This window comes from Cryptomeria japonica, chromosome 7, assembly GCF_030272615.1.
Source record: "Cryptomeria japonica chromosome 7, Sugi_1.0, whole genome shotgun sequence".
Taxonomy (NCBI): domain Eukaryota; kingdom Viridiplantae; phylum Streptophyta; class Pinopsida; order Cupressales; family Cupressaceae; genus Cryptomeria; species Cryptomeria japonica.
Window position 1 is genome coordinate 315716688 of NC_081411.1, and position 72089 is coordinate 315788776.

Here is a 72089-nt window from a genome sequence, read left to right on the forward strand (position 1 = left end):
TTGACTCACACTTTTACTCTAACATTTAAACAAAATAACACTTAATAAGTATTTGAATTCTAAAAACAAGAAAATATTACCTCAATTATTCAAATTTGATTAAAAAAACTATGTTCTTCCGCTTTGACGTTGCCAAATGAAAAAAAAGGTGGTGGAGAGCTAATGAAATGTATAAAATAACCTTGCATAAAATGTCAACACCATGCAAAAAGCATTTTTTTGACTGATCATGTGCAGAAAGAAGACAAAATGAGAGAATGTGGGCTTGGATCACGGGTCAAGGGTCCCATATAACCATTTTTTAGTGCAGCTCATTTGTCTAGCGACAAATATGGCACTAGCCAAATAACTTCCATTGAAATTTTTTACCTTAAACTAAACACTAACTATATACCCTATAACCTTTTTTTTGTGCAACTCATTTGGCTAGCACCCATTGAAATTTTTTACCTTTGATAAATTTCTACTCTATACCCTATAACCTTTTTTTTTGTGCAGCTCATTTGGCTAGCGCCAAATATGGCGCTAGCCAAATGACTTCCATTGAAATTTTTTAACCTTTGATAAATTTCTACTCTATACCCTATAGCTTGATAGCCACAGCCATAAAAATTAAACCATGTGACTCTTTAGGACATAATATGGTGTCTTAGGACACCATATGACCCCTTAGGTGTTGTTATGGGTCGTATAGTGTCCTAAGGGGTCATATGGTGTCTTATGACCCCTTAGGACACAATATGGTGTCGTTATGGGTTGTAAGCACACCTAAGGGGTCATATGGTGTCCTATGACCCCCTAGGACACCATATGACCCCCTTAGGACATAATACGGTGTCGTTGTGGGTCGTATGGTGTCCTAAGGGGTCTTATGGTGTCCTATGACCCCTTAGGACACAATATGGTGTCGTTATGGGTCGTATGGTGTTCTAAGGGGTCATATGGTATCCTATGACCCCTTAGGACACCATATGACCCATTAGGACACAATATGGTGTCGTTATGGGTCGTATGGACACCTAAGGGGTCATATGGTGTCCTATGGGGCCATAGGACACCATATGACCCCTTAGGTGTCGTTATGAGTCGTATGGTGTCATAAGGGGTCATATGGTGTCCTATGACCCCTTAGGACACCATATGACCCCCTAGGACACAATAGGGTGTCTTTATGGGTCGTATGGTGTCCTAAGGGGTCATGTGGTGTCTTATGACCCTTAGGACACCATAGACCCCCTAGGACACAATAGGGTGTCATTATGGGTTGTATGGTGTCCTAAGGGGTCATATGGTGTCTTATGACCCCTTATGACACCATATGACCCCTTAGGACACAATACGGTGTCATTATGGGTCGTATGGTGTCCTAAGGGGTCATATGGTGTCCTATAACCCTTAGGACACCATATGACCCATTAGGACACAATATGGTGTCGTTATGGGTCGTATGGACACCTAAGCAGTCATATGGTGTCCTATGGGGCCATAGGACACCATATGACCCCTTAGGTGTTGTTATGGGTCGTATGGTGTCGTAAGGGGTCATATGGTGTCCTATGACCCCTTAGGACACCATATGACCCCCTAGGACACAATAGGGTGTCGTTATGGGTCGTATGGTGTCCTAAGGGGTCATATGGTATCTTATGACCCCTTAGGACACCATATGACCCCTTAGGACACAATATGGTGTCTTTATGGGTCGTATGGTGTTGTAAGGGGTCATATGGTATCCTATGACCCCTTAGGACACCATATGACCCCTTAGGACACAATATGGTGTCTTTATGGGTCGTATGGTGTCCTAAGGGGTCATATGGTATCTTATGACCCCTTAGGATATAATATGGTGTCATTGTGGGTTGTATGGTGTTGTAAGGGGTCATATGTTGTCCTATGACCCCTTAGGACACCATATGACCCCTTATGACACAATATGGTGTCGTTATGGGTCGTATGGTGTCCTAAGGGATCATATGGTGTCCTATGACCCCTTAGGACACCATATGACCCATTAGGACACAATATGGTGTCGTTATGGGTCGTATGGACACCTAAGGGGTCATATGGTGTCCTACACCATATGACCCCTTTGGTGTCGTTATGGGTCGTATGGTGTCATAAGGGGTCATATGGTGTCCTATGACCCCTTAGGACACCATCTGACCCCCTAGGACACAATAGGGTGTCGTTATGGGTTGTATGGTGTCCTAAGGGGTCATATGGTGTCTTCTGACCCCTTAAGACACCATACGACCCATAACGACACAATAGGGTGTCGTTATGGGTTGTATGGTGTCCTAAGGGGTCATATGGTGTCTTATGACCCCTTATGACACCATATGACCCCTTAAGACACAATACGGTGTCATTATGGGTCGTATGGTGTCCTAAGGGGTCATATGGTGTCCTATGACCCCTTAGGACACCATATGACCCCTTAGGACATTATATGGTGTTGTTATGGGTCCTATGGACACCTAAGGGGTCATATGATGTCCTATCAGGCTATAGGACACCATATGACCCCTTAGGTGTCATTATGGGTCGTATGGTGTCCTATGACACCTTAGGACACCATATGACACCCTAGGACACAATAGGGTGTCGTTATGGGTCGTATGGTGTCCTAAGGGGTCATATGGTATCTTATGACCCCTTATGACACCATATGACCCCTTAGGACACAATACGGTGTCATTATAGTTTGTATGATGTACTAAGGGGTCATATGGTGTCCTATGACCCCTTAGGACACCATATGACCCGTTAGTACACAATATGGTGTCGTTATGGGTCGTATGGTGTCCTAAGGGATCATATGGTGTCTTATGACCCCTTAGGACACAATATGGTGTTGTTATGGGTCGTATGGACACCTAAGGGGTCAATGGTGTCCTATGGGGCCATAGGACACAATATGACCCCTTAGGTGTCGTTATGGGCGTATGGTGTTAAGGGGTCATATGGTGTCCTATGACCCCGTAGGACACCATATGACCCCCTAGGACACAATAGGGTGTCGTTATGGGTCGTATGGTGTCCTACGGGGTCATATGGTGTCTTATGACCCCTTAGGACACCATATGACCCCTTAGGACACAATATGGTGTCGTTATGGGTCATATGGTGTCCTAAGGGGTCATATGGTGTCCTATGACCCCTTAGGACACAATATGGTGTTGTTATGGTTTGTATAGACACCTAAGGGGTCATATGGTGTCCTATGGGGCCATAGGACACCATATGACCCCTTAGGTGTCGTTATGGGTCGTATGGTGTCATAAGGGGTCATATGGTGTCCTATGACCCCTTAAGACACCATATGACCCCCTAGGACACAATAGGGTGTCATTATGGGTTGTATGGTGTCCTAAGGGGTCATATGGTGTCTTATGACCCCTTAGGACACCATATGACTCCCTAGGACACAATAGGGTGTCGTTATGGATCGTATGGTGTCGTAAGGGGTCATATGGTGTCTTATGACCCCTTAGGACACCATATGACCCCTTAGGACACAATAGGGTGTTGTTATGGGTTGTATGGTGTCGTAAGGGGTCATATGGTTTCCTATGACCCTTTAGGACACCATATGACCCTTAAGGACACAATATGGTGTCGTTATGGGTTGTATAGTGTCCTAAGGGGTCATATGGTGTCCTAAGGGGTCATAGGACACCATATAACCTCTTAGGACACAAGATGACCCGTAACAACACCTAAGGGGTCATATGGTGTCATATGACCCATTAAGACACCATATGGTGTCGTTATGTGTCCTATGGTGTCCTGAGGGGTCATATGGTATCCTATGACCACTTAGGACAAAATATGGTGTCGTAATGGGTCCTATGGTAACCTAAGAGGTCATATGATGTCCTATGACCCCTTAGGACACCACATGACCCCTTAGGTGTCGTTAGGGGTCATATGGTGTCCTATGACCCCTTAGGACCTAGAGAGAGGAGGGAGTGAGGAAAAAATTGAGGGAAAGAGGTGAGAGAGGGAATTAGATGGGTGTAAGGATGAAGAGGGAGATAGCTCGAGGGATAGGAGAATAAGGGAATTGTGAAAGCTAGAGAGGGGAGGGACAAAGAAGAGTTTGTATCTATTCCACATTTGGCGCGCACCAAATAGGGAGAGTGAAAAATGTGTACATCGAAACCCCCATCTCACCTCTCCCTTCTTTATCTCCCTTCCCTCATAGTTCCATCTCTCTCTATGAACTAGATCTCATATTCTCTCTCTCCCCTTACCTCTTCTCAGGCTCTTCATTCTTATAGATACATACTCTTCTTTGTCCCTCCCCTTTCTAGCTCTCACAATTCCCTTATTCTGCTATCCCTCGAGCTATCTCCCTCTTCATCCACATTTGGCGTGCTCCAAATGTGGAATATGGACCACATTTGGCACGCGCCAAATGGAATATCCATTCATCACATTTGGTGCACGCCAAATAGGGCGAGCGGCATATTTGGCGCACGCCAAATAGGGCACTCACCATATTTGGCGAGCGCCAAATGTCCCGCTTTGGGAAACACCAAACCTATGGTTTGGATTTGCCTTGGGCATCCAACCCAAAGGTTTGGACGACCATTTCAGGCTAGAGATGTGTTTTTGTCAGAACATTGAAAATTTTGACATATTTTTGGTCGTGCTCTCCGTCAGGTTTGCACGTGTTTCAATGAAGTTTAAAAAAATACTGTGGTAAACTTGAGCTCCCTCTTAGCTATCCAAAAATGTAATTTATTTCAAATTTTGATTTCGTTAAGTCTTTCATCTATAATTTATTTTGTTAGTGTGTCCATTTTTTTGTCAAAAACCAACATGCACTATTTTGAGTCTATATTTTTACACGTTCATCAGATTTTGAAAAAAATTACATTTTTAGAAACTAGAGTCCATTCTACACAATTTTTAAAAAAAAGTTTTGATTTTTTATTTGTTTTCAATGATTTTAGGGGGGAGCACGCTCAAATTTCTATTTTTCAAGATGTGTCCACTTCGAAAATTAGTAAAAAATCATATACTCATTAAAAAATTAGCTGAAAATTCTGGCATAAACTTCAAGGTGTTAGCTAATTTCTCACCGAAGCGATTTTAAAAATTCAAAAAAAAAGTTAACATTTTAGGGGGGCCACAACAAATGCTATGTTATGTTTTTTGCATAAAGACAGGACCACTTTTTGTGGCCCCCCTTTTTGAATCCCTTAATCTCCACCATTTTCAAAAAAAAATAGTAGTTTATAAAGTAGACTCAAAGAACTCTGACTCTTGTTCTTGTTGCATCTTCAAATTTGGAGTGTAACTATCTTCAATTTGTCATTGAAGTTCAGACTTTGCTGATTTCAGAAAAAAAAAGTGTCATCTTAAGACCCCCTTTTGGTACCACAACTTGGTGCACATACCCGTAACTTCAATTGATGAAATCATTCTTAGGGTTAATGCTTCACCAGTTGCACTGAACCCTATCACTCTTCGAATCACCTCCTTTGTGATCTTGATCGGTGCATGACCTTCCAACCACAGAAATTAATCATGAACCCTGCTCAATACATATCTAACCCAGTCACCATGAAACTGATCAGGAAAGTCAACAGCATTAGCCAAACCCTTTGTCTTCAGAGGTAGAAATTTTGCTTTCAATTTATCATTGTCATAGAACCCATCGAACTCATTTTGAATGAACTTATCTCCAAGTTCTTCGAGCTTGCAATGAATGTAGGAGCGAATATCTTTTACCAATAGTACACCAGAGGACATAGATGACAAAGCATCAGTTTTATCGATTTCACCTGCTTTCATCGGGTGCAGCTTGAACTCAGGTTGGGGTTCTTTGATTGCTTCAACCAACACAGGAGTAGATATCGACACTGCCATGATGACCTTCAAACAAGCTTTTCTCAGACATGGTTGAAAACCCTTTTCTAGGAAATACCAAACACCACTATCGCTCTGCTTGTATTTTCCGCACAAACAAAGCTTGGCAAATTTCAAATTGCCTTTCATTGCAAAGGAGATCAAGAAAGTTTACAAAAATTTAGTGTAAATAAAAAAGCGGCACTGGGATCCAACGATCAGATTTGAAACTCACAACTTAAGGTACACTGATTTGACTTTACCGGTTATATGTTGCTGATACCGATACTCAAATAAATAACTCATAGGACAAACTTCAATTAAGAACTTTTAGACCATCTTTTATGCATCACAACTATGCAGATAAACACATCCATATACTTGTTGAGGGGATTCAAGAATAATCTTATCATATGTGCTCCCCCTGGACATCAGTATGCCTAGTTAGAAGAGGAACTATCATCACTGATGGATAATGACTTGGTTTCAGAATGTCCTTGTCCTTCTTTTCCTTCATCCTTCTTGATCCATGTCTTTTTCATTTCATCTCTTATTTCTTCAATTGTATTCTTTCCTTTCAGGTCATTTTGCTCTTTCTTCTTGTTAAATCGTTTCTTGTCTGCAGACTGGTTGTAGGATCGGCTCCTGCATTCTTTGGCTAAGTGGTCGATCTTATGGCAGTTAAAGCATGCCATACCAGTTGTCCTCCATGGTCCTAAATTGTTTCTCTGACCCATTCTCATCTTGCAATTTCCTACAACATGACCAGGATTACCACACGTGAAACAGGTGGCATTCAATTGATTGCTCCTTTTGTTAGGATTGACCGGTCTAAACGATGATCTTGATACATTTGTCTTGAACCTGCATTCTTCAGGTTTGTGTCCAAACTTATTGCAAGTGAAGCAATGTCTAGTAAATCTTCTTCCATTTGACATACTGCTAGATTGAGATCTGCACTCATAAGCAGTGTGGCCATACTTATGACAATTATGGCAATAACCATCAAAGGTGAAAGTCTTCTTTTGACTAACCAGCTTGTTTCTACAGTTATTGGTCTTATGACCCGACTTTCCACAATGATTACAAGGTAATTTGGAAGACTTCATACCTTTTCCTTCTGGATGGTTTCTTTCATCATCCTTCATCTTTTTGGATTTAGATGATTCTCCAATTTCCATAGAACCCAAACCGGGGAAACCAAGGCTGGTTGTATCCTTTGTTCTTCTCTGAGCTTTCAATTGTTTATCTACCTTCTTAGAGATTTTATTGAACTTTCTCAACTCCTCATTTCTCTCATTCTCAATTTTTAACTCACTCTTAAGTTGTTCAATCTCTTTCTTCAACTTCTCCTTTTCTTGTGCATTGTCATTCAGATGTTTGTGTATATATTCATTCTCCTGAGTTAGAACTCAGATTTCTTCATCTTTCTCAATCACGATTGCATCATTTTCTCTTAGGGCATCTTCAGCAAGCCTCTTGGCTCTTTCAGCTTTTGATAGTTCTTATTTTGCCTCCCTTTTTCTTTCATTAGCACTTTTGTTGGCTTCTAGTATCTCGGTCATTCTCAGGGCCTAACCTTCTTGTTCTCTTTTGAGATGATTAATTCCTTCGGTTAGCTTCTTGTTCTTTTCCATAAGTTCTAAGACTGGTTCTTCAACTTTTTCATTTAATTTATACTAAATCAGGTCCATAAACTTGAAGTATTAACTAATTTTGTTAATTTTATAACTTTTTTGTTTTAATGAATTTTGAAAAAAAAAATTATATGTCATCAATCTACACAAAATTATTTTCTTTTTAAAAAAAATCAAAAAATGTTAAGTTTACGTCAAATTATGTGGGTCATACACATCAAATTTTTTAAAAGATAATTACAGTCATTAAAAAATATTTAAAACAAAATACAAAAAAATATGCTCATCAATATTCAGTGTGTTACAAATCATTTCCCAAAATGGTTTGAGAAAATAATATTAATTGTGTCAAAAAGTGTGGGTCGTACATATGCATGGTATGGTCCTGAAACAGCTATTTTTAAAACATAGTTTATAGAACTCCATTCAAAAAGTTATTTTTTATTATGTGGGTATTAAAATAAATTACATATTTGGAAAGTAGACTTAGAGGGATACTTTTATATTCCTGACTTTTTTCAAGATTCAATCTCCAAGTGTTTCAAAATTTAAACTCAAATGAGACAAAACTGAAAATCAAGGAAAACGCTTCCACTTTTTGGCCAAAAAGTAGCACTGACCCCAAGAGTTCTGAGGTGATTTGTATAAGCATCTGAATCCAACAGGAATTTCATCATCCAGAAAGATATCAAGGTATTTACCATTTGTTGAAACCCTATAAATTTATCATGGCATCCCCATCGAATGTTGATACTCCTTTGGTAGTTGAAATCAAGAACCGCCCATGTCCTGAATTCAAGAAGCATCCTTACAAATCAATTTTGGATGATCCTTTAGGGGCATTTTCAAGTGCATGTCATGTTGTTCTTTACACTAAAGACATTAGGGCATATATTCATTGCAATATTGAAGAAATCAAGAATTATGAGATGTCCTGTGTGTTCACTGATCACCTTATCACTGACAATCAACTCAAACCAGAACATGCACGGTTGAGGAGGAAGGGCTTTACCCAGTTCATGGATTTTTTGTCCTTCGACAAAGATGAATGGGTGAGGAACATCCTTAGCTGAATTCATGGGGAGTTCTTATGGTTGAACTGATCGTACAAAATAATAGAAGAAGTGATCAAGAATATCACATGCTTGTACAAGGTCAAAGATGTGCTAGGGCTTTGACAGATATTTAACATAGATGTATGCAAACTCATCAGTGCAAAATATGATGGAAGATCAATGCGAGTTGATGATATCTAGGATCCTGATATAAAATTTGCAGCAATGGTGATTGGCTATAAAGTTTACCAATCCAACCAACTGAACTCAGTCTTTGGAACCACCATTCACATTGCATATCAGATGGTGAGGGAAGATGCACATTATAACTTATGTAGTGTGATGCTTAAATAATTGACAACCAACCTCTGGAAGATCAAGAAAGACAAGAAGACTTCATTCCAATATGGTTCTCTGATAATATGTTTAACCTTTTACTTTCTAAATATGGTACTCGATTATGGAAAGATTCAATGGGCATTTGATAGACCGGTTGCTACACAAATTGCATAAATACTAGACCAGCAGGGTGACAAGTAGCATAAGGCTAATTTGTGGGCCTTTTTCAAAAAAAATCAAGAGGAGATGAAGAGTAGAGTAAGAATTCCTAAATAAATTGTAGAAAAATATAAGGGCACAATTTGTTTTATGGTTAACAAGGATGAATGCATGATGGAAGTTGTTCAACCTAGAATAGTTTGGATTATGCCAATGGGCTATGAGGTAGATGTGGCCATACTTGATGCATATGCACAACATCTACTCACAGCTCATGTTGATGAGAAAGAAGAGAAATTTGGTACTGCACAAGAGAAGGGATTGAAAGTCCACCAGGAACAAGTTGCACCTAGCAACAAAAACAAAATGACAAGAGTTGCAGTTGAACAACTAATTAGTGAAGGTCATGATAGGGCAAAAGTGGAACAGAAGGTTAAAATCCTTGAGGCATAGAGAAAAGAAGTAGAAGAAGAAGAAGAGAATAGAGGAGAGAGACGCAAAGAAAGCAGCCCATGCCACTCCTGATGTTGTCCCAGTTACAACTAATCCATCTAAACAATAGGAAGGACCATTCGGAAAGCTTGCTAGTCCCAAGCCTAAGGAAGCAAAGAAAACAAAACAAAAAATGGCAAGGGAATATGTTTCAATTTCTTTAGAGGAGACAGAACCAGATGAAGAAATCAGACAAGCTCCAAAGAAGAAAGGTGTATTTGCAAGATTTGTCATAGGACAACCCTCCAGTGATAAAAAGAAAGATCAAAAGAAGGAACTGAAGAAGGAACCACCCAAAAAGACTCCCGGGATTACCATTGTACATAAGAGGAAGCCTAAAGGAGATGAGACATCTAAACCAGAAGCAAGGAAGAGGACCAGTAAGAAGTTAGATACCCAAGAAATCATAGATCAAATTATTAATGATGGCAATTTGAATAACATTTCTATATTTTATGATGAATTTGATGAGAAGGATAAGAAACAACTAGAAGAGTCTATTATTTTATATCTTGATTCATTCATTAGGACATTAATAGGGTTGGAGAAAATTTTGCCTAAAAAGTTATATGATAAGTTAGAAACTAGAAAATTACATGCACAGAATTTGGACAAACATGTGAAAGAAATGGGATTTGGTTAATCTTTGCCCATCTATCACTCCACAAGAGGTTGCAGACTTAATAAGTATGACAGGTTTGATAGAATTCAAACCCAAACATCGGATAAATAATTTAATGCTTGGAAAACATGAAGAGACTCGGAAAGAAACAATTGATATATGGGTAAGAATTTTTTTGAATAAAGGATATGAGCTTAGTCCCAGTTTTGTACAATCACAGAACATTCAATTGCCTAAGGATAAGGAACCAAAAAGGAAATAAGAACAAAATGAGAAAACAGATCCACCGGTTACTACTCCATTAGCTTAGGAATCAAATTTTGATACTGAGGATACTCAGAATCCTTTGGATACAAGTGTACAGGATGTTGAGGTAGAGGTTAAAAAGGGAAAAGGTTCAAAAGAGAAGGAATCTGGGGAAGCACCAAAAGAGATTGGTGCACCAAGTGGTGAAGCCATTGGTGTACATGAAGTGTAGACTTCAGCAGAAAAGGAATCAACAAATACACCCCTAAAGACTTATGTTGAAGATAAAGGAAAAAGGACAGAGTCAGATTTCCCTTCTAGATTGGTAATTGACACATCATTAACACAAGCCAAAGGGAAAGTGTCAGGATTCTCTATCAGTTTTGACAAGCCTTATCACTTGATGTCTCTAGCAGAAAAGTTCTTGGCTACTACTGCACTCCAAGCTCAAGCAAGTTAGGAGTTAGCTCAATAAGAATCAAAGGATGGGAAATTGATACAGTCCAGTTGTGAGGTTTTGAACCAGCTTGTACCAGAATTTCATGCAAATGAGAACTCAAAATCTTCCGAAAAGCCCCAGTAAATAATTGAATATATTCCTAAGCAGTATTATTCTTTGGTCAAAATCTCTACACTTGAGGCCAAAGACAAATTTGTTGAGGCCAAGAAATAGGCATTTTTGCAGATGATATCAACGAAAAAGGCAAAACTTCACACATGTCTAAAATCTATTGATGAAGCCTTAGCGAAAGGAGGTAAAGAATATAAGACTTGTCTAGATTTTTCAAAACTCACCGCCTCACTAGACAAGCAGATTATGGATTATAATCCAGTAGCAAACCTAACAAGTTCTCCTTAAGGTCCAGTTTTGGCAGTCATGGATCAAATATTAAGGTTAGAAAAGGAAAGGGACAATGTGATAAGAACAGGGCCACAGAGCTCTGAAATTTTATAGGTCCCTGGTTAGATAACCTACTTTGTCACAAGACAGGGTGTATACAAAATATGTAGTAGGAGGATCTGACTGAATCCCAAGCCATTGAATACTATCATAGTCTCTTGAATGTGTTCAACTCCATTCTAGATTCTCTTAAGAAAGGATGGGATACTTATTTTTTCATTTTTGAAATATGTATAGGGACCGGTATATGTGTAATTCACTTGTACATATTTTCTTGTATATATTTACCCAGCTTTTTCATTGATGTCAAAGGGGGAGGATTACAGTGAAAAATCAATGTATATCATAGGGGGAGTATACAAATGTAAATAACTACATGAATGTACAGCAAAGGGGGAGCATACTCAGAGATAATATCATTTTTCACAATGTGAGATTTTGCCAAGATCAAGGGCACAATGAAAAGTATAAAAATAGAGACAAAAGAATGACAAGAACAAACTGGATTCACCAATACAATGAATATAGGCCTTCTTATATAGGCAAGGCCATATGAATGTACGAACACACAATCATGACATGTGGCTCAATGAGAAACAAGGGTAGGTAAGAAACACTAGGGGTAGGTAGGAGAAATAAAAAAATATTCCACAAGAGGTGGATGACCCACCGAATGTGGAGTGTAACAACAAAACAAGACCACAAAAGGTGGAATTTATCCTACGAGCTCTATCCCTATGTGCACACTTCCCTAAGTGTCTCAAATCCAAACTACGAAGAAATGCATTATCCTAAGTTAACCTAAGTAAAGTGTAATAATATCCATAATGAATATTTATTTACACCAACACCCCCCCTTAAGTGCAACTTAGGGGAATGAAGACTCAAGTCAACAATGCAAGATGGGTCCTGGCTACTAGGCCATGATAGGTACCCATGTACAATATGCAAATGCAAGAAAAACCATGCAATGCAATCTCTCACAAACGGAGAAAAGGAGAAAACCCAGTGGGAAAAAACTCCCCCCCAAAAGAGAGATGAATGTACAAAAGACTCTCAAAGAAGAAGGACAAAACGTCAAAGAGGAAAAAGTCCCCCCCATAAGAGAGGAAGGAGAAGTCAGCTGACCCTCCCTAATGACACATTTTGCACCCCCAAGAGAGCTTGCAACTGCTGGAACTTACTCTCGGTGAAAGGTTTGGTGAATATGTTTGCAACCTGCTCCGCTGTAGGACAATATTGCAAATCAATGACCTACTCCTGAATCAACTCTCGGATATAATGCATATGGATCTCCATGTGTTTGGTCCGCTGATGCTGGACCGGGTTCTTCGAGATAGCAATAGCACTCTGATTGTCACAATGTAGAACTGTTGGTCGTGGAGTGGTGAACCCAAACTCTGTGAGAATCTTTTGCAGCCAAATGGTCTTAGTCGCTGCATTAATAGCGCCTCGATACTCAGCCTCAGTCGAAGAAAGAGCAATAGCATTCTACTTCTTGCTCTACCAACAAATGGGGCCTGAACCAAGGTGAAAATTGTAATCGAAAGTAGACTTACAATCATCAAGATCACCAGCCCAATCAAAGTCTGTGTAACCAACCAAGCGAAGTCTTGTGCCTGCTGCATAGTGAATCCCATAGTGTTGTGTACCCTGGATGTAATGAAGGATGCATTTGGCAGCTTTCCAATGAAGCTCATGTGGTTCCTACAGGAAGCGGGAAACCATGCCAATTGCAAATGAAATATCAGGGTGTGTATGGGTCAAGTAGATGAGACTACCCACAAGATGACGATACAAAGTGGCATCAACTGGTGGAGAAGAACATTGAGCCTCAAGCTTGACTCCTGAAAGAAAGGGAGTTGGTACAGGCTTACAATCAGCCATATGAAAGCGTACAAGTAGATCAAGAGCATACTTGGGCTGTGATAGTGTAATCCCGGAAGGTGACTGTGAAATCTCTATCCCGAGAAAGTAGTGCAAAAGACCCAAGTCAATCATAGCAAATCTATCATGCAAAGCATATTTGACCCTGCTAATGATGGATGTGGTACTCCCTGTAATGATCAAATCATCAACATAGAGCACAAGTATCAAGTGAGAGTCATCTTGTTGCAAAATATAGACATTCGGATCAGAATGACACCTGGTGAACCCTACTAAGAGAAGAAAGGAATCCATCTTGGCATACCAAGCCCTAGGGGCCTGCTTAAGGCTATAGAGAGATTTCCTTAGTCTGCAAACCAAGGAAGTATCCTAGATGAAACCCTATGGCTGCTCCATATAAATCTCCTCATCAAGATCACCATGAAGAAAAGCACTCTTCACATCCATCTAATGTACAACCCAACCATGAGTTGCAGCAATAGCAAGTGTCAAGCGAATGGAGTTCATCTTGGCTACGGGTGCAAAGGTCTCAGTATAATCAACACCTGCTACCTGGGAGAAACCTTTCACAACAACTCGAGCCTTGTACTTATTCACACTACCATCCGCTGCAAACTTGGTCTGATAGATCCACTTACATCGAACCATCTTTCTCCCCTTAGAGAGATGGACTAAATCCCATGTGTTGTTCCTCATCAAGGAACTATATTCTTCCTCCATAGCTTGGTCCCACTCAGGAACCCCTGATGCTTCCCGAAATTTCTATGGATCGGAAGCAGTAGCAATGAATGCATGTGGAAGATCCTGATGTTGTGATCAAGTTCTCCATGTATCTGAAGGATCCCCAACAAGAGAACCCGCAGACTCAAGTGTCTGTCGAGCCCAACGAGGTCTAGGTGGAGGTGGAGAACGAGGCTCCTCAACTGCAAGTGGACCCTGCGAAGGTGTAACCCTGTGAGTCGGAGTTGAAGGAGTCTCATCATATGAATCACTAGCATCACTATCAACGATGGAGGAAGGTGGAGGAGGTAGAGAGGCTAAGCTAGGAGAGCTTTCCTCAAAGTGAACACTCCTCTCAATGAACACCTCATGTGTCTTAGGATCCATCAATCTATATGCCTTAACACCCTTAGGATATCCAACAAATATGCAAGGTTGACTCTGAGGTTCCAATGCCTTGCACTTCTGTGGAGGTATGCAAGCCCATGCTGGACACCCAAAGACTCTGAAATGTATCACAATCGGTTTCCTACCAACCCAAGCCTCAAAAAGAGTAATACCTTGCAAAGCTTTGTGAGGAACCTGATTCTGGATGTGTGTGGCACAATTGATAGCCTCTGCCCAAAAAGCAGGATCAAGAGAACGTGCATGTATCATACAACTAGCCATTTCTTTGAGAGTTCTATTCTTGTGTTCTGCAACTTCGTTCTGCTGTGGAGTGTATGCGACAGAATGCTGAAGATCAATCCCCTCAAATGTAAAAAAATCCTCAAGTCTTTTGTACACATATTCCCTTCCATTATCTGTGCAAAGAATCTTCACCACTTTCCCGGATTGCTTCTCCACACGAGTCTTGAAGTCCTGAAATCTGTCAAATACTTCACTCTTATGAATAAGAAAGTAGACCCAAGTGAAGCGAGAGTAGTCATCAATGAAGGTAAGGACATAGCGGGCCTTGCTAAATGAAGGTGCTGGAAATGGACCTGCTACATTGTTGTGAACAAGTTGAAGAACTTCCAACGCTCTCCAAGCTTTCCCCTTATCAAACTTTTCCTCGGGATGCTTGCCCATGGAACAACCTTAACATACACTCTCTGAAAAACTGATTCGAGGTAGACCTGTGACCATGTCTTTAGTGTTGAGCTGCTGAAGATAGCGGTAGTTGAGGTGACCAAACCGCTCATGCCATAGCTTACTTTCTAAATTTGAATGAGTAAGCAAGGCCCTAGAAGGTGAACTTGGCACAAAGTGGGAGAATGAATAAAGCCTTGAGTTGTCATTGACTTGTCCCACTACTACCAAGGCATCATCATCAAGTTCCTTTACCACAACTGAATCTGGTGTAAACTCAGCCTTTTTCCCATTCCCATAGTGAGTGATTTGGTAGATAGAGAGAAGATTGGTAGACAAGTTAGGAACATAGAGAACATTCTCAAATGTTCCATCATCCATGTCAACTGAACCTTTCCCTTCAACCTCTACTTGTGTATCATCACCTATGTAAATGTGAGGTAACTTAGATGGCTCCAATGAAGAAAACTGCTCCTTTATAGAACCCATGTGATATGAGGCCCCTGAGTCAAGTATCCACTGTTGTGAAGAACTTGTTGTAGCCACAAATGCTTGCCCTTTTCCCTTAGACTATGAGGAAGAGGAAGGAGATGAATCCTTCTTTGTGTAGGCAGATGGCAAGTTGATGTTGTTTTTCTTAAGAAGATTAGTTAACTCATCAACTTGTTTTGTGTGGCATCGATGCTCATCATGACCATACTTCTTGCAATATGCACAAGTTGGCTTATACATCTTAGGTGGTGTCCCCTTCTTGGAAGAGGATTAAAAATCGCCTTGTGATGGAGAGGATAATTGTCCTTTTTCCTGTTGTGGCTTAGACTTGGAGTGCTTCTTCTTCTTGTTGGAATCTTTGCCTTGACTTCCTTGATTCCCTTGATTAGCCACCAAAGCCTGGGACTTTGAAGACTTGAGAAGCCCCATGTTCAACAACTTAGATTGTTCCAATATCAACATTTCTGTGAAAGCATCAAATGAAGGCATAACATAGGAACTCCCCATTGTCAAACGATGAGTTTGGAAGCTAGACACAAATGCTGCATATTCTGGTGCAAGCTTGTCCAACAAGTTGAATATCAACTGAGCATCTTTTTTGTCAATTCCACAATCCTTAAGTTTTGCTCTTAGCTCATTTGCTTTGGTGACATAATCTTGGATTGTATCAAAACTCTTGGAATCCAAGTTGGTGAGTTTATTGTCAGTCTTATAACCTCTGGTTTCATCAACTTGACCATACAATTTCTGAAACATATCCCAAGCATCTTTGATTGTAGTACACTTTTCAATATGAAAGATGAGGTCATCTGATATATACTTGTGCAAAGTTCCAAGAGCCATGCAATTCTTAGTGAGCCATTCTAACTGAGCATTAGGATCAGCGTTAAGATCAGGTGGTGCTGCTATTGCTCCATCTATGTAATGCGTGAGACCTTTTTCCATTAATTTGCTCCATACTTTAATTTTTCATGATGCATAATTATGTGAAGTTAAAGGTGGAAATTTATGAGGACTCATTGCAACAAAAATGATAGAGCACAAAGAAAGAGAGGCACAATCACACAAGACACCCCCCCAAAAGTGATGATTTGGCACTTTATACTTAGTGCATGTACAATGGGCCACTTGCAAAAAACAGCAAAGTGGACTTCTGATTTCAATTTTACAATTGTCTCAATAAGGCCAAAAGAGACTCAAACTAATAATGCAAGAGATCTAAACTAAGATCCAAGCAATTTACAAGTACCAAATAGGCCAAATAAGACCAATATCTAAAAGTACAATTTCTACTTAAAATCTCAGAAATCTGATCATAGATTATGAAAGTAGATGAAAAAACATGCACTTTCAATAAAAACGCCACCTGAAAAGGAGGTCATATGAGCTCAAACGAGGCCTTTGAAGTTGCAGAATTGAGGATTGGACAGGTACAGTTGAGAGAATCTAAAAATTTTGAAAACCCTATGCACCAAAACTAGAAAATAACCACACCACTCTGAAGAGCACAAAAAATTAACAAAAATAAAAAAAAATTGCACCCAAAAAGGAGCAAAATTGAGCAAGTTATGGGTCTCCAAAGTTGACCCAAAAATCCAAACTGCTCAACGGAGAGGGGTCTAAACATTTCCAAAGAAAATGCTGATTGGGCGCTGACTAGGTGCTACTAACTGGGCGCTAACTGTGCGCTGCTGACTAGGCAAAAGGTACGAATCCCAAAAATAATTTTCAAATTTTTTATTTTTTATTTTTTTTCAAAAAAAAAATTTCAAACTGGAAAATAATTTTATTTTTTTTTTGAAAAAAATCTGAAAATTCCATACCATACTGTCCGAATTGGGCAGAAAATTTCCTCCACACCCAAAAATCGATTTTCACCAAAATAGGTCAAATTTATACTCGATTTTTATGGAAACGGCCTCCCAAATGCAATGGCGAGGTCAAAAACGCTCTAAGATGCCTCCAAAAAGCGTAGTTCCTCAGATCCAAAAATAGAAGCCTTCCACGATGTCTCCAAAAACCAATCAATGAAGCCCCAATGGCTCTGATACCATGTGAGATTTTTCCAAGATCAAGGGCACAATGAAAAGTATAAAAATAGAGACAAAAGAATGACAAGAACAAACTGTATTCTCATCAATATGAAAATGATCAACTGGATTCACCAATACAATGAATATAGGCCTTCTTATATAGGCAAGGCCATATGAATTTATACTCGATTTTTATGGAAATGGCCTCCCAAACGCAATGGCGAGGTCGAAAACGCTCTAAGATGCCTCCAAAAAGCGTAGTTCCTCAGATCCAAAAATAGAAGCCTTCCACGATGTCTCCAAAAACTAATCAATGAAGCCCCAATAGCTCTGATACCATGTAGGATTTTGCCAAGATCAAGGGCATAATGAAAAGCATAAAAGAGAGACAATACAATGACAAGAACAAACTGTATTCTCATCAATATGCAAATGATCAATTGGATTAACCAATACAATGAATATAGGCCTGATTATATAGGCAAGGCCATATGGATGTATGAGCACACAAATATGACATGTGGCTCAATGAGAAACAAGGGTAGGTAAGAAATATTAAGGGTAGGTAGGAGAAATAATATAATATTCCACAAGAGGTGGATGACCCATCGAATGTGGAGTGTAACAACAAAATAAGACCACAAAAGGTGGAATTTCTCCTACAAGCTCTATCCCTATGTGCACACTTCCCTGAGTGTCTCAAATCCAAACTACGAAGAGATGCATTATCCTAAGTTAACTTAAGTAAGTGTAATAATATCCAAAATGAATATTTATTTACACCAACAATAATCAATGTTCTATTGGTGAATGAATTTCTGAACTTATTGCTGATCAATCAGATGACAAAATATAAAATTAAAGTGCATACACTAATGAACACATAAAGCAATACCATAACACCAATATTTATATGTGGAAAACCCTATAAAGGGAAACACCACGGTGGGGTTGATACCCATAATATCTATATACTTGATCAAAGTATACAAATATTACATAGAGGGGTATGCACATGCATACATGCTTACTGCCTAGAGTTCACTACTCAAATACACATATATGGAAGTCTTATTGACTTACAAAGAATTACATAATGATTTATAACAAAAGTAAACTTAAATGATGCATTTGACCATGCTGGATAAGTTCCGGTTGTATCTCTGTATACTTCAATTGAACCGGTGATACTGAAACTCTATTCTGGTACCGATTAAGATTGCGCATGTGTAACTGCACACATATATTCTCATTCGCTGATAAATTTGCATACCATTTCGCATCTCAAATCACATCATTTGTTAGTATATATTCCATCGCTAAGTGATCTCCTTTAAATACCCTTATAACTTGTTCATCATGTCGACCTTTACAATAAAATTTAACCTGTTGGTTTCCAGATCATAAAGAGTATTATAAATTATCCCAAAGATATTTCTTGATGTCGGCCTTGCATGCTACCTTCAATTCCTCCAATAACTTTACCCCATAATATGAATTACTAGTAGCAAGAATAACCGGTTAACAAGTGTAAACCATAGGGTGTATACCGGTTGGCCTTATCTAGACAAAATGATAAAGTTATGGATCCAGATGAAGAAATACCATCTCCTGAAGATGAGTTGCCATTAATGACAACCCAAAATGCAATTCACCTCAGAAGGTGACCACCAAATGAGTGTCAATTGCCAACAATCTCCCCCTTTGGCATTGATGGCAATACTCATGTGTGTTGGTGTAAATAAATATTCATTATGGATATTATTACACTTTACTTAAGTTAACTTAGGATAATGCATTTCTTCATAGTTTGGATTTGAGACACTTAGGGAAGTGTGCACATAGGGATAGAGCTTGTAGGAGAAATTCCACCTTTTGTGGTCTTGTTTTGTTGTTACACTCCACATTTGGTGGGTCATCCACCTCTTGTGGAATATTATATTATTTCTCCTACCTACCCCTAGTATTTCTTACCTACCCTTGTTTCTCATTGAGCCACATGTCATATTTGTGTGCTCATACATCCATATGGCCTTGCCTATATAATCAGGCCTATATTCATTGTATTGGTTAATCCAATTGATCATTTGCATATTGATGAGAATACAGTTTGTTCTTGTCATTGTATTGTCTCTCTTTTATGCTTTTCATTATGCCCTTGATCTTGGCAAAATCCTACATGGTATCAGAGCTATTGGGGCTTCATTGATTAGTTTTTTAGAGACATTTTGGAGGCTTCTATTTTCGGATTTGGGGATCTTCATTTTTTGGGGGCGTCATACAGCGATTTGGACATCACCGTTGAATCCGAGAGGCTGTTTCCATAAATTTCGACTATAAAGTCGACCTATTTTGGTGAAAAAAAAAAATTCCCCATTTTGGCTATTATCGTACGGATTTCGAAAATTTTTAATTATTTTTTTCAAAAAAAAAAGGAAAATTTTCAGAAAAAGGGCGATCAATTTTTTTTGAAAAAAATTCGAAAAAGAATCAAAAAAGGCGATCAAAAAAATTTTTAAAAAAAAAACAAAAAAAAAAAAAATTTGGTTGTTTGGGGGTCCGCAGACCCCCCCGTACTCTGTCGTTTGTAGGCTACGCCGCTCGTACTTCCCGGTCTCTATGCCCGCTTTGGCCGTGTACCCTGTGGTACTCCCACCAGTTCATCCGCCGGCTGGGCCCTGCCGCCGGTCAACATCCCACCGACGGCACTTGTCCTCCCCGCCTCATAGCGACCGCTCACCCCGCCGCCGCCTCAGCAGGTCCCACCGACCGCCTCACTTCCGCCGCCGGCTTCCCTAGGCTTCTGGCCCGCCTCCGGCGACCCCGGCCCGCCGACGTCCACTAAATCAATGGACCCACGTCCGCCACGTGGCAGGCGGCCACTGGCCCGCGGTCGACCACCATACGCACAGTCATCGCTCCTTGTCAGATCCGTATGCCTAGTCAATTGCCCAGTCAACAGTTCATACAATATGGACGCCCAATCAGCATAGAGGCAAAGTTTTTGTGATAATCATATGGCCATCAAATTTAAGACAGTGACTTGCTGATGTCAGCGCCACATCAGCAGCCTTTTGAAATTTTTTGACCCCTCTCCATTGAGCTTTTTCAGTTTTGCAGTCCAACTTTCAAAGGCCATATCTTGCTCATTTTTGCTCCTTTTTTTGTGCTATTTTTTTTGAAATGGGCTAAAATTTCGTGATCTTCATAGTGGTGTGGTTATTTTCTGATTTTGATGCACAATTTTTTTGAAATTTTCAGATTCTTTTAGCTGTACTTGTCCAATCCTCAATTCTGCAACTTCAAAGGCCTCGTTTGAGCTCGTACAACCTCCTTTTCAGGTGCTATTTTTTTTTTAAGTGCATGTTTTTTTGTCTACTTTCATAATCAATGATCAGAATTTAGAGATTTTGAGTGAAAATTGTACTTTCAGATATTGGTCTTATTTGGCCTATTAGGTACTTGTAAATTGCTTGGATCTTAGTTAGATCTCTTGCATTTTCAGTTTGAGTCTCTTTTGGGCTTATTGAGGTAGTTGTAAAATTGTAATCAGAAGTCCACTTTGTCATCTTTTGCAAGTGGCCCATTGTATACGCACTAATTATAAAGTGTCAAATCATCACTTTTGGGGGGGTTCTTTGATTGAGTGAATTTGGGGGGGTGTCTTGTGTGATTGTGCCTCTCTTTGTGCTATTTCCATTTTTTGTTGCAATGAGTCCTAATAAATTTCCACCTTTAACTCCACATAATTATGCATCATGGAAACTTGTCCATGACATCAAAAACTGCATTTTCTTGCACCCTGGCCTGATCCTCCTTGCACCCTGCTGTCCCGAGAGGTGGGACCAGAGCGCCCAGCGCCCTGGTCCTTCAGGACTAGGGCACCCAGCGCCCTGGTCCCTGGCCCTATTTTGGGCCCAGTCTCTTTTGGGGCCTCAGGTCTTTATGTTTGCAATTTGGAAAATAATGTTTCCTAGTCGGCCTAAGGTCGGAAAAATCAGTCTATCAACCCTAACTGACAAGTATATAAACTACATTTCCTCTCCCATTTGAAGAAGATGGAAAAAGGAAGGACATATGTGTACAAGACGCGGAAACGATACTCAAACATTCAAGCATTCAAGCATTCCTTCAAGCAATTGATCATTCTAAGTCTCCATTCAAGGCTAAGTGTTGCATTCAAGACAAGGATTCAACCATTGAAGAGGAGATCACATACCACATACAACATACAACATACAACAACATCTACACCTTTGCATGTAAGAATACAAACATTCTTACAACAAGGTACTAGTACTTGTTTTACATTACAATCATTTACATTTACAGCATTTCTCATTTCTTGGTTAATTCCAAAACCGGGGTTTGACCTAAGGGCAAACCCCTAATCCCTAACCCCCCAATCGTCTTCGCTTTTCTGTGTGTAGGTTGCAGGTACGCAGCTATAATTGAAGATCTGGAATCTTTGTGCAGAGACGAACAGATCCCCCTTCGTTTCGCGGATTTTTCGGAGGACCGTGTGCACGCCGGGCGCCATCGTCCCGTCAACTTTCACTCAAATTTGCAGGACAGCGTCGTCTCAACATTTTACTGCTAATTCCAGGTCCGCAGCTTCATCCTATATCCCTATCTCTTTTATAAGCGAATCTTTCTCACTTTCTATGCATTCCTAGCTTGATCCTTCTATCTACATTCTTTACAAAAGAGGGTAGCCTTGTTGTCTTAACCCTTGAAACTCATTTAGAATCCAATCTTGCATTGTGTGGGATTAGATCTTGTGGGTTTCAACCCCTCTTTTGAATGTAAAGTCTCCCCTAAGTGAAAACCATCAACCCCAATGACCTCCTTCCCCTCTCCTCGGAGTGGTGGGGGGAACACTTAGGGTTCGCTCACGATTTTCCGCTTTACAGGGGGGGTGTCTTGTGTGATTGTGCCTCTCTTTGTGCTCTTTCCATTTTTTGTTGCAATGAGTCCTAATAAATTTCCACCTTTAACTCCACATAATTATGCATCATGAAAAATTAAAGTATGGAGTAAATTAATGGAAAAGGGTCTCACACATTATATAGATGGAACAATAACAGCACCACCTGATCCTAAGGTTGATCCAAATGCTCAATCAGAATGGCTCACAAAGAATTGCATGGCTCTTGGAACCTTGTGCAAGTATGTATCAGATGACCTTATTTTTCACATTGAGAAGTGTAAAACAATCAAAGAGGCTTGGGATATGTTTCAGGAATTTTATGGTCAAGTTGATGAAATCAGAGGCTATCAGATTGACAATGAGCTCACCAACTTGGATCCCAAGAGTTTTGATACAATCCAAGATTATGTCACCAAAACAAATGAGCTAAGAGCAAAGCTTAAGGATTATGGAATTGACAAAAAGGATGCTCAGATGATATTCAACTTGTTGGATAAGCTTGCACCAGAATATGCAGCATTTGTGTCTAGCTTCCAAACTCATCATTTGACAGTGGGGAGTTCTTATGTTATGCCTTCATTTGATGCTTTCACATGAATGTGTATATTGGAACAATCTAAGTTGTTGAACATGGGGTTTCTTAAGTCTTCAAAGTCCAAGGCTTTGGTGGCTAATCAAGGGAATCAAGGAAGTCAAGGCAAAGATTCCAACAAGAAGAAGAAGCACTCTAAGTCTAAGCTACACCAGGAAAAAGGACAATCATCCTCTCTATCCCAAGGTGATTTTTCATCCTCTTCCAAGAAAGGGACACCACCTAAGAAGGATAAACCAACTTGTGCATATTGCAAGAAGTATGGTCATGATGAGCATCGATGCCACGCAAAGAAGGATTCATCTCCTTCCTCTTCCTCACAGTCTAAGGGAAAAGGGCAAGCATTTGTGGCTACAACAGGTTCTTCACAGCAATGGATACTTGACTCGAGTGCCTCATATCACATGGGTTCTACAAAGGAGCAATTTTCTTCATTAGAGCCATCTAAGGTACCTCACATTTACATAGGTGATGATACACAAGTAGAGGTTGAAGGGAAAGGTTCAGTTGACATGGATGATGGAACATTTGAGAATGTTCTCTATGTTCCTAACTTGTCTACCAACCTTCTCTCCATCTACCAAATCACTCACTATGGGAATGGGAAAAAGGTTGAGTTTACACCAGATTCAGTTGTGGTAAAGGAACTTGATGATGATGCCTTGGTAGAAGTGGGACAAGTCAATGACAACTCAAGGCTTTATTCATTCTCCCACTTTGTGCCAAGTTCACCTTCTAGGGCCTTGCTTACTCATTATAATTCAGAAAGTAAGCTATGGCATGAGCAGTTTGGTCACCTCAACTACCGCTATCTTCAGCAACTCAGCACTAAAGACATGCTCACAGGTCTACCTCGAATCAGTTTTTTAGAGGGTGTATGTTCAAGTTGTTCCATGGGCAAGCATCCCGAAGAGAATTTTGATAAGGGGAAAGCTTGGAGAGCTTTGGAAGTTCTTCAACTTGTTCACAGTGATGTAGCAGGTCCATTTCCAGCACCTTCATTTAGTAAGGCCTGCTATGTTCTTACCTTCAGTGATGACTACTCCCGCTTCACTTGGGTATACTTTCTTATTCATAAGAGTGAAGTATTTGACAGATTTCAAGACTTCAAGACTCGTGTGGAGAAGCAATCAAGGACAGTGGTCAAGATTCTTCGCACCAATAATGGAAGAGAATATGTGAACAAAAGACTTGAGGATTTTTGTACATTTGAGGGGATTGATCTTCAGCATTCTGTCGCATACACTCCATAGCAGAACGGAGTTGCAGAATGCAAGAATAGAACTCTCAAAGAAATGGCTAGTTGTATGATACATGCACATTCTCTTGATCCCGCCTTTTGGGCAGAGGCTATCAGTTGTGCCACACACATCCAGAATCGGGTTCCTCACAAAGCTTTGCAAGGTATTACTCCTTTTGAGGCTTGGGCTGGTAGGAAACCGATTGTGAGACATTTCAGAGTCTTTGGGTGTCCAGCATGGGCTCGCATACCTCCGCAAAAATGCAAGGCATCGGAACCACAGAGTCGACCTTGCATATTTGTTGGATATCCTGAGGGTGTTAAGGCATATAGATTGATGGATCCAGAGACACATGAGGTGTTCATTGAGAGGAGTGTTCACTTTGAGGAAAGCTCTCCTACCTTAGCCTCTCTACCTCCTCCACCTTCCTCCATTGTGGATAGTGATGTTAGTGATTCAGATGATGAGACTCCTTCAACTCCGACTCGCGGGGTTACACCTCCGCAAGGTCCACTTGCAGTTGAAGAGCCTCGTTCTCCACCTCCACCTAGACCTCGTTGAGCTTGACAAACACTTGAGTCTGCGAGTTCTCTTGTTGGGGATCCTTCAGATACACGGAGAACTCAATCACAACATCAGGATCTTCCACATGCATTCATTGCTACCGCTTCTGATCCACAGACATTTAGGGAAGCATCAAGGGTTCCTGAGTGGGACCAAGCTATGGAGGAAGAGTATAGTTCCTTGATGAGGAACAATACATGGGATTTAGTCCATCTCCCTAAGGGGAGAAAGATGGTTCGATGTAAGTGGATCTATCGGACCAAGTTTGCAGCGGATGGTAGTGTGGATAAGTATAAGGCTCGGCTTGTTGCAAAAGGTTTCTCTCAGGTTGCAGGTGTTGACTATACTGAGACCTTTGCACCCGTAGCCAAGATGAACTCCATTCGTTTGACACTTGCTATTGCTGCAGCTCATGGTTGGGCTGTACATCAGATGGATGTGAAGAGTGTTTTTCTTCATGGTGATCTTGATGAGGAGATTTATATGGAGCAGCCACAGGGTTTCATCTAGGATACTTCCTTGTTTTGCCGACTAAGGAAATCTCTCTATGGCCTTAAGCAAGCCCCCAAGGCTTGGTACGCCAAGATGGATTCCTTTCTTCTCTCCACAAGGTTCACCAGGTGTCATTCTGATCCGAATGTCTATATTTTGCGACAGGATGACTCTCACTTGATACTTGTGCTCTATGTTGATGACTTGATCATTACAGGGAGTACTTCATCTATCATTAGCAGGGTCAAATATGTTTTGCATGACAGATTTGCTATGACTGACTTGGGTCTTTTGCACTACTTTCTTGGGATAGAGATTTCACAGTCACCTTCCGGGATTACACTATCGCAGCCCAAGTATGCTCTTTATCTACTTGCACGCTTTCATATGGCTAATTGTAAGCCTGCCCCGACTCCCTTTCTTTCAGCAGTCAAGCTTGAGGTTCATTGTTCTTCTCCACCAGTTGATGCCACTTTGTATCGTCATCTTGTGGGTAGTCTCATCTACTTGACCCATACACGCCTTGATATTTCATTTGCAGTTGGCATGGTTTCCCGCTTCATGCAGGAACCACATGAGCTTCATTGGAAAGCTGCCAAACGCATCCTTCATTACATCCAGGGTACACATCACTATGGGATTCACTATGCAACAGGCACTGGACTTCACTTGGTTGGTTACACAGACTCCGATTGGGCTAGCAATCTTGATGATCGAAAGTCTACTTCTGGTTACAGTTTTCACCTTGGTTCGGGCCCCATTTGTTGGCAGAGCAAGAAGCAACATGCTATTGCTCTCTCTTCGATTGAGGCTGAGTATCGAGGCGCTGTTAACGCAGTGACTAAGACCATTTGGCTCCAGCGGATTCTCACAGAGTTTGGTTTCACCACTCCATGGCCGACAGTTCTACATTGCGACAATCAGAGTGCTATTGCAATCTTGAAGAACCCGGTCCAGCACCAGCGGACCAAACACATCGAGATTCATATGCACTATATCCGAGAGCTCATCCAGGAGCAGGTCATTGATTTGCAGTATTGTCCTACAGCGGAGCAGGTTGCTGACATATTCACCAAACCTTTCACCGAAAGTAAGTTCCAACAGTTGCGGGATGTGTCATTAGGGGGGGTCAGCTGACTTCTCCTTCCTCTCTTATGGGGGGGACTTTTTCCTCTTTGAGGTTTTGTCCTTCTTCTTTGAGAGTCTTTTGTACATTCATCTCTCTTTTGGGGGGGAGTTTTTTCCCACTCGATTTTCTCCCTTTCTCCGTTTGTGAGAGATTGCATTGCATAGTTTTGCTTGCATTTGCATATTGTACATGGGTACCTATCATGGCCTAGTAGTCGAGACCCATCTTGCATTGTTGACTTGAGTCTTCATTCCCCTAAGTTGCACTTAAGGGGGGGTTTTGGTGTAAATAAATATTCATTTTGGATATTATTACACTTACTTAAGTTAACTTAGGATAATGCATCTTTTCGTAGTTTGGATTTGAAACACTTAGGGAAGTGTGCACATAGGGATAGAGCTTGTAGGAGAAATTCCACCTTTTGTGGTCTTATTTTGCTGTTACACTCCACATTCGGTGGGTCATCCACCTCTTGTGGAATATTATATTATTTCTCCTACCTACCCCTAGTATTTCTTACCTACCCTTGTTTCTCATTGAACCACATGTCATATTTGTGTGCTCATACATCCATATGAGCACACCCATATGGCCTTGCCTATATAAGCAAGCCTATATTCATTGTATTGGTTAATCCAGTTGATCATTTGCATATTGATGAGACTATAGTTTGTTCTTGTCATTCTATTGTCTCTCTTTTATGCTTTTCATTGTGCCCTTGATCTTGGCAAAATCCTACAATTATAAATAAGTATTATGTAAGGAAGCTAAGGTAGGAAAAGAACTTCTCACATTAATCTTGCGATGAGGGTAATCCAATTTTTTTTTGCTTAAACAAAAATAAACATAAATATGTCACTTACCAAAACATAATTATATAAGTGGAAAAAACTCGTTTATGGGAAAAATATCACACCCCAAAGGTCAGATTGTTTAGACCATTTCTTTCTATATTTGGGGGGTTGTCGAATGTTATCTTGTACTAATGGAAAATGTCCCTCACCCGAATCTAAGCATGTACCTCCATCACGAGTATTCTTACAACTCACTCCATATGATCAAACGCCCTAAATATTAACTAACTACACTTACCAACCTTATATAGTCTTACATGTCATAGATTATATCATAATGACTAGATTGACCAAGATTACAATGATGAACACTCCATGAAAAGACTAATAAAGTTCATAAAAAAATTATTTATAAACTATCATCTTGCACCCTCTTTAAGTGATACATATTTACCATTCTCTTGTAACTCTTAACATAAATGCCATTATTAATATTTTTGAAAAAAATAAAATAATATTTTAATTTTCTATCAGCTATATCTACTCCCTTCATGTTTTGTAGCCTAAGATGTAAAGATTCACTTGACAAAAATAAAACACACAATCAAAACATATCTAGAAATTTAAAAGATGACAAAATAAGAAATAGATATAGTCTTTGACATGATAGACCATGATCGGAATCCGCTACTTTACTTTCTTTTGGAAAGTAATTTATATCAATTAAATGAGAAAGAAAACCAATATATAATCCAACCAATATACCAAAGTTATGATGATCCCACGTACTTTTATAAAAGTTAAGAACACTTGCGAAATTGAACTCGCCATTCAAAAAATGCGTATAGTGGATTACAATGTAACTCCATGTGGCTACACTTTTTGAACTGGCCCTCCATCGAAGAAAAACACACCAAGAATATTATTATTATTATATATGTTGTGCTTTCACAATATATGAAATGATGAAGAGTTATATGTTTGAAGTAATTTTTATTATTAGATCTAGGTTTAATGTTATGAGTATTAAAAAACTAAACAAACTAATTAAATAGTTTATATATGAAAATAATATCATAATTTATTTTTATACATACATATATATAATTGATGCATATGTATAATTGGATAATTCTTCTATATTCATAATATTTTAAAAAATTATAAGACACCATAAAATTTCAATTAAAAAAAAAGAAATCAAAGATAAAAATTTAAGAAAAAATATTGGAATCTAAATTTTGAATTTGGATATTATCAGTAGCAATTATAAATTTTTTATTTTTCAACTTAAATATTTTGTATGTATAAAAAATAAAATTTAAGTTTATATTTTTCAATTTTAAATATTTTATATCTTGAAATCACAAAATTTAGTTAATATTAAATATGTTTGAGAAAAATAAAAGAAAAAAATACCATGGATATCTTAAATACATCTATCTAAAAGTATAGTTTTCATTATTAGTGGGAACAATTTTTTTAATTAAATATTTAAATATGTTGTACAATTTGTGTATTTATTATACTATTTTATATAATTAAAGAATTTACATCAACAATAGATAGATTTATGTTTAAAGGATTAGATTGAATGGCTAAGAAAACCACATCAGTCGGTGCAAAGTTGTCATGGGTGATCCTACAATAGTTTGCCTCAATTTTTAGCATAAGTGTAAAGTATTCATGGGTGATCCTACAATAGTTTGCCTCAATTTTTAGCATAAATGGAATGCTCCAAGAAAATTGTAAAAAAATTGTGAATGATGTAAACTAATAATTTATTAGATTTCATGTGTATAGTCTAAATATTTTGTAACTTTAAAAAAATTACCCAATTCATTTTTTAAATATAAAGTAATAAATTATAATTCATTGTTAACTTAGATAAATCATAAATTAATTAATTACACAAACACATACATACATTCATTGTTGAAACATGACATTGATATGGAGTGCACATGTATTTTAACTTTTTATTTTCATGTGCATAAAATAGAGCCATTTATGCTTGGTAAAAAAGTTAAGAAATCATTTTTCTAACATTCTCCCACGTATCAACCACCTCGCAAGAGTAATGGGAGGGGTACCAACGTCATGTTTTAATTGCTAGGGGATGAGAAGCCCATAGACTCTAAACACAATTTTAACTTCTATGTGCTCACAACCTTCATGGGTCATTCTACTTTTGCTCAAATTCTAATCGACAAGGCTTCACATTTTGAGGCTAGAGGCACTAGAGGTTGCCTTAAATTCATGGGTCAACTACTCTTAATGACCCTGGGCTTGGGATTTCTTAGGTTGGTGGGAATTTTCCAAAGGTGGGATTCGCCCCTCTTTCCCCTCAACTTGTGCGCTCTTCTAAGGGGGTTTCTCACACTACTCAAGTCACATATCTCTTAGTTGATGGAGTGTGTGCCCCTTCTCCTACGCCTGTGGGTGCTTGTGTGGGTTTTCTCACCTCTCAAGTTGGTGTTATGGGTGGGTTTGGAGTTGTTCTTGATGGTGGTCTAGCCAAGGTTTGTGCAAGTGTTGGGAGCCCCCAGGGTTTGTGAAGATTTGCTCGTGTTGTCAAATTCATTGTGCTCTTCCTCCCAAGGATAAATCTCATCTTCTTCCTTGTTCCAAGACCTCCACTGTTGTGGTATGTGGCCAAGATGTTTTCTAGGTTTTGGCCTTCCCTCCCTGATCTACATCATTAAGTGAGTGATTCTCAGAAGCCTTTGGTTGGTGGTATCATTGAGCTTTACCCTTGTGCTAAGGGTTTTTTTATTTCTTCATTTGCTTCCTTTGATGATCGTGACTTAGTGTTGAGAAATTTTTGGGCTTGAGGAGTTAACTCTCTTCTGTTCAAACCCTAGATAGCTTCTTTTAACCCTCTTACTGAACTACTCAATGCCATCTAGTGTGGGTTTGTCTTCCTAGTCTTCCTCTATATTTTTGGGATCATTCTTGTTATGAGCCATTGACACTTTATCGGATGCTTCTTGAAGGTGGACGATACCACATCCTTCATAGGTCATTCTACTTTTGCTCAAATTTTAATCGACATTGACATCTATATGCCTCTCCTTGGGGATGGGGTTTTTATGGTTGTGGATAGGCCATGGACAATCATTGGATTATCAGGGCTTCCCCTTTCGCTCTCATTGATGTTTCTCATTTGGTCACTTAGCTACAAATTGTTCTCTCACGCCATAAAGGTACTACAACTTGGTGGAAAGATGCAAATATTGATCATTTTACTAAATCGATGCTTCCAATTTTGATGACTCTTCACATACTAATGATGACTCCTCCTGAGATGAGGTTGTGCCTCTTACTACTATTGTGGCCTCCACTACCCCCTAAATCCTACTCCTACTAGTGTTGCCCCCTCTGGCCTTGAGATTTCTTGTTGCTCCTATTATGCAGCAATAGTCTACTCTAGGTGTTATTCTACAGTAACAGCCTGCTCCAGGGGTTGTTATGCAACAACAGTCTATTCGAGATGTTGATAGACACTTCGAGGGGATTTCCCCCCTTGATCCCACTTGCAATGATGTTCCTAATATTAGTATTTACTGGACTATTTTTTGTCATACCTGTGAAAAAGTAATTCTCCCCCCTCCCCAAACTCATCCAAGTCAAGTTGTGAATTATTCCCTCTTGAGTTGGGATCCTAGCTTTTTGAAATGGTATTGTTGATGGTTTGTTTGGCATTTTAACAGTGGTCTTTTGACTTGTTTTTAATGACCTATTTTGAACTAAATTTGTATAAGGTTAGCACCCTTGTTTTGTTGCCTTTTCTTTTATGTTACGTATGGGTTGTTTGTAAACAAGATCGACAACCTTGTTTTGTTGCTTTTATTATCAAAAACAAAAGTATCATATAGGGGTTCCTCGTCCTCATCATTAGACACTTCCCCACTTATTACACCCATTCATTGATGCAAAATAATCTTAGGCGTGTCAATTTAGTCTCCCCTAGTTCCTATTGCTAAGACTATGGAAGCAATTGATCTACATATTCCTAAATCCAAAGTGAAAATGTCTTCCCTATATGAATGAATTACACCAAAGATGGCTATAGCTGAACTATATAAGCCACCAACATAACTAATGAAATCTTAAAGTACATATTTAGTCTTTTAGCATCCAATAGAAGCAATTGACTAATGATAACTTCTACAACAAAATCATCAATGTTGTTGCCCAACAAAATTATTCTTTCCTTCAATAATAGACTCCTCACACTTCCTCAGTATGCTCTCACATGTAGTTTGTTCAAAGTTACAATTCAATTCACTTTTTAATTCAAGACCCAAATATAGAAGTTTGTGCCATAGTGCAAGATTTGTACAAGTAGAGGCACTACTTGTTGCCAAAGGAGTTTGTGTTGTACACCAACCACCAAACATTAAACTTTATTAAGAGAAGTAAAACTCACGAAAAGGCATACGGTCTATAGAATATTTTTGCATGGATATTCTTTTGGGTTGAAGGATTGTGAAAGTAAAACCAATAATATTTCAAATGCCTTGAGCTAGAGGTAGGCATTTATTGAAATAATAGTTAAAGTAGATCTCATTAAGAGTTGCACAAAGGTGGAATTAGAGGACAATAATACTATGTTGGAGAAAAGACTGCCCAAGCTTGCACAAATTCATCTTCCAATATAAAACAACTCAGGGTAGCCTCAAACTAAAGTTCAATAGTCCATTTATTTTTTAGAACATACCTTTTCATCCTTCTTTGCTAGATGACAAAGAAGAAAACTTTTTCTTTTTGAAACTTAAATTTTATTTAAATAATTGAACAAAATGATTCCCTAAGAAAGCTCGAAGGAGACGCAAAGAGCATTGACTTTGATGAAAAACAAACTATAAAGCATGGCCAACAAAGACTAAGCCTCCATTTGGAGAGTTTTGATCTGAATTATATCATAATTAGCTTTAGGTGGCTAATACTGTTTGGGGAGGTGTAATTTGAATTAGATTACAGTAGCATGTTGTTATTGAATTATGTAGAGATAATAGATCTTTATACTTTAATCTATTGGTGTACATGTTTCCTCTCCCTATATTCAATAAAAGAACATTTGAATAAAAAAGTGTAGAGGTTGATCAAATCCAAGGTCAATACTTTGAACAACATCAGCCTCATCTCAAATATGATGGCATATGTGATCTCATGTAAACCCTACTACAAGAAGAAGAATGTAAAAGGAAGCTACAAAATCAAAACAACCTCATATATGAAAAAATAATATTTTGCTATCTAATGAAAAATATTTTTGTCCTAATTTCCACAAAAGTTTGGATTGTAAAGCATTGTGATTGTTCTGAAAAAAATTCACCTTGTTCTTGTTGGATTTATGATATAAAAATATATAAGGAATAGCATCATGCTTAAATAGACATCCAACATATGTAATAAAAAAAAAAAAGAAAAAAGTCTTGAAAGGTCCAAAAACCTTGTAGACCACATTGATCAACTTAGAACTTGCACAACAATTCTACAAGGGATGAAAAGACAATGGTAGCAAAATTGCCAAATAAGAAACAAAAGAATAGTAAATAAGTTGCAAGAACAAAAGAGTAACCAAAAATCTAACATAAACAATGCCAAACCCTTAACTATTCAATCTCGCAGCCGCAACTAAGAAAGAAATTTTGGAAGACCTTTCTTCCATCTTTAAACAATTGCCCAAGGGTTTTTGTCAACTAAGTCCTCTAACCTAGGAGAAGGGGCAAGGGGGGTGGAATCCTCCTCAAAGTTCCCATCCATGGACACATCAAAAATAGGTAGCAATGATCTAGAGTAGTAAATCAATCAATCAACAAAAACAAGCTAGAATGCCAAACTCAATGAAACATGATATTGAATAGCGGAAACTAATAGGGGGTGGGACTCACTAATGGGAGCTAAAGAAGTAGTAGGAGAAAAAATCTCCAACCCCAGGAAGTGTATGAGAAACCCCCTTGGGAACCTAACTCACCACAAAGAATGCGAAGAAAAGACCCAACATCTTAAAAAGACTTGTCATCTTGAGATGAACTAGTAGCCCAAGTATAAAAGGTGTGAATAGTCAAATGATCTTTGAAAGCATTACTTCACCACATAGCAACCCCCTTGTGCATTACTTCAAAGGCCAAGTTCCAATGAAAAAATATCATTTGCATTGGAAGGGGAGAGCTCGTGGTCATAGCCTATCACTCACCATCATAACAATATCTATGTGAAAAGCCATAGAAACATCTATGTTCACCTAAATTTGAGTAAACATGAAGCACCCCATGTATGAAGTGTATTGACACCTCAATTTTTTATTTTTATTTTTTTTGTGTGTCTTGACCCTTTTTTATTTTGTGCTCCATAAAATTATTTACCTTGTCATTTGTTTAAGATCAACAACAATTGAAAAGATTTTTTATGGCCCACCATCTTTCTAGTCAGCTTCCACGAGACAATTTCCTATTGCATCACGCAGCTTTTGTCATGTCCCTGCCATAAACACTCTCATGCCCACAACCTAAAGAAATAATACAATAAATGAATCCATAAATTGATTGATATCGATCACAAAAGTTGTCTTACTAGTAAGACAACAGTTCTTATAATCTCAAAGTAAGAAGCACTAATATAATTCTCATACCATCTCCAAGTAAGAATAAAACAGAATGGGACAAATAAAAGAACACAAGATCAGCGATTTACCAGGCAACAATAAACATTAATATACTAAATATCGACTTAGTCAATGATTTCATGATGCTGCAATTAGAGTAACAATAAAGAAACAATTATCATTAAGCACAAGTAGCATACCAGCAATAATTTAGTCCCTAAAGAACCTGCGTATCCTCACTGGAGCCCATACTAAACAAGGATGATCATGACACCAAAGTAATCTGCCAATGAATATAATGTTTATAGAATAAGATCTCCCTCTTCTTCGCATGGTTGGCAATTTGTTGAAAATAAGATAGTTATCTTTTAAGTTCAAATCATAAGCAAGCCTGAATCACAAAAAGCCACGATTTATGAAGGGACAACAATTTAGAAGGGACACCTCTTTATGAAGAGGGTATTCTTAGTAAGGGTTATGATCCTACGTCTCCTCTTAAGGGCATATAAGGCAGGTCGTCATTTGGAGAAAAGGGGATCATCATAGAAAAAGAGAGAATAAGCAGTGATCAAACAAGAGATATGCAGTCTCACTGTTAATAAATTAGACAGCAGTTGGCATAATCGTCAATATTTTGGTATGAAGTTTAATGCATGGCATTTTAATTGATTGAATTGATATTTGTCTTTTATTTGATAGGAAATAGAATATATATTGTTATTCTTGCTAGATTTGCCAATGCATAATAGAATAGATATAATGATTCTCTTAAAGTTCTTATTCAATTGACCATCCCATTTTGGAAGGAAGATGGTGCATATGAGGAATGCAAGTAGCTAGGAAGCCATTTTGGTAAGGTGTGGTTGGGAGGCCAAATGATGGTTGTCATTCCGTATTCTCAGGTTGGATAGAATGGCTTGAGGCACCTTGTATCATCTCTCAAGTGGTGCTCCATAATGACGATGTGTTGTTTGGGTAGAACCTTAAAGGAATCCTATATGTACATTCTAAATATTATAATAGTGATTAGAATTCTATTTGTAACATTGTTAAATTATATGCTTATTAGCTTTTGATAACTAACCTAGTTGCAGGCTCTAAATCAAGGTATTAAGTTAACAATTCACATCCCCAAGCATAATCTAAATCCCATTTGGGAATTCCAAGGCAAATTGAGTGAATTCTTTAATAGGGAGCATTACAATTTCTCCATACCGCACGTGTTCTATTCACAAGCATTCACAATACAAAATTGCCATTAATGTCCAACTATTCCTCCACCAACCAAATTGTGATTCCTCGAGGTTGCAAATGATATTTATTATCTTGTTAGGAATTATAAAGGATAAAAATGACACCCATATACCTTTAATATTTGTTGAGACCAATCTTGTTATTTTCATCCCTCAAATCACAAATTTTGCAAGCATTTTCATCTTGCAAGTACACTCAATCTTCATTAATATAATTACCAAACATGATCAAATCGTAGGGACATCCTATCATTCTTCATTGTTCAACCAAATAAGAATTGATCGACCCAAATGTTTTCATGTGAATGGTCGCAACAAAGGCTAGCATGTCCCAATTATTCTTGTGCCCTAGTTCCTTCTAACAAGGAACAAATTGATACAAGATAAAATAAACATTATAAAAAAATGAACAAAAAAATTATAGTAGTAGCAAAGCCAAAAAAAGAAGAGTATTCGCAAGAAATCGTGGAGTTTGGATTCCTATTTTGGATAGAGGTATCATAAATTTACAACAATCTAGATGTCTCCAAAATCTGTAGACTTATGCACCCATTGCTTAATTGAGACTTATGCACCCATTGCTTAATTGAGTAGTGATAGAATAGAGTATTCAATAATATTTTAATCACTTATATTTAGTTCTTTTAATAATAGTCATTTAGCTTTTTGCTTTTTAGTTCGTTAAGTGAAACTATTGCTTATTTTATAAGAACACATAGTTTGCTTTTTAGATTTTAGCTTTTAGCGTTGTTATAGTTTCATGTTGAAGCTTTAGATTAACAATTTGTTCTTTTTAGAATGTCGTCTTGTAATTCTTTTATATTGTTTATTGATTCAATTAATTTTCATGGTATGAGAGCATGAAAATAAAAGTTTCTAAAAATTTTGAAAAGATTTTTTTAGTAAAAAATTTTGCTAGGTGATTTTTTTGTAGGTCTTGAGATTTTTAGGGTTTTATATTTTGTTTAAAATCGGGATCTATTTTTCTGAGACATTAGCATTTTTTCGGCTAGGGCGTGATTTGAGATTTTCATTTTTTTTGCACGTGCTTTTTTTTCCAACACATATTTATGCAATTTTTTGAACTTGGACGTGATTTTTCACGATTTTCAAATATATCTCACGTGATTTTGTCATAGTTGGTTTTTTTGAGTTGTTTTTCACAACAGTGGGTTTGGAAAGCATCATAATTTTTACAACAGGCTTCATATTTTTCGGATTTTGGTTTGCAACAGAGATTTCTATTGTGGCTAGGGTTTTGGTCGAGTTTTCCGTGATTTTCAATGCACCAACTAGGGTTTCTAATTTTTTTAAAAAAAATCTGATTTTTTTTGCATATTATTTTAGTTTTTTTGCTTTTTTTTCAAAAAAAATAAAAAAACAAATAAACTTTTGATTTGCAAAAACGTAATCTGATTACTTGAACTGTGACTTAGTTGATTCTATTCTGATTTTTAATTAGATTCTTGTTTTATTTTTTGTGCTTTCACAAGGTTGACCTCATTCAACCTCGATTTCCACGATGGCATCTTTGACCAATATCATGTTGAAAATCAATCAAAAATTCAACAACTACAATTACAACACATGTTTAATGATATTTGAATGTTATTGCCTTGATCAGATTGTTTTCAGAAAGGTTACTCATCCTACAACATCAAGTGCACACAAGGATAAATTTGATGAACACACTTGAGTGGTTGTCATGCTCATCAAGTTATTTGTCACAGATGATCAACTCCCTCAAATGCCTTCAAGTGAAACAGCTAAAAAGATTTGGCATCTCTTGAAGGATCTTCATGACTTTCGACAAGAGTTGAGCTTTCTTTGTAAAGAATATGTTGTTTTCTATCATGATGGATGAAAAGATACGAAAATCAAGGAGATCCATAATTGGTTGAACGCCATCGGCCATTGAAAAAGTCTAAGACAAAGGACTTCACATATCACTAGAGGAAGGGTTCACAAAGGACTTCTCACTATTGTGGTGGACCTGGGCATATCAAGAAATTTTATAAAAATCTTCTATATTTTTTATTGTCATTAGATGGGTTTTCTAATTTTCCTCCACAAAAAATACTGTTTGTGTTTTGCCATGTAATGTCTAATTTTACCATGATGTCTAGTGTTTTGTCACATGATGTTTAGGGTTGTCACACGACATTTCATGGCTTTGTTCAATTTGTTCTTTAAAAATCGCTTCAAGGTTTTTTGTTCCTATTTAGGCTTTTCACCATTTTTTTCCACAAAAAATGATGTCATTTTAGTTTCAGATTTCACCACCACCGTTTGTAATCAGTAGAATGACCATTAAAAGAAGATATTTAAATATTTAATTATATTTTAAACATTTATATTTATTTCTTTTATTAATGGTCATTTTGCTTTTTGCTTTAAAATATTTAATTATATTTTAATCATCATATTTAGTTCTTTTCTGTGTTTAGTTTCTCGTCCAATAAATTTGTGTGAAATCCTACAATGATATTGCATGGTATTTTTTCAATATAATAAGTGTATACATATGCTCAAAAATTAAGAAGCAAATTTACTTAATATTCAACAATCCATTACTAGTCTAAATGTTTAATTTGAACTTAACTATCCATCGCTTAGGCATGGCAAATGGTTTTTCTTTTTCGGGTATCATCTTGGTTCTAGTTGCATGCTCTACATAAATCCAAAGGCTGTTGCTCAATTGGATATAAGCATTAATCTGTCTCTTGTTTTGTTTTTCTCTCTGTCCTCAACACACTCGAATCAATCACATTTTAAATATCCTTCAGTTCCATTAGTTTAATATGTTTCATACCATGTTTAAACATACATAACTTCTATTAATTAGATGCTTACCGTTACATTGCTCAACTAACACGAGATACATCGCGCGAAAGATATAATTTGCGGTAAAGAGACCTACAATCAATTTATCAATTAACACATTGTCAGCACATGATCAACACGTCTAAGGGAAACCCCCTTGGTCTGGTCTACTCATTGGTCCTTAACAGCTCAACCTTCAAACAGATTTGTATTTATCTTCTCGACACACCCGACACTTTAAAGATTACCAGGTCTCGGAAATTTGGGGCTCCCAACTCACCGACGCGAGAATAGCTTACCATCAATGAAAATCTTCCACTAATCCAAAAACCCATTTGTGAAGGTTTGAGTAGAGAAGGCCACAAATTGTAAATACCTCATAAAAGATGAGTCTTCATTTTCTATTCCATCCTATCCACAAGTTTTCAACAAACCAACACAAGGGAGGATTGTGCAAGACCATAAACCAGCAACGGCTACATAGGACCACCAACAACCCACACTAAGAGTGCCAAACTTATATCCAACAAAGTAGAGAACCAAAGAGAATACACAAGAACCTATAGAGACTCAACACCATTATTGAACTCAAAAGGCAAACAAACATCTTCAAGGAGAAGGCTGAATAAACCCAGACCATCACAAAAGACAAAATATTGCAAAAAAACGAAAACCTACTATAAGAAAAGAGGGTGTGTGATCCCTAAGAATGAGACAGCAAGAGAGAAATATTCGCTAGGACTTGAGTCTAGGAGCATTGCAAAATTTACAATCATACATATTTCAATATTTATGATATTATAATGTCAAAAATAATTTTAAAATTGTAGATATATGATTTTCAGTCCATAGTGTAAACATAACTTCAGAAATCAATAATGTGATTTTTTATGCTCACAGTGATATCACAATATAAAACATAAATTTCAAATTTCAAATAGAATCATTAATAAACAGCAACAATCCGAATCGATCAATCAAATTCTAGTTTTTATAGATTAACGTTGATAAGCTAAAATGGATTACCCATCATAACCACAGATCAGATCTAATGCTGATTATTTACCCATCTGTTGCAAACAACACTGCATTTTTTGGATTGGACAAATTAACTCCCATTGCGTTCATTGTCACCATTGTTGTGCAAACAATGAAGGTGAATAAGATACACATCAACTTATCACACATCTTCAGGAAGGTTATCTTTCAACCACTTTAAAGTGTTCCCAGGATACATACTCACCATCAGTATGGCACCAATTATCACTAAACAAATAATCGAAGCAGAAACCAAATACAATGCAATTTTGCTATGATGCTATTTTTTCTAATCACCACAACATCGAATTACACCTTGTTCCATGCCACCTTGACATGTCCTTACTGAATAAACCTCCATAGTAGACAATGACAAAGCACATTAAATACTTTATTAAATAAAGGAATCGTAGAGCACAGCACCTCTCCTTTTAGAGATTGTCACTTAAATATATCAAGGGCGGAATCTATATATCTGAGTTTATTTCACAAAACTTCATAATGTAAAGATCTAGTGAATAATTGAATGTGCAGCTTATCCTGGGTATGCCTCTCACCACACAATAAGGAAAAGGTCAGCCTTTGATTGACCAGCAATAGGCCTTTGAATAACTTCAATATAGACATACATGAACCCTTCCGCGATGAATTCTCTACCAGTTAATAACAAATATTATTCAGCTACTGCGACATTTTTATCTATTATTGAAAATATTGTAATTAAAAGGGGTAATATACAGAAATGCTGAAAAGCGCACCTGTCTACAACTTTCGCCTGCCAGACGTCCATCTAATGCTCCACCCCATTGTAGTAGGATGTCCAACTGATGCTCCACCAATCAAAGTACATAACAAAATAGAATCAATTCAAGAGCGTCCTATTTGATAGGCATTGCATACAGCACCTCACATAATGCAGAGCAAAGCAGATTCACTGAAAGGATGTTATATCCTATATTTTAAGCCGGAATGCAGACCAATGAAGGCTTGCGATATGGCCAAACTGAAGCAATAAAATATAGTTGTCTAGTAGCATTTAGGAGGGCTTCTTGGTAATACATGGCTTTGGCCAATGCGCTACCACTAACATATAACGACCAGCCTTTATCCATGACAAGGTTGCAACAAAAACTAAAATATATCGACTACATCTACTTTTTCAATAAAATCATTCCCCAGTAGCTCATTACTTGTGGTGCTATATAACTAGTATATCTATATTTTAAAATTATAGATAAATTATGCAGATATAATAGAAGGGAATCTGACCGATTGCAACTATATTACTAATATACAAGAGTTTCAAAAATATGAATAATAATTTTATTGATTGTTCTCTTTTAAATATTATGGTACTCTTCCACTATCATTTGAATGTAACGGTTTCCTATAGTGGAGACACGTGGTGAGGGTTCTACTTTATTTGGAGTAAAGTAATAACACCTCCACAAAAACCAGAAGATGGCATATTTCATGCATTTACCCATCATTTGCATTAAATTGTTGTTTACAGATGTTTTGATGTTCTACTTTATTTGAAGTAATTAAATAACACCACAACTTTATTTGGAGTAAAGTAATAACCTCCACAAAAACCAAAAGATGGCATATTTCATGCATCTACCCATTCATTTGCATTGAATTTTTGTTTACGGACATTTTGATGTTCTACTTTATTTGGAGTAATTAAATAACACCACAAAAACCAAAAGATGGCATATATCATGCAATTACCCTTTATTTGAGTGTCAAATTGTTTCAAAATTGAATTTTTGTTTTCCGACATTTCGATGTCATTATAGATACATCTCGCATATTAATTAAGACAATTCTTTCAATAAAAATTATTTGATGTTTTTCTCATCTCTCATAGATGGTAGTATTGAACTATTTGTCTATGATATGCCAATCCAACACAAAACCTTTCTGCTATGGATATGATGCATCTATCTTGCAGTAAGAAACCCATCTTATTAATAAATAATTGATCTTTGACTTTTCCATGCCAGTTTCTAAATTAGGCCGTTACATTCTCATTTCACATTAACTAAAAGAATGTTATTGTATTACTTACCTAAACATGATCAATGACTGAAAATTACAAATCTACAGGTTGAGTTGAGATCCTGTTAACTCCAAGAGCAATTGCTTGAGGAGAAGCAATTTTGGGAAGGGTGGCCTATCATAACTCCAGACTATTAATAAGCAGCACCAAGATAATGCTAATAGGCTTTGCTAGGAACATGATATTTTCCTAATTTTCCCTAGGAAACCCAACTGGCCACAACCTTAAAAGTAAAATCTTCCAATAACAAACTCATCTTGAATTACCCATTGAGAGAACCCTTGAACGAGGTATCATGCTTCTTCCAAAAACGGCCAAAAGAGTTGGTGCCAACATATGATAAGAAATTGTAATGGTTACGTTACACCACACTTTTCTTGGACATGTTTACATTTGATCAAAAAGAACCCATCTTCATTCTAAAGGAATAGATGAATAAGTGCATAGTTACACAAAACAGATACAGCTTATATCACCCACTAGAAATCGATTACGCTTCCAACAGGCCAAAAGGTTCGAGGCAATATATTGCAATTTTTATAACACTGACCACTTTTTTTGTTGCCCAAATTAAACTCCGCTAACTATATGGCAGCGGTGTAGCTTTCAGACATTTTGACATTTTGTATGTTATTTCTTTAATATCTATTATGATATGCATATTGACAATATGAATGAATTGAAATTCTGAATTATGAATGCATAAGAGTATTGACAATGTTGTATGTTCAGAATTTACATTCTAAAATGTTTTCATAGTGTCATACACATGCTATATCCATGTTTTTGTATGAATATAATGTATATATGCATGCTTTATCCATGTTTTCATACGAACATTTAGAATTTTCCTATATATTTTAAATTTTCCCTATATTTTATATAGCTGTCCCCTTTGGAGAAAAAAACATAAGCTTCGAACACCTTTACAGGCCAACAAAATAAGATGGCATTTACATTTGAATTTGAAGAAATGAAAAACATCTCAATAGAAGACCGAACAGAATGCATCGAGTGCAAAATTTGCACATATGATTACGTAAGGGCAATAACTCCAAGGTAACAAATTTTCAGAATTTTACAAAGCCCCTCAGAATTTTCAGTTCTTCCAAGAAATTTTTGATCGTGCAAACATAGTACGAAAAGCTACAATTGATTAACGCAAAAAAATTAATAAGACATTATCATAAATGCAAGCAGGATACCATTAGAATTCTCATTGTTACTGTTATTTAAACTAGAAGAAATTGAGCTTATTGCTTCAAACATTTGCATGAAGCTTTCAGTGCTTCCCTGTTGACTTTTATAAACTTATACAAACCAATCGTGTTGATATTCCAACCCAACCACCTTTGCCCTCACACCTCCGAGGGCGATACATCAACGTCGCTTAACAGAAGGTTATGGCGCTAGTGTTATGGCCCTAATAACTTTATTGCAATCTCCCACCATTGAGTTCAACAATAAGCCTTAAAAACCACAACACCCGAACAAATTTGATTATTGTGGCAGTAAGTTAAATTCTTCCGTAACCCTAATGGGGATCCCCATATCAATCAACAAAAACCGTTTTATCAGATCTAGGGTGTTTAAGATAACTGTTGGTTCTGTTCTCAGTCGAGGACTGCTATGAACTTGGTTTTCCCCAAGGTCAGCGTGTTCTGCCCGGTTTTTATATGATAAATGAATGCATTTTTGTTAAATGAATAATTAAAAAATATCAATTAAAAAAAACGTCCCTCCCGGCAATGCATGCCCACACCAGACTACTATAAATAGTCCCTAACCTTAGTGTGACCTGGGTTGAAACATGCCTTGAAATTCAGGATAGGTACTAGCATTCGACTTAAATATATTCTTCAACAGAATAATGGACAGTTAACAAAATACTACTTACTAAAAACATAAAAGCTGATTCATCCTCAACAATGCTTATTGCTTAAAGTGAATGGGTTCTTAAATAGGTGAAACGGGAGAACACAAAAAGTCCAACACCGGCTATCTTTTACTTTCATTCTTTAAATCAACTATACCTAAAATCAGGATAGTTGTGATAAAACATGCAGAAGCGCATAGAATGTAAAAACCCTAATAAATCCACGAAAGTGTCAGAGAATGCAAAAACCCTAATAAATCCACGAAAGTGTTCAACTGTTCAATCTTTAAACAGCCCAGTGGAAGTAGATACTTTCCAACAGACACAGTAAGATTAAATTTATTTTGGGAACCGTATTCGCCTTAACAGTAGCCAAAGAGCGAAGCTTCTCGGGCCCCTATGCCTTACTTAAGCTATTGAAAAAGAAAACTTACAAGAAATGTTGCATCTCTGAATGAGCAGCTAGAAATGGAGAGCTCAATCTGAGAGGCAAAGAGAGAAAGATGACCTACATTTCGGGAACCCATTCATCTTTTAGGTACTGAAATTAGCCGTAAAGAAGTTTTCGAAAGATTATCCATCGTGTGAAGCATGCATGCTAGTATTTGTGAGGATTTAATACATCGAATTGGTCAGGGTTTCTAGGGTTTTAAGCGATTGGGTAAGAATGAGAATTTACAATATGGTCTTGATTGCGCTGGCTGTTTCGTTTTTGCTGTTGCTGTGTAACTCATTATGTAATCTAGGATGTTATTAAAAAAATTCTTAGGTCAATTAAAATACTATAACTTAGATCTGTAAACATATTGTTTTTATTTAGTTGTGTTCATTTTGAAGATATTTCTTGACACATACATTTTTATGCATTACTTGTATATTTATCATTCTTATACTCGTCCCCTTCATTTATCGGTTAGCTACTTCCACTTGAAATTGACTGTTGGTCCACACCAGAACATTTCTATACTCACAAATTTACAGTCACGAATTTGTCCCCTTGCTTTTCAAAGTTCAAAATTTACTGAGTGTTCTTCTTCATTTTCCTACCCTAAGCTAAGTAAACACACTTTAGAATAAATTGATAATTGTGCTAACCTATTAAGAACATTCATTGTAATCACTCTAATCATCTAAATATGGGAAACCTATGATCTCTCTCGTCTTATAGAGATTAATCACAAACATTACATTATAGTGGCAATTAAAAGAGTAAAAAACATACATACTAGTACTTTAGCCTATTGTTTTTCATCTTTTGACACTTCCCTTAGATGATTTAGGAAAACTTTTCTCCCAATGATTAAATGATAGCCCTATAATGCATGCTAGTCAATGAATGGAAATTACATAGATAAGCCAAAATCATAAATACAAATAGGATGGTAGGATGGTACCATTGGTATCATTGGTACTATTTCTTCAATTTAAAAAAATTTAACTTGCACAGACAATACATTATCACACGCTTTCAACCATTTACACAGCTTTCACCCTGCTGACTTTTACAAACCAATCATGTTGGGATTCCAACCCAACAATCCACCTTTGCGCCACTCAACCAAAGGTGGTAAATCAATGTCCCTTAGAAGAGGGTATGGCCTTGATACCTTCATCCCAACCTCCCACCATTTAGTTCAACAATAATATAAGAAAACCACAATACCTGTGAGCAAATTTATTTATTGTAGCAATCAGATCACCCTCACACAGCCGAGGGCAATATTGCAATAAGGGTATGGCCCTGATACCTTTATCCCAACCCCCCACCATTGAGTCCAATCATAACCCTAAAAAGCTGCACTACCTGTGAACAAATTTATTTATTGAGACAGTAAGATAAATTACTCCATAAGTTGAAACTTACTAAAGCAGCCCTAAAAAATGTCTAAAATCATAACCCAAATCCAAATCCCCATATCAGACAACATATTTGCTGAGTCAAAGCCGTCATCAGATCTAGAGTATTTAAAGTTAATTGTTGGTTCTGTTTTCGGTCGGGGACTGATGTGAACTAGGTTTTTAACAAGATCTAGCGTCGTCCGCCGGGGTTATATGTGATAAAATAAAGTATATCTGTCAAATGACAAAATAAAAATGCTTATCAATTGAAAAATGAAAAAACTATTTACAATACCAGCACAACCGGCATCGCATGCCTTAACAGACTGTAATCAAGATAGCCCCTGACCTTAGAGTGACCTGTGTTGAAACCATGCCATAAAATTCAGGATAGGTAGTGATGCAAATGGATTCTTGAACAGTTAAATGAGCAGATAACAAATTACTACTTGCTAAAAATATAAAAGCTGATTCATCCTCACAAATACCTAATGTAAGTGGCTTGTCAACATGTGAAACGGCAAGAAAACAAAAAGCACAAAAGTTATCAGAGAGAAATAAAATATGCATAATCTACCTGAAACCTTTGACCGAGTAATTTTGGTTCTCTCATTTTCCATCAAGTAATCGTTTTAATCTCCACTCCAAAACGGTTAATCCTTTACTCACCTTACTCTTTAAATCAACAATACCTAAAAGCTGGAAAGTTGTGATAAAACATGCACAAGAGCATAGAAAATAAAAACCCTAATTAATCCACGAAAGTGCTTCACTGTTCAATCTTTAAACAACCCAGTGGAAGTGGATATTTTCCAACAGACCCAGTAAGATTAAATTTATTTTGGTAACCGTATTCGCCTCTGAGGCATTCACAGTAGCCAAAGATCCAAACTTATCGGCCCCATGTAACTTAGAAAGAAACTGAAAAAGAAAACTTACGAGAAATGTTGCATCTTTGAATGGCCAGCTAGACATGGAGAATTAGATCTAATTGGCAAAGTGAGAAAGATGACCTGCATTTCGGGAACCCATTCATCTTCTAGGCACTGATACTAGCCGTAGAGTCAAATTCAGGTCCCTTCATACACAGAATCGGCTAGGGCTTCTAGGGTTTTAAGCGATCGGATAGAGATGAGAATTTATCGGCTAGGGTTTCTAGGGTTTTAAGCGATCGGATAGCGATGAGATTTTATCTTTATTTTTTCAGAGGTAAATAATTTATATTTGATTTAGATTGTAAATGTGTTTTTGGTGGTTTTGTTTTGTGTCTATTTTAAAGAAAAAAAATTAATATTTATAAATGGTATAATCTTATATAAAATTGGATTTATTTTCTAGTTTTTTGTATTCTATATATATATATATATATATATATATATATATATATGTTTTTCTATGCACTCTATCCTGTCTTTATGTATGTACACTTCTACACATTGTTTATTTGTGCAATACTTTGCACATACCTTCATTTATCAATTAGCCACTTGAAATTGATTATTGGTCCATAGTACAACAATTTTATGGTCACAAGCTGGTCCCCTTACTTTTCAAAATTCAAAATTTAAATTTAGTTGAGTACCTTATTTTGTTTTCTCACCCTAAACTAATTAAACACACTTTTGACATAATTTGTTGATGTGTGCTAGTCTTTTAAGAACATTCAATATATTCATTCTAATCATCTAAACATCATATGAAATATCTATGATCTCTCTCATCTTATAGCATTGGAAACAATTAATAACAAAACATTACAATTTGATGCACTAAAAAAGAGAAAAAAATATACATATCAGTGCTTTGCCTATTGTTTTTCTATCTTTTGACACTTTCTTGTGTTGATTTAAGAAAACTTTTCTCCTTAAATGATAGCCCTTTAATACATTTTAAAGTATTGTTAGTCCCCAGAAGAACCAAGTAGACATTTATCCACTGTGAAGTAAAAGAGAAAAAAACATTATTATGTCTAGGACAAGGTTGAGTGCAAAAGACTAATTTCCAATTGTGATTGCCTCCTAGATCCATGACCTCACCCTCTTACAAAATACAAATCTAACACAAACACCAAGGCATTATATTATGAACATGTATTAGTCTTATACCAAAATATTCTATAAAGCATTCATTATTTGGTCATAAAGTTTACCCCAATTGTCACATTTACACTTCCTAGAATAACAAGTAGATTTATTAGATTGCATGTACCAAATTACAGGTAGATTGCTTAAATTGATTGGTTGCATTTATTCAATCATAACTTTCTTTATATTTTAGTGAACCCAATCAATCCTACACGACCTAATTTGTTGCTAAGGTTTCTTTCTTTGCAAGAGAGGTAGGTAGATATAGATAACTAGAGAGAAAATGAAAGAGAAGTAGAGAAATAGGTAGGGAGGGAAAAAGATGTAGGTTGAGAAAGATGTAGTAGGGAGGGAGAGTGGGGAGAGAGGTGAGATTGATAGAAGTGGTTCAAGTGAAGGTTCGTGAGATAGAGGGAGGATAGAAATAGAAGTCTTGCACGGAGGGAGATATATATAGAGAAAGAAAGAGGGTGAGAGGAGACAATGATAAGTTGAGATGGGGGAAATAGATAGGGAGATGTGGAAAGGAAAAGAGAGAGATAGAGAGATGTCAGATAGATAGAAGTGGAGGGGGGAGCCAGTGTGAGGGACGAAAGGAGAGATATCCAAAGAGAGAGAGGGTGGATAGAGACAACTAGTTAGAGAGAGAGTATGGTGAGGGGAGGGAGGGGAGGAGAGAAAGGGAGGGAGATGTAGGGAGAGATAAATAGAGAGTGAGATAGAGAGGTAGAGAGATGAGGAGAGAGAGTGGTACAGAGGGAGATAGGTATAAAGCTCAAAGGAGACAAAGAGAGTGAGCTAAAGATAAATAGAGAGGGAAGGAAGGAGGGATTGAGTGAGAGAGGGAGAGAGACTGATTTATGTAGATAAATAGAGGTAGGGAGGGAGGGAGGGATGTGGAGCTATGTAGAGAGAGGGAGAGAGGAGATAGAGGTAAGTATAGGGGGAAATGTTGACAGTGAGATAAGTAGAGAGGGAGCATGGGAGGGTGGGATAGAGAGAGAGAGGGATATATATATAAGTAGAGGTAGGAAGGGAGTGAGGGGAGGTATGTAGGGAGAGGGAGAGAAGAGATAGAGATAAGTAGAGAGAAGGGAGGAGGGAGAGATGTGAGGAGGCAAAGAGAGGTGAGATAGAGAGGAGAGAATGTATGTAAGGTAGGTGGAGAAGAGAGGGGAGATGCATAGTAGAAGGGTTAAAGAGGTAGGTTTAGAGATTGGGGAGAGAGGAGAGAATGACATAGAGAGATGGGGGGAGAGGGGGGAGAGGAGAGAATGAGATAAATACACGAGGGAGAGAGGGAGAGAGGGAGAGTGGTAGGAAGAGAGATAGGTCTAGAGATCAAGGGAGACAAGGAGAGTGGAATAAAGATAGAGAGAGAATGATAATAGAAGCTTAGTGATTATCGAAATTTGATTGTCTAAGAAATTATAAGATCTAGAGCTTGTGGAGAGAGGAGAGAGTGAGATAGAGAGAGGTAGAGAGGGAGAAGAAGGAGAGAGATGGGAAAATAGATAGGTATAGATCTTGGAGGAGACAAAGAGTGTGAGATAGAGAAATGGAAAGAGAGTGATGATATGGGCCTATTGATTACTAAAATTTGACTAAGATTGAAAAATGATAAGATTTCTTAAAATCTAGAATCTACATTATGACTCCTAGAGATCTAAAACCATTCTCAAACATCTTGAAAATATGTATATATATAGAGGCTGGGAGGGGGGGAGGGAGGGATGTGGAGTTGTGTAGATAGAGGGAGAGGGGAGATAGAGATAAGTATAAAGGGAAATTTTGAGAGTGAGATAAGATAGAGCGAGCATGGGAGGGTAAGATAGAGAGAAAATGAGAGAGGGGGGGGAGTGAGGGGAGGTATGTAGGGAGAGGGAGAGAGGAGATATATATAAGTAGAGAGAGGGAAGGGGGGAGAGATGTGGGGAGGCAGAGAGGTGAGATAGAGAGGAGAGAATGTATGTAAGGTAGGTAGAGAAGAGAGGGGAGATACATGGTAGAAGAGTTAAAGAGATAGGTTTAGAGATTAAGGAGAGAGGAGAGAATGGCATAGATATGTGGGGGGAGAGGGGGAGAGACGAGAGAACAAGATAGAAAAACGAGGGAGAGAGGGGGAGAGGGAGTGATAGGAAGAGAGATAGGTCTAGAGATCAAGGGAGACAAGGAGAGTGAAACAAAGATGGAGAGAGAATGATAATAGGAGCTCAGTGATTATTGAAATTTGACTAAGTTTAAGAAATTATAAGATCTAGAGCTCGTGGAGATAGGAGAAAGTGAGATAGAGAGAGGTAGAGAGGGAGGAGAAGGAGAGAGATAAGAAAATAGACAGTTCTAGAGCTTGGGGGAGACAAAGAGTGTGAGATAGAGTAATAGTAAGAGAGTGATGATATGAGCCTACTGATTACTGAAATTTGACTAAGTTAGAAAAATTAGAAGATTTATTAAAATCTAGAATTTGTATTATGACTCTTAGAGATCTAAAACCATTTTCAAACATCTTGCCAATATATACATAAAACATAACTTAAAATAAAATATAATTTATACTTAAAAGACAAAGAGAAAATATAAATTATACTTAAATATTATATTCTATGTATGTATCCAAATGGAAAAAAACTAAGGTGAGGCTAAAGGCATTAGCATATAGGGGCATGTTCCTTTTCTAGATTTATGTCAACAAAACATGTGCATGTTTTGCTTGTCTATCATAATGTGTGCATGTTCTTTTCTCATAAAAGTGCATACACATTTTTATTTCAAATAACACACACATATTTTTAATCTAGATAACATGTATGGCTTTTGACTTGTACTTAGCCTTGGATGACAAGAATTAGGCTCGGGAGCTTCATTCCCCTCCTTTTAATATGTTTTCTCCTTCTAATCGAATAATGAATAGATAATCGAGCATTACACCTCAACTTAGAGATACAATATCTTTACTGAGTAGTCGTTAGATTTCATCATAAGAGCTCATTTATCTTATCAAACCCATGGACAACCACTTGAAATGGGACAACACTATTTGTGCACTAAGAGATTTTAGGAGTTATGTTATTCTAACTATAAACAACTAAAGTGTTGAAATGAACATTGCAAGGAAAGTACTCCTAATGTATATTGGTTGCACTCTATTCCAACTAAAATTGGTCTTGAAATAATAATCCTCTTAACTAACAAAAACAACTGTGTTGCTCTACTTCATCTATAGTAACTGTTTATGGTGAAAATGGATAACAATAACAACAATATTGAAAGGCTAAATGAATTCAACCACCAAACCCTAGCCTAACAATCAACAAAGATCCACCATAACATATGAAGATTACCTAAGACAATGCAAATAATTCAAAAATCACAAAGATTATACCATCACATGTCCAATAGGGTTTTGATCTCCATTCTTCCTATCTCCATTGATCTTGCTTGATATATTTTTGCTCTCAGATTTTTGTATGCACAAGAGCTCAACAAAGAACGGAATGTGGTTGCAAGTAGGATCGTAGTGTAGCCAAGTCTTCAAAATTAGTCATTAGGGTTTGACAATGAAGGAAGCATCTTCTTAAATAGAAGACACAATAAGAAATGGAGGGTTAAGATTGAGAGGTGTAAAAAGAGAGGTCGGCTAGGATTAGAGGGTAGGTAAAAGAAATAGTAAAATAATGAAAGGGGTAGGTAGTGTAGGAATTAAGAGATGAGTGACATGTGTCATGTGTAGAAAAAGATAATGAATTAATTAAATAAATAACGATTTATTTAATTAATAGAGGAATAGGACAATTAAATAAATAAAATATTTATTTAATTTAGAAAAGGGATAATTTAAATAAATGAATGTATTTATTTAAATGAGAAATAAGGCTAGAAGAGGATAAATGAATTAATTAAATAAATAAAAATTTATTTAATTAATAGAAGAATTAGGCTTAGATAATTAAATAAATAAAATATTTATTTAATTAGACATGACAATTTTGGGTGTCTACATTTTGCCCCTCTTTGAGACAATGCGGCTTGTCGCGTTGTTTCAAAGAAGATAATATGAACTGATACAAAGTTGCCCCAGAATGGGAATAATATGCCCCCTCGAGAGATTGGATGAAAATGGCTGAAAAGATTGCAGACAATCTCTCGATAAGAAAGATGGGATAGAATGGATTGACCGAATAGAGTGACAAAGTCACAGGATGAAGAATACTGACTCGGGAAATGAAGGCGAGGGCTAGGGTAGGCTATAAGATAGACCACGGGCAAAAGACATCCTCATTGTCATCCACACCCTTACGAGATCACAGTGCAGAGCGAGAAAAGAGCAGCAGCAGTCAGCAGCGATGGCCTTCGTTCACAGATTCGACCGCGTTCGCCGATTTCAGAGGCCAGCAGAGGCAGGAGAGCCAATAAGTACCACCAAACCTCCTCGTACTTTCACGTATTTCAATTTTTGTCATTAATGCTTAGTAGGTAGCAATAAATGCGCTAGGAATAGGGTACCAAAAAAATGCAAAAACGCGCAACCGCGTCTGTGTCGGTGCCAGCGCGTCTGTGTCCAACATGCGCGTCTGTGTCGGTTCCAGGCGCGTTTACGTCTGGGACCGCGTTTGCGTTGAATGCGGGCGCGTTTGTGAATTTTAGAGGCGTTTATGTCATGTAGGAGCGTTTAGGTTCCATAGTCGCGTTTGTGCATGATGTAGGCACGTTTGTGTTCATAAAGTGCGTCTGTGTTGCAGAAGCGCGTTTGTGCAGTCTATAAGCGCGTTTATGAGTTAGAAATGCGTTTGTGTGTCAAAATGCATGGTTTTAGTCTTCTAGGTCAAATCGGCAGTTCTGTGATGAACATACGCTGTCGATTGGATAAGCTGCTAAGAGAATACACTCAAACAGGTCCTCTAGGAAGACTAGGTTAGATCAAGGCACTTTGTGATGAACAGGGAGTACCAGGATAGAGTACTTTGTGATGAACAGGGAGTACCCAAAGGATGAGCAACACTTTGTGATGAACAGGGAGTGCAAATGTGAGTAACACTTTGTGATGAACAGGGAATGTCACATACGTAGTACTTTGTGATGAACAGGGAGCACTACTAAGATAGATAGCAACACTTTGTGATGAACAGTGAGTGTCACTAGGATAGATAACCATATGCATTTAGATAGCAAGTAGCATTTTGTGATAAACAGTGAATGCCACAATGACTGACATGAATTGATTGTGTGACTGCAGGAGTACTTGCCTATGTTAGAGTCACGGGAGAGATTCCCGTCTACTTAGAGATTGCGACCAGAGTTGTCGTTTGAGGACAGAGCTGCTATTGAGGAGATGGGTCTCAGACATGTACTGTATGTGCCTGAGTTTCGGGCAAACATGGGTTTGCTGACTGCGCTGGCGGAGAGATGGCACTTCGAGACTTGCACGTTTCACTTGCCGATGGGGGAGATGACAGTGACCCTCGAGGATGTCTACAGGATACTACACATACCGATCGATGGAGAGCTGATCCCATACGATCGAGATGGAGACAGGGAGGCGCTGAGACGGGTATTTCAGGACCTTGGATTGGAGATGAGAGCAGGGCATGTGGCATGGGATACCATGACCGCGACAAGGTTAGCCTTGCCAGCTGTGATCGGAGGAGCCATCAGTGGGTTCTTATGTCCTGACAGGGCTACACGGGGGTTGGCAGTTGGCTGGGGAGGAGCACTAGAGATACTGGTGACTGAGCACACCAGATATGCATGGGGGCCATGTGTCTTGGCGCATCTGTACTATGAGCTGCATCAGTTTGTTTACCATGGATCAGTGGGATTGGGTTGCGGCGTGACACTGCTACAGGTGTGGGCATATGAGCACCTGCCTATCACACGACCTATTCACTTCAGGGGCAGAGAGCATGGGTGGAGCTTTGTGCACCTATATGATATGATCACCTCACAGCCTCAGATTGGCAGATTAGAGCACTGCAGGCGTGTGATAGACGACATCGATGTGGTCATCTGGAGGCCGTACCTGGGGTACGAGGAGTGGGAGGATGATGCAGTGGAGCTGCCATATACATTCAGGAGCAGATATCTGATTGGGCGGACGCCCTATATTCTGGAGAGACAGTTGGTAGACAGGGTTGGCAGACAGTTTGGCAGGATCCAGAGGATGCCACGAGGCTCGGGCATGTATGCCCGTACAGTCAGGGATTAGGCACAGTTCGGGCCATTGTTATCGTATGATCAGGCCATGACACAGCTAGCTGAGATGATGCCATTACCCTGGGATATGTGGCCGGAGGTTGAGGATGCAGGTATGGACGCAGAGTACTCCGCGTATTGGGCAAAGCATCTGTTTCCATGGTTGACAGATCCGGGAGAGCTGCTGGAGGGAGAGGTGGGAGGGGATGATGATGATGATGGTGGAGGGGATGGAGGCCGAGGCCGACGGAGGCGAAGGGGAGTAGTGGGAGAGAGGAGGGTGGCACTTCAGAGAGAGGGAGGACAGGAGGGAGCAGCCCAGGTGGTGAGGGGTCGTGGTGGATTGCCCCTGCAGGTACCAGCAGCACAGGGTCCTAGAGCACAGGGACCTAGACAGGGACAGGTGCAGGGACAGGTGCCAGTACAGGCACAGGTACAGAGACAGGTGCAGGTTCCCAGGCATGTACAGAGGCAGGCACCGAGACAGGTACAGGGACCGGTACAGGTACAGGCACCTGTAGAGGGAGAGGCACAGGCAGAGGCTGAGGGTGGGGATCCCGAGGAGGATGAGCTATTAGAGCTGAGAGAGATCTGTCAGGGCCAGGTAGACGAGATCCAAGAGTTGGAGCGGGAGAGGGATCGTCTCAGGATCCGGCTCAGGGACACTGAGCGAGAGAGGGATCAGGCCATCCAGCGATATACTGAGGCTGAGACAGCTCTGAGGGCAGGGAGGTAGGCGGCAGAGGACGTAGGGGCAGGCTACGCATATGTGCTGCGAGTCGGAGAGGAGATCGCCTATTGGAGGGACCTCTACTATGGTGCAGTGCCAGCGGATCAGCGGGCGAGGAGCTTCCATAGACCATCGCGGACAGCGATGGCTACAGGAGGGAGTCGGAGGAGGCAGGCATCTAGTGGTGGGGTCATGGGTCCTCCACCACCACCAGACAGGCAGGGTGATCCTGGAGCAGGTCCATCTATAGCTCAGCGTCCGTCGAGGCCAGGCAGCTCCGAGGGAGGGAGTTCATCATAGCCATAGAGGGCTCCCCTTTGTATCAGTATATGTACCATTTTTGTATTGTAGACACCTGCGGGTGATTTTGTAGCCATATGATTTTTGACATCATTGTATCGTGACACATTTTGATTATATATGAGAGATGATTCACCATTTTTGCGGCAGCTATATGCATGTGTACCTTATGTGATGAAATGTTCTTATGTGATGCTTAGATGATGCAATGCAATATATTTTTGTTCTTTTATCTTGTATATGTGATGCATGATGCAAGTGTGAATGTATGTAATGCAAATGAATATGATAATGCAAATGATTATTTACATGATAGAAATGTAAGATGTGCTAACATATGTTGTATGCAAGATGTGATGCAATTGTGATATCTATATGTATGTATGAAATGCTTATATGTGATAATGCAGGTGTAACTATATGAAATGCAAATGTTTTTGGTGTGTCATTATACTCAGTCATGTGATAGCAGGCTACACGGACTCAAGAAGGATGATGGAAGTCAATCAAGAAAAGGGGATGGAAGACAGAAGATATGAATGTGAAAGAGCTTCTTGTGCGTTATCATCATTGAGCTTTATTATGGCAAAATAGGTTATGACAATCGAGGCATTTATTCGACCCAGAAAGTCATTGTACCTGTTTGCATGGAGATAAGACAGTCACAAACAAGGAATGCCCCAGTTCATACTAGACTCACAGTGTCCTCGTATCCTTGGACAAGTCATAGTATTACTAAAAGACAATCCACAGACAGCAAACAAAATAGGTGACGATACCCCATCCTCGCCTTTCTAGTCAAAGACATCTTGGAGATAGAATCTCTAGTCAGAGACATCCTGGAAAAGCTAAAAGACATGTCACCAAAAGATAAAATCAAAAGAAAACCAAGACTTGACACCAACATCCACTATAGTCCTCAAGTTTAGTGTCTCTTGTCACTTGTATAAGTCATGTTTGATTGTGGTCACAATGTTCACTTTCACAAAAAGAATAGATTAACACTGAACCATATGTTGTCTGAGTCTGTTGAAAGATTTGATTTGTTGAAGCCCTTTGTTACTGCTGTGTCTCATCTGAAACTGACTGAATCCATGAAACTGATACCTTATTGCGGAGAAGACGAAACTTTATTGCGGATCTGCGATGCAAATGTTGCTTTATTGCGGATTGTGCGTGAATAGACTTGAAGGAAGCTGAAAGAAACTGTACTCTTCAAAACATGTGATGTTCTCAGTTCTACACCCATCACTAGATGTAGGAATTGGCCATAGTCACAGATAGGATCTGATTTATTATGGATGGAAAGGGAGTGAAAAAGGAGGGGTTATGGATGGCTAACCAATCTTAGGTAGATCAATAACAAGCCATGATGAGAATGGGTAAGTTTATTGTGAATGAATAGGTTGTGAGTGTGTGCAATGTGAAGGATGAAAGAGAATCCTGAAGGAGGGAGGAGCAAAGTCTCTACACATGGCGCTGGTGACCCAGTTTTCACCATGGTACTTGCCCAGGGCGCCACCGAAGTGGTTTTCACCGTTGGACGAAATTATTTCTCTTTACTTTTTTCGATTTTTCAATTTGTTTGTGTCACAAGGCGCCTGTTTGCCAGGTTTTCACCAAGTAACGATTTTTTTTGTTTTATAATTTTTTTGTATTTTTGAATTTTTTTGATTTTTTTGTATTTTTGAATTAAGATACTCTGAAAAGCTATGTGTAGAACCTGCGAAGGTGCATGTTGTTGATAGGATCCTCCAAAGGTTCACCTTCTGTAGTTGAGAGCTGATATGCCCCAGATCCATATACCGCTGTGATGATGTAAGGACCAAGCCAGTTCGGTTCGAACTTGCCCTTCTTATCTCTATCTTGCTGATTCTTGGGGTTCTCTCTAAGGACTAAGTCACCTACCTCAAATGTGTGAGGCTTGACTTTGTGATTGTAACTGCGACTCATTCGTTGTTGGTAAGCCTTGAGATGATTAAAAGCGGTTTGTCTTCGTTCCTCCAGCAGTTCTAGTTCTTGTAAGCGAGAGACCCTGTAGTCTTCATCATTGATTATGTTTCTCAAAGAGACCCGTAGAGAAGGTAACTCGACCTCAATAGGCAAGATGGCTTCAGCGCCGTAGACAAGTGAGTAGGGTGTAGCTCTTGTAGGTGTGCGGACACTTGTGCGATAGGCCCAAAGTGCAGGATTGAGTTGGATATGCCAATTACGGCCAGCGTCGTCGACTGTCTTTTTAAGGATTTTGAGAATTGTTTTGTTAGACGCCTCAGCTTGGCCATTACCTTGGGGGTAATATGGTGTGGAGAAATGATGGGAAATATGGAAACGGTCACAGAGTTCACGAACATCCTGATTTTTGAAGGGACACCCGTTATTAGTGATAATGGAAGTAGGAATCCCATATCGGCAAATGATATAGTTCAGGATGAAAGTAGCGATTTGTTTCCCAGTAACTTGTGTGAGAGGCACAGCTTCAATCCACTTTGTGAAATATTCAGTGGCTGTGATAATGAATTTATGACCATTGGAAGAAGGAGGGTGAATCTTGCCTATGAGATCGAGTCCCCACTGAGAAAAGGGCCAAGGAGATGCAAGTGGTTGCAGATCTTGTGCTGGTGCATGTATGAGGTCTCCATGAATTTGACACTGCTTACACTTCTTGACAAACTGATATGAGTTTTTTTCCATAGTGGGCCAGTAGTATCCAGTCCTGATGAGTTTCTTAGCTAAGGTAGGACCACTAGTATGCGGACCACATATCCCTTCATGCACTTCACGTAATGCAATCTGAGCTTCGTCACTTTCTAAACATCTAAGAAGAGTGCCATCCAGACCTCGTCGGTATAGGATATCAGCTAGAATAACGTATCGAGAGGATTGGCGAATGAAAGTGCGACGTTGGTTATTCGATAGATCGGGAGGTAAGATATTGTCGTGAAGGTATGTGAATACGGAACCATATAACTGGGATTCAGGACCAACAACGCATATCATTTCAGCAGGAGTGATCTCATATGAGGGAATCAACAGGTTGTCTACCAGGAATTCATAGCAGGTCTCATTCTGCGGTAGATCAATTGGTGAAGCAATTGTAGCCATAGCATCTGCAACATGATTCTGTTCTCTTGGTATCTGCTCAAAATCTATCTTTATGAAGTGTTGTTTCAAATCATCTACCAGTTGTTTGTAAGGCATTAGTTTTTCATCTTTTGTTTGGTAATCATCAGTTGCTTGATGGATAACAAGTTGAGAATCCCCAAAAACACGAAGTTCTTGGATCTTCCACTGAACTGCAATTCTTAATCCAGTTGTTAATGCCTCATATTTCGCTATATTATTAGTGCAAGGAAATGATAAGTGGTATGACTTTGGTATAGAATCGCCCTGAAGAGTTATAAAGAGTATACCCGCTCCTGCTCCATGCTGTGTGTATGAGCCATCAAAGTATAATTGCCATGGCTTTGCAGGTGATATTGTTAAAATTGCTTCATCTGGAAATTCTGACTGTAGAGGAACATCATCTATCATAGGAGCATCTGCTAATTGATCTGCAATTGCTTGTCCTTTTATTGCTTTTCTGTCCACGTATTCAATGTCGAATTCACTCAGAATCATTACCCACTTAGCCAGTCGTCCAGTAAGTGTAGCTTTGTTGAGAAGATATTTTAGTGGATCAATTCTTGCAATCAACTTAGTTTTGTGAGTGAGCATATAATGTCGTAATTTCTGTGAAGCAAAGACCACAGCAAGACATGCACGCTCAATTGGTGTGTAGTTTAGCTCATATCCCACCAATGTGCGACTGATATAGTATACTGCTTTTTCCTTACCGTCAGCTATTTGTTGTGCTAGGAGTGCTCCCAGTGCTGTTGGAGTGGCTGATATGTAGAGTAGCAAAGGCTGATCTGGAATTGGTGGCATCAAAACTGGTGGATTCAAAAGATAGTCTTTGAACGTCTGAAAGGCTTGCTGACAGTTCTCATCCCATTTGAACTTGATGTTTTTATGTAGCAGGTGCTGGAAAGGATTACACTTATCTGCAAGTTGTGCTATGAATCTTCGTATGGACTGGAGTCTCCCTTGTAAGGACCGAAGTTGACTGATATTCCTGGGTGGTGGCATGTCCAAGATAGCCTTGACTTTTGCTGGATCAGCCTCGATTCCTCTTTTAGACACAATGAATCCTAGGAGCTTCCCGGAGGTTACTCCAAAGACACATTTCTTAGGGTTTAACCTTACTTTGTACTTTTCCAGCCGATCAAAGATGATTGCAAGTATGTCCAAGTGTGTATCTCTGTCTATTGATTTTCCCAAAAGATCATCAACATAGTCTTCCACGGTTATGTGCATGAGATCATGAAAGATAGTGGTCATCGCTCTTTGATACGTGGCGCCTGCATTTTTCAGCCCAAAGGGCATGAGGTTCCAACAGAAGGTTCCCCATGGACAAGTGAATGATGTTTTATGTTGATCTTCAGGTGCAATCCTGATTTGATTATATCCAGAAAATTCGTCCATTAAAGATAACATTTCGTGGCCTGCTGTGAGATCAACGATCAAGTCAATGTTTGGTAATGGGAAATCATCCTTTGGACAAGCTTTGTTGATATCTCTGAAGTCTGTACATATTCGGATACTGCGATCTGGTTTACTAACAGGTACTAAATTGGAGATCCATTCGGGATAATCAATTGGGCGTATGAATCCGACATCCAATAATTTCTCTAGCTCTGCCTTGACTAGTAATGCCACTTGTGGGTGCATTTTTCTTAATTTCTGTTTTACTGGCTTTGCCCCCGGTTTGACTGTCAAATGATGCATTACCAGATCTGGATCCATTCCAGGCATATCAGCGTATGACCATGCAAAGTTGATTTGTCGTTCCTTGAAGAAGCTTATGAATTTTGCCCTCTCAGACTCTGTCAATGATTGAGCCAAGAATATGTTCTGTGGAATCTCTTCTGTACCAATGTTTGTCTTTATAGTCTCCTCTACCAACATGGATGACTTTTCCTCATATGATGCTGGGAGAATGTCGAGCCTTCCATCTTCGGGTGCCTCAGAGAGGTTTTCGCCCTTAGATATGTCCTTTCTTTTTACTTTTTTGGAGTCAGATAGCGCCACAGTGTGGTTTTCGCCATAAGACCCTTGTTTTGTTTTTATTTTCACATTTTTGCAACTGGAAGGTCCGACACCCTCACCAAAGTATGCCATGTTGTTGAGCTCTATGGTGTATCCTGCTTTGTGGTCTCCAAGGGGAAGATCATCTCGTATGCCAAGATAGTCGATAATAGCTTCGTCATTTTGAAATGTATCAAATTGTGCTGGTCCCTCATAATCCCAGTCAATGAGTTGGGGGTGAACAAGGGAAAGGTCTTTAATGTTTTCAGAGTTTGCAGGGCTAATAGTGAAAATGTGGTTATATTCGAGTATGTCGAGGCAATCGCCAAGGTCATCGATGGCACTCTCCTCATCAGTTTCGATTGCGAGCGAATCCAAATTGTCATCACTAGTAGCACCTTCGGGGACAAGTGTCCTCATCCTATGCGACTTCGACCTAGGACCTTGAAATGAAGACTGTGGGAAATCCTTATGAGTTGGTTCTTGACCAACTCTGAATTTTTTGTAAAATTCCTCCTCTTCTGTGGGTTCATCTGGCTCTCTGAATGTTTCGGTGAGCTCATAGTCACTGGAGGATTTGTCTGAACCCCATTCCCATTCATTGGAATCTGTAGAATAGTAATCCTCTTGTTGAACTTCGGCAACTTTGATTTGTGAGGTCCTTTCTGTGCTTTTATTGTGTCCCTTAGAAGTCAGAAAACCAAGCCCCTTTGAGCGTTCCCTTCTTATAGTCAATTCAGGTTGTAAGGGCTCCATGACACCTTCTTTGCGTAACCCGAGAGGGCTTTTTCCATCATACCCGAATCTTTGTAGAATCTTGAAGCCTTTGCCATAGTTCTCACAAGGTATAATAATATGATCTTGTGTGTCCTCTTCAACATCTTTGTAGAGCATTTTATATAAATTTTCCTCTTCTAGTTCGCCCCATCTTTGAAAGGTGGTAGGATCCCATTTGAGTATCATGATGGAGATTTGCTTGTTAGGATGTGGCCTCCCATATTCTTTTGGAGAACTCATGACTTGTCGTAAAAACATTGTCTGATTCAAAGTGTATTCTCCCATGCCTTTGTCTTGAAATTTGCTTCTAAGTTCACCTTGTTTGGATGTCGAGGGTTTTAATGACTCAGGATCAATGTATGCCGAAGAAGGAGTAGCCTCACGATTACTGGGAATGATAGTCTCAGTATGTGATCTCAAGTTATTACAATATATGAACGGATTGGGATCACTGTTGACTGTTACCTCGACTCCATTATGAGGAAACTTAATGCATTGATGATATGTTGATGGGACTGCCCTCATTTCATGAATCCAAGGACGTCCTAGCAATATGTTATATGTGAGATCCAGATCTAGGACTTAACAAACCACATCCTTTGTGACAGGCCCAATTCTTAGCGGTAAGGTGACCGTGCCCTTAGATGAGCGCTCTTCATCATCATAGGCCTTGATGGTGATTTGGTTTGTAGAATTGACAGCTTTATCAGAATATCCCAATTGTTTAATAGTGCTCAATGTACAAATATTTAGACCTGCTCCTCCATCTATCAGGACTCGCTTTATTCGATGTTTATGTATGAAGGCTTCAACATGTAAAGGTGCATTATGTGGCTGACTTATGGAGGCGTCATCGGCTTCTGTGAATGTGAGGGAGTGTGGAACGGATAGGTATCCCACCATGGCTTGAAACTGGTCCACGTTCAGATCAGTAGGGATGGCAGTGTCTCTCAAGATTTTGTCAAGGATAGCTTTATGAGCGGGGGATATGTGTAAGAGCTCAAGAATAGAGATGAGGGCGGGTGTCTTCCCTAACTGTTCTACAAGGTCGTACTCAGGCTTGGTTGATGAAGGATTGGTATTCTTAGTGGAGGCACCTGGCAACGTGATTTTACCTCGACAAGTTGTAACATGACATTCAGAGGTAGGTTCGGAAGAAGATCCAACACCTCTTAGGACAATCTTGGGTTGCTGAGGAGGATTCTCAGGATTTTTGTTTTTGATAGTAATAGTAGAGATATGATTGTCCATCGAAATGTGATTGATAGTGGAGTCATAGTTATAAGGTGCTCTAGTGTAATTGGCTTGATCATCTGTGACTTTGCCCTTTCCTTTGTCATGTTTTGGGAATGGTTCCTTAAACATCTCATGTTCTTGATTAGATGAATGTCCCTCAATCTCAATATCACCTCTATCAATGAGGTCTTGCACAATGTTCTTCAGTCGATGGCAATTACTTGTCTTATGACCCTTGCTCTTATGAAATTCACAATACTCATCATCATTCCACCAATTTGGTTTGACCTTTGGTTCATATGGAGGAAAGTCTGGAACTGTGATCCCTTTGTTTGCCACAAGCTTTTTGAATACTGATTCAAGTGGTTCTCCCAATGGGGTGTACTTCCTTCGTGGTCTAGAAGTTGTTTGATTGTTCACTTGATTGTTGGTAGAACTTGATCCAGAAAAGACGAACTTGGGTCTCACTATGTTGGCATCAACAACACCATCATTAACTGTGTTCTTGTTCTTGTTCCAAAATTTTGGTTTGTCCATTCCTTTAAAGTCCTCTTTGTTTTCTTTGAATATCTTAATGACTCCTTGTTCAATTAAGACTTTTTCTGTGGCTAAACCCTTTTCAATAACATCCTTGAATGTAGACAAACAAGCTTTCCTGAGATCATATCCAATAGCCTTGTTAACATTTTGTGTGAACATTTCTACCATTTGTTTCTACGGGATTTTGCAAGAGCATCTGCTAGCTAGATTTCTCCATCTCTGTAGAAATGTTGCGAAAGATTCTCCTTCCTTTTGTTTAGTATTGCACAAGGTAGTGACTGAGACATATGTTTCTATATTGTAAGAGAAATGCTGAATGAATGCCTCTGCTAAGTCGCCCCATGACTTAATACCAGGAGGTAATTGAGAAAACCATTCCATAGCTTGATCGCCTAAGCTCTGTGGGAACAACCTCATCAAGTATGTTTCTTCTGCCGCTACCTCAATGCAAGCTGTGAAGAATTGTCTTATGTGTGCCTTGGGGTCTCCTCTCCCTCTATATTTGTCAAATTTTGGCGTCACAAAGTGTGCAGGAAACGGAGGCATTGGAATGCTCTTATCAAAGGGATAAGGACATATATCTCTCATAGTGTATGTTGGTTTTGATGTACTTATGTCCTCCATTTTCTTTTGTAAATCTCTTATTTGTTGCTCCAAATTATTCTTGGGAGGAGATTGATTTCTTGTTGTATACCCCATGTTTGAAACACCCATTTGAGGAGGAGCTTGCTGCATGTATGGATGATATTGATCGTAGACATGTCCATATGGAGGTCTATATTGCTGTGGCATATATGGAGCACTTGGCATAACTTCATGCCGAGGGACCCCATATCTATTTTGTGCATATATACCATATTCAATAGGCATTTCATTTTCCATTGTGTTGCCCCCAATTTTGACATGAGGTCTCCTTGTGTCAAAATTTTGAGGATGCCTTTGAGTATCTACTTGTTTTGATTGATCCATACCTTGAGCATGTGATTGAGCATATCTATCCACATAAGGCTTCCATGATGGTCTTCGAAGGTAAGTATCATATGTTTGAGCTTGTGTATGTGGAATTGCTGGTTTTTGAAGCAAAACTGATGGTGACTCAGGCATTATATTCGGTCCTCTATTTCCTCCACTATTTGGTCTCCTTTGATCCATGTTGGATTGAGTTTGTTGTGAGGGTCGACTTTCCATAAGTTGAGACATGTCAAAGTCATGAGGTATTTTAGCTCCACTTTGTGCCATCATGTGTAAGAAATATTGACGATCTCTCCTCATTATCTCTTCAACCAATCTATTGAAATGAGGATTCATTATGGATTCTTCTATGTCTGCTGATAGTATTGAAGAGTTGTCCACATTGTCATTGTGTGTAGCATTGTTGTTTGTAATGTTTGTGTTTTCCACATTTGGATTGTTTCTATAAACATCCATGTCTGGTAATGTAGTGTGCTCAGGATTGAAGAATAGATCATTGTCATACTCATAAGAACTCATGTTTGCAGATTCTTGAGCTTCTTTAGCTATTCTCCTAGATTTTTGAAGGCGGGTTTCAACCATGAACTAGGTGTTTGACCAATATGTGAGAGACTAGATGAAAAATGGCAAGAGGTATGGAAGACCAAGAGTTGTATGGAGTGTAAATGAATCTTGAGGTGTACTTGTAATGTCCAAAGTGTAAGACCAAGTATGTAAGTAGTAGAGTAGGTGTGACTTCCAAAGAGAGGATCGTTTCTCTTGATGAGGTAAGCTGACCTTGACTCTAAGTAAGACCAAATGAGACCCAAAGGTAAGAAACCTTGATGAGGGACCACTTAGCAAAGTGTAGTTGTATGTAGTGTGTTGAAAAAGTATAGTGAGGACAAGCAAGTGACCTTTTTGACTCAAGTTTTTAGACAAGTATGAATGTAAAATGAGATGTGAAGCAATGATGGACTGTATGAGACCTTAGGACAGGTTGAATGCTAGATGAAACCTGAAGAGACAACCTAGGAAGCTCAAGTATGCCGAAACTGATTTCCTTTGTTTGCTGGACTGTAAAAGTTTTCAATTCCCGACACAGACGCCTCTGTATACTTCACAGACGCGATTTCCAAACAAAGACGCCTCTTTGCTTGACGCAGACGCTTCTAAAAATGCAGACGCTATTCTGCCCTTCGTAGACGCACTTAGATGACTCAGACGCGGTTAAAACAGACACAGACGCGTTTCTGTAACCTTAGTGCAATTTTTCCAATCTGTGAATTTGCTTTGTTGTGACCAAATCCGACTGTTTGACTGTTTTTCGTGACAAGAGGACACAATGTTGATGAGGACTCAATGTTTGCAAACTGTTTAAACTCCAAAAGTGTGTTGTGTGATGTAAAATGTTTTGCATACACTTGAAGACATAAAAGACACAATATTTTGCTGTTTAGTCTTGAATGTTTGAGTGTTTAGTATAAGACAAGCACAAATCTTAAGGTTGGCCAAGACAATAGTTGTTGATCCCACATAGGGTTTTACCCCCGAGGCTATGCTATTCAGAGCGGATACTTAGATGCTTGACCTCACTGGCTCCACCCTTGACACTCACTTCTTAGGTCAACCAAGCATCAGTCCCCATGAAAACTCCCCATGGCGAACTTTGTATCTCTACTAAGAACCGTATGTGTGTGGGCCGCTACCAGAGGTCCGACCTCCTGCCTCAACAACTAGAAGGATTTGGGCTTCTAAAACAAAAAGGTGCTAGTAAGGGCATCCGCTCATGTGGCCATACATGCGGCACTTTCAGCTCTGTAAATATAGAAGGCTCCCAGCCGGTAGGGGTTACGCCCTACAAATGATCAAATAAATTTGATCAAACGGGTTTATGGAGAGACATAGTGTCGGTATGAACTAATCAGCACACATTATTCATAGTTTTCACCATGAATACATTTGATTATAGTGGCTTGGAAGAAGATGGCTTTTCTTTTGCTACCACTTGGGTCATTCTCTTCTCACTAGTAGTCCTAATGACCACACGGGAAGATAGGCCCTCTAAAGATTAAACAAAAAGAGCCTATTGCTCAAGACACAAAAGACAATGATTCAATTTTAGTGCACCAATGGAAGTGTTTGCTAATCTATGAAAACAAGGCACACAATAAAATTACAAAACCCAAGCAAAGGCCCTGCAACAAGATTGTTAGTAGTTTGGGTTGTTTCAAATGATAACCCCTTCCTGCAAGCACACAAGTTAGGTAAATTTTAGAAAAACCCAAAAAGACTTTGTGAAAAAGGGGCCTTCAACAAAAATGTTTTTTTGCCTCCCAAAACAAGTTGCACAAACTTGGTTAGCTAGATCTGAAAGGGTTAGTGCAAAAATAACCAGATCTGAAACCCTAAGTACGAAATCCGAAAACCCGAATCAAAGAAAAATTGAAAATTTCAAAACAGAAGACACAGACGTAGTTATACCAGACACAGACGCGTCTTTATGACACAGACGCGGTTCTGTGATGCACAGACGCGCTCAGAGAACACAGACGCTTTTCCCGGACGCAGACATGATCAGAGGCGACACAGACGCGTTTTGGAGATGCAGACGCGGTTACAGAAACCTGCAAAATAAAAATTTGGCAAAAACACAGGCACGATTCCTGATCTTGCAGACGTTTCTGAAACTCAAAAACGTGATCCGAACGCTCACAGACGCGGAAATACCTAAAATGTCGTCGAAAATTGTCCGATCTGCAACTTCAAAAATGCAAAATCTGCAACAAAAATGTTAAATGCAAAGGGACAAGAGTCCCATCGGGCGTGCCAAAATGTTTATGGTGAAAATGGATAACAATAACAACAATATTGAAAGGCTAAATGAATTCAACCACCAAACCCTAACCTAACAATCAACAAAGATCCACCATAACATATGAAGATTACCTAAGACAATGCAAATAATTCAAAAATCACAAAGATTATACCATCACATGTCCAATAGGGTTTTGATCTCCATTCTTCCTATCTCCATTGATCTTGCTTGATATATTTTTGCTCTTAGATTTTTGTATGCACAAGAGCTCAACAAAGAACGGAATGTGGTTGCAAGTAGGATCGTAGTGTAGACAAGTCTTCAAAATTAGTCATTAGGGTTTGACAATGAAGGAAGCATCTTCTTAAATAGAAGACACAATAAGAAATGGAGGGTTAAGATTGAGAGGTGTAAAAAGAGAGGTCGGCTAGGATTAGAGGGTAGGTAAAAGAAATAGTAAAATAATGAAAGGGGTAGGTAGTGTAGGAATTAAGAGATGAGTGACATGTGTCATGTGTAGAAAAAGATAATGAATTAATTAAATAAATAATGATTTATTTAATTAATAGAGGAATAGGACAATTAAGTAAATAAAATATTTATTTAATTTAGAAAAGGGATAATTTAAATAAATGAATTTATTTATTTAAATGAGAAATAAGGCTAGAAGAGGATAAATGAATCAATTAAATAAATAAAAATTTATTTAATTAATAGAAGAATTAGGCTTAGATAATTAAATAAATAAAATATTTATTTAATTAGACATGACAATTTTGGGTGTCTACAGTAACAGTCACAGAGCTATAGTCCAATGGCTGGAGGAAGTGTTGATTACTAAATTTACCAGAAACATAATGAAAGTAACTGGAAAGTAAACGTGTAGAAAAAAAATACACATAATCCTCACCAAGTGGGCCCTCTTAAATGAGTCTTCACAATTGTTAATTATAATCCAAAATACTACACACACATAATCATATCACCCTTCATGTTGATAACAAAGAGAGCTAAACTATATATTTATTCAAATGCTTGAATAGTAAGTAGGGTAAGTGCACCAAGATGGTGAATAGAAAAGTGACCACATGCAAAAAAAAAAGATTTTTTTCATAACTCGTGTGTGTTCTGGAAATTAAAAAATGTGCTAAGCTTGGTAACACCAAGCCTAGCCAAAAACAAAAAAAACTAAAAGTTCTTCAGAACACATTATATTTTATAATAAAAAATCAAAAGTTCCTCAAAACCCGTACTGGTTTTGAGGAACATTATATTTTATAATTAAAAAAAAAAAAGTTTAATACTTTTTAGAAACCTGTGGGTTATGCAAAACTAGAAGTTTTTGTCTTAGTTATGCATAACCCATACGGGTTATATAGAACTAGGAACCAAATAGGAAGTGGAGAGAGAGAGAGAGAGGAGAGAGGAGAGAGAGAGAGAGAGAGAGAGAGAGATAATAGGACAAGGAGAGGGGGAGGGAGATTTAGAGAGAGAGAGAATGGGATAGGAATAGAGAGAGAGAGTAGGGGGTAAGAGAGATAAAAGGGGATAGGAAAAGGGTGAGAATAGGATAAGGAGAGGGGGAGGGGGAGAGAGGGAGATTGGGAAAAGGAGAGAGAGAGAGAGAGAGAGAGAGAGAGATTGGTAAAAGGAGAGTGGGAGAGGGAGAGAGAGGGAGATTGGGTAAAGGAGAGAGAGAGAGAGAGAGAGAGAGAGAGAGAGAGGAGAGAGAGAGAGAGAGAGAGAGAGAGATAAGGAGAGGGGGATGGAGGGAGAGGGAGAGAGAGGGATATGAGGAAAAGGAGAGGGGGAGAGAGAGAGTAGGGGGAAGAGATAGAATAGGGGATAGGAAGAGAGGGAGAGAATATGATAAGGAGAGAGAGAGAGAGAGGGGAGGGAGGGAGAGGGAGAGAGAGTTAGAGATAAAGAGAGAAGGGGATAGGAAGAGAGGGAGAGAGATAGGGAGAGAGAGAGAGAGGGGGGGGGACAAGGAGAGGGAGAGAGTAAGGAGAGGGGGATGGAGGGAGATGGAGAGAAGGAGATTAGGAAAAGGAGAGGGGGAGAAGGAGAGAGAGGGAGATTGAAAAAAGGAGAGGGGGAGAGGGAGATTAGGAAAAGGAGAGGGGGGAGGGAGAGAAAGTGAAATTGGGAAAAGGAGGGAGAGAGAGAGAGAGAGAGAGAGAGAGAGAGAGAGAGAGAGAGAGAGGTAGGGAGATTGGGAAAAGGAGAGGGGGATATGAAGAGAGGGTGTGAGAGAGATAGGGATAGGGAGAGGGAGAGAGAGAGAGAGAGAGAGAGAGAGAGAGAGAGAGAGAGAGAGAGAGAGAGAGAGAGAGAGTAGGATAAGGAGAGGGGGATGGAGGGAGGGAGAGAGGGAGATTAGGAAAAGGAGAGGGGGAGAGGGAGAGGGAGAGAGAGGGAGATTGGGAAAAGGAGAGGGGGAGAGGGAGAGAAGGAAATTGGGAAAAGGAAGGAGAGAGAGAGAGAGAGAGAGAGAGAGAGAGAGAGAGAGAGAGAGAGAGAGAGAGAGAGAGAGAATAGGGGATAGGAAGAGAGGGATAGAATAGGATAAGGAGAGAGAGAGAGAGAGAGAGAGAGAGAGAATAGGATAAGGAGAGGGGGAGAAAGAGAGGGAGATTGGGAAAAGGAGAGAGAGAGAGAGAGCGAGATTCGGAAAAGCAGAGAGAGAGAGTACGATAAGGAGAGGGGGGGTGGAGGGAGAGGGAGAGAGGGATATTAGGAAAAGGAGAGGGATAGAGAGAGAGAGAGAGAGAGAGAGAGAGAGAGAGAGAGAGAGAGAGAGAGAGAGAGAATAGGATAAGGAGGGGGAGGGAGAGAGAGGGGTAGAGAGAGAGGAGTTTGGGAAAGAGGGAGAGGGAGGGTGGAGATGGGGAGAATGGGAGAGAGAGAGAGAGAGAGAGAGAGAGAGAGAGAGAATAGGATAAGGAGAGGGGGGAGAGAGGGGGAGAGAGAGAGAGGAGATTTGGATAGAGGGAGAGGGCAGAGAGAGAGTAGGAGGAGGAGAGGGTGAGAGACATCAGGTAGAGAGATAATGAGGAGAAAAGGGTGAGAGACTCGGTAGAGAGAGAAGTCTGAGGGGGAGAGAGATGAGACAGAACTCAAGGAGGATAATTGGGGCTTATAATCGACAAATAGGAGAGAGAGAGAGAGAGAGAGAGAGAGAGAGAGAGAGAGAGAGAGAGAGATCAGGTAGAGAGATAACGAGAAGGAGAAAAGGGTGAGAGACTCGGTAGAGAGAGAAGTGTGAGGGGGAGAGAGATGAGATAGAACTCAAGGAGGTTAATTAGGGCTCATAATAGACAAATATGGTGATGGGCGAAGGAAGACGAGAGAGATGAGATAGAACTCAAGGAGGATAATTAGGGCTCATAATAGACAAATACGGTAATGGGGGAAGGAAGATGAGAGTGAGAGAGAGGAAAATAAGGGAGACATGCATGTATACAAACACACACACACACACACACACATATATATACACATATTATATATGTATGTCTGTACATATGTGTAGTAAATGCTAAGTTTACAAGCATACATTATTATGTATTCATAACCCGTATGGGTTTTGTGAAACACAAAATAATGGTTTTAGTTCTACATAACCCGTACGGGTTATGTAGAACTATGAATAACACTTTTTGTTTTTCAAAACTCGTGTGGGTTATGAAGAACTGTGAATAGTACTTTTTGCTTTTCAAAACTCATGCGGGTTTTAGCTTGGTAAGAGGGTTGGAAAACAACCCTAAGGCTTGCAAGCCCATTTTCCCCCCATTTTTGTCCCTTTACACATTTTTTCATCTTCTAACATGATTTTTCAACTTTGTCATCATCAGGTTTACAAATGATCAAGTGGGTATCTCTAAAATTACCACCATAATCTCACACCTTTTCTCAGTTTTTTGACCATATATTTTTTTCTATTTTTGGACAACATTAGCATAGTAAACTACTTTAATTTTTTTACCAATGCCTTGACAGTCCTCACAGACATATGTCTACCGTTTTTTTAATAACTTTTGATACTCGACTAAATTCAAAATAAATTAAATATTATTGTTCTAAACTAGATTCTATACACCTTTTTTTTAAAAAAAGTTTTCATTTTCGATTATTTTGATGCAAGTTATGCCCAACGCACGAACAGGTACCAAATTTTTAGGATGCGGTCACTTCAAAAAATCATTTAAAAAAAAAATACTCAATGAAAAATTACATAAAAATACACAACTTCTAGATCTCACTCTTACCTATCATCCTACCAAAGAGTTTTGCAAACTAGTAAATCTAACTATATATTTTGTGCAACGCACGAAAACAACTATGTTATATTTTTATGAAAAATCAGGAATAGTTTTTTCATGCATGAAAGGTTTGACCCTCTTAATCTTATCCAATTTTAAAAAACTTTAATAGTTTAGAAACTAGATTCAGAGCACTACAATTCTTATTCTTTTTTCAACTCCTAGTTTTTAGTGCATGACCTTCAAATATCTCTTTGAAGTTCAAGTTTACTTGTTTTCAGAAGAAGAAAAAAGTGGCCACTTATCCCCCCCTTTTTGTTCACCATCTTGGTGCACTTACCCAATAGATAATTACATGCTTTCGCTAAATATATCTTTAAGAGATGGGAGAATTCATTAAAAATAAATACTCAATTCTTAACTACAACAGTCGCTCCACTCCTAACATTTAGGAGGAGGGCTTTTATTGAAAACATGAAATAACTAGAAGCTAGGAGGTTGAAATAGAGTAGGACTCTATTTCTACATTATTGCGTCAACATCTTACTCATATATCTTCTCTCCCAACATACATGATAAAATAATGAAAAAATATCTGCCTTCTAAATGGTGACAACAGTTGGTTGGTTGCGTATAACAATTTTGACTCCTTGCTTTGTTGTCCATGACCCCTTCAAAGTTCTGCCACAACCTAGTATCAACATTTACTTCATCTCAACAACTTAGACTTCTTCTCCCATCAATTGCATCCACCGAGGTTAACATACAAATATCCTAACAAATTAATAATTACTTAAAATACAACATTTAACACCATTTATAGATAAAACATATTTATATTGCATTCATATATCGTCCATGACAACATCATTGACTAGGAAATCCAACCACCTGTATCAAACCACTCCTTTCCATGTTTTGCATTTCTTCGGTTGCAATTGGTTCTCTCATTATATCGATAACATCTCTAAGATTTCAGCCTCCCAGGTGGGTGTCCAGATAAAATCTTGTGTTGGGTACCACTTGGGGAAATTTCCATTCAAACTCCCTTTTTAACTCCATTTTTCATGTCGTCATATCATCTATTTCTAGGCTTTCTATCAATATTTTCCAAATTCCCACTATGCACAATATGCCAGTGATGCTCTGCAAAAAAGGAAGGTTAGTCAATGATAATAAAACACAAACAAGAAGAAAAGCCAAATTGTTAGTGTCAGAATCACAAACAAAATACTTTCCTACACAAGCATATCAAAAGAGATACCAAAAGCATGACAAAATATCTAACTAAGAAGGTAAATATGATGAGGCATCTCCAAATGCCTCCTAACATGCTCTTGGCTTCTTCTCCTTTGTTCCTCTCCTCTTCAAGTTCCAAAATAGTGTAGCTCTTAGCAGCTTTTTGCACTATGGATGCTTATGAAGGTTTGAAATTAAAGTGTAGTCACATAAATCTGTCCACTTAATTAAATGAATACTTAGTATTTATTTGATTATTTAACCATCAATTAATAATTAATTAAATTAATATTTAATTAATTCATCTTAACCCTCTTCTCCTATTAATTAAATAAATTATTCAATTTATTTGATTTAATTCACTTAACCAAATTCATACCATTAATTAAATAAATAAATCATATTTGTTTAATTAAATCTTCTCTCACATTTAAATAAATTAATATTTATTTAAATCCCCCAAAATCCCACCTCTCACATTTAAATAAATTAATATTTATTTAAATCCCCCAAAATCCCACCTCTCACATTTAAATAAATAAATCATTTATTTAAATCACCTTTATCCTCCACCCACTTGTATTTTCCTACAAAAGCAAGTTGCACAATTATTTTAAATAAATAATTTATTTAAATCACCTTTATCCTCCACCCACTTGTATTTTCCTACAAAAGCAAGTTGCACAACTATTTTAAATAAATTATTTATTTAAAATCCTATTTATTCTCACCCACTTGAAACCTTTAATGGTTTCCCTTAAAGTATTCAAACTTGATGGCTTTAAAGTCTTCAAACTTGATGGCTTCCTTCTATAGTCTTCTTAAGACTTTAATGGTTTTCCTTAAAGTCTTCAAGCCTTTAATGGTTCCCCTCAAAGTCTTCAAGCATTTTAATGCTTTATCTTCCTTTTCTTTTATTTAAATAAATTAATATTTATTTGAATATTTATCCAAATACAACTTGCACACATTTATTAAAATAAATGAATTTTTATTTTAATAAAATCCTATTTTCCCTCACCCACCAAATCCATTTGCAAAATCTAATCCCCTTCTAGATTCTTCTAACCC

General features: G+C 38.5%; 1 long non-coding RNA gene and 1 other non-coding gene across 2 annotated transcripts; both read right to left on the minus strand.

Moving 5' to 3' along the window:
* Positions 1–38860: 38860 nt before the first annotated feature.
* LOC131047229 (uncharacterized) lies at positions 38861–45979 on the minus strand. The gene is made up of 2 exons (XR_009358443.1): positions 39744–45979; positions 38861–39638 (listed from the first exon to the last, which is right to left on the minus strand). It is a non-coding gene; the product is annotated as an uncharacterized LOC131047229 (long non-coding RNA).
* On the minus strand, positions 45708–45812 carry LOC131047325 (small nucleolar RNA snoR99). Its single transcript, XR_009106105.1, has one exon. It is a non-coding gene; the product is annotated as a small nucleolar RNA snoR99 (small nucleolar RNA).
* Positions 45980–72089: the final 26110 nt, after the last annotated feature.